The sequence below is a fragment of the Schistocerca nitens genome, chromosome 3 (assembly GCF_023898315.1).
Source record: "Schistocerca nitens isolate TAMUIC-IGC-003100 chromosome 3, iqSchNite1.1, whole genome shotgun sequence".
Classification (NCBI taxonomy): Eukaryota; Metazoa; Arthropoda; class Insecta; order Orthoptera; family Acrididae; genus Schistocerca; species Schistocerca nitens.
Window position 1 is genome coordinate 259972538 of NC_064616.1, and position 72089 is coordinate 260044626.

General features: G+C 42.7%; 1 protein-coding gene across 1 annotated transcript; it reads right to left on the minus strand.

The window, feature by feature from the left end:
* Nucleotides 1–5853: 5853 nt before the first annotated feature.
* LOC126249568 (uncharacterized) lies at nt 5854–41856 on the minus strand. Its single transcript, XM_049951231.1, has 4 exons — nt 41791–41856; nt 28689–28853; nt 16672–16898; nt 5854–6246 (listed from the first exon to the last, which is right to left on the minus strand). Exons 1-4 carry the CDS (start codon nt 41842–41844, stop codon nt 5856–5858), a joined length of 837 nt encoding a protein of 278 aa, XP_049807188.1. The 5' UTR covers nt 41845–41856; the 3' UTR covers nt 5854–5855.
* Between the last annotated feature and the right edge of the window lie 30233 nt (nt 41857–72089).

Consider the following 72089-nt stretch of genomic DNA (forward strand, 5'->3'; position numbering starts at 1 on the left):
ATCAGTCATTTTAATAATCTGTGATGTGATATCACATAAAGATATAGACAAGGAAGTAGCAAAATTTGGAAATTTGGGAACTTACGTGGAGCAACAATTCTAGAAACAAGACACAAAAATTAACATGGATGACATTTTATAAAGAAACAGCCGCCCCCACACTACTCTACGGAAGAAAATCGTGGGTCATTTGCAAACTACCGGAAAATAAGATCCCGGCAGCGGAAATGAGGTTCCTTAGGGCTGTGAAACGCTGTACCAAAGCAGACAGATTAAGAAACAGCGACGTTAGGAATTAACTAAATATATTTAACGTAAGAAACTCAATTGAAGACAACAAAAGGCGGTGAAGTGATCATTTAGACAGTGTAATACTTTACAAAGTCAGATTATCTTAAAAATTCGGAAATTATAATCCAGAATGCCGAAGAAGTCCGATAAGACCAAGGAAGAGATGGGCACCGTTGGAGGCAAGGACGTAATACTTGAAATGTAGAAGACGGACAATTAATAATTATGATAATAATAATAATAATTTATTAACAGTAGAAGATAAAGTTCACACACGTATTTTAAATATTGAAAAAGTCAGGATCTAGATGGTAAATTATGTGAAGACTATGTCGAATAATATGCTAAAATAGCAACCACGTATAACTGAAGTCTAACGTCCAATCTGCAGCGAGGCTTAGAGTGATGAGTTGTAAAAATGAATGAGGTGAGTGTTCACCGTGCTTTCTTTTTTTTTTTTTTCGTTGGAATCCTTCTTGCATTTGCATGAAATTGTTCAGCAAGTGGGCAGAAAATTTAAAGCAGGATGGCCGGACGAGAATTTGAGTTCCGTTACTCCGGGCACAAAGTCTCAACAATTGTCTAATCTGGCTAGCGAAAATTAAACATACTTTGTAAATGACATAGCGATACTGAAATTCAAACTATCTCGTGAAAACATTTTTCTTATATTGAGTCTGAATCTCAATCTTTGTCGTATTTCTTTTTGTTGCACACAGTTTTGCTCATACGAGAGGACCAGTAGGTACAAGTGTGTCACCTTGTAGAAGGAAAATTTGAGTTGGGGCGTATTGAAGAATTCGTTGTAAGATTTACTGCACTCACCTACTTACGAAGTTACTGTTCCTTTCGCAAATAAAACCACAACCAACGATATACAGCGTTATATCCTGCTTTACACCATTAAGAGTGTCATACCACATTTAGGCAGTCTTTACTTATTACATTTGGAATCATACACCAATAGTTAGCGAGGATAAAGAGTATGTTACATTACATAAATAGTTAAATACAATTTGATTTACGTTGAAGGATTTTAGTAGTGCCACAGAAGTTGCGAGCGGTAAGAATGAAAAATGTAATGTTAACTATAGTCACGCTTGAGATAGATATCTCTTTAAGCAGTTAAGCATTTCAATTGCACTTTCACAATACATGCAGGCTCCTTTTTTGTTGCTTTTTATTTGTTTTTAGTAGTAGATTAAGTTTACCCTTGTACGGAACTGTACCGTTTGGATACAGATCACTTTAAAATCTGCCGTTTCACTGTACGTTACGTAAAGGTACAACTGCACAATGCATGTATCGAGAATGTTTTCCAGATTTCCCCAGTCCAGTCTGTTTGAAAGCATGACTCGCGCCAGAGATACAGCTCGTGCAACGAACACCAATGTCGTCACGTGGAGCAACTCTCGTAGAGGACGCAGGTCAGAGCTGTCTCGCTGTGTGCGTACCGTGAAGCAGATTAAAAAGTAATTCGATATTCAATCTTATTTTACTTCGAGACGGTACATTTCCGAACATGAGTTCCTCATCAGAAGTTTATCTACTAAGTCCCCTCCCTCTACGACTCACAGAAGCCTATAACAGGAACTGTGAATTACCTTGTAAATTCAGAAATGAAATTCGTCGCAAATAATCCATCACAATTTGAGAAGAATACTAATGCATATACCTACAACACTAGATGAAACATGACCATTACTCATTATTAAAGTTGTCAGTGGCTCCGAAATGAGTTCATTATGCGTCAACGCAAAATTTTATCACTAACATAAAGTGTTTGACAGGTAGCAAAGCACGTTATAAATCAAACCTGAAATATAATTTCGTAGGATTCGGCGGCTAGGGTTACTTGACATAAAAGTTGTCAGAGAATCGTGCAGCATCATAATGTCAAAAATTCAACTCGGCCATGGTTACAGTGGCCTTCTTCTGGGTCTTCTGATATGCTTTAGTTGTGTGGAGTCGCTTATATTTTGTCAGTGCTGTTCACTATCCGCCCCCGGTAGCTGAGTGGTCAGCGCGACAGAATGTGATTCCTAAGGGCTCAGGTTCGATTCCCGACTGGGTCGGAGATTTTATCGGCTCAGGGACTGGGTGTTGTGTTGTCCTAATCATCATCATTTCATCCCCATCGACGCGCAAGTCACCGAAGTCAGCCGGCACGGTAACTCAGCGTGTTCGGTCAGAGGGTTAGCTGCTCTCTGTAATAAAAAAACTGAGTTAATGGACCAACGACGAACTGAAACGGGTGCCTTGCGACGTCCGCCCCGAGCAGATACAACGAACTAAAACGAACAAAATGATATTACAAAAAAAAGTGAAGTCAAATCGAAAGACTTGCACCCGGGGAATGGCCTACCCGACCGGAGGCTCTAGTCACACGACATTTAGTGCTGTTCATTGAGCATGACGTTTCAGTCGTGGGGGGAAGGAGCGGGAACGTTACTGTAACAGGTTGCAGCGGTGGTGAGAATGGGGAGTTAGCGTTGTATTCGTCCGGGGCAGCACTGCGGGTCTGCTGTGGCGGAACACCGGCAAAACTGCAGCAAGGAAATCAGATTTAACGAAACTCACGCACTGGTTAAGTAGACGGCTTTTCAAAACGCAAGAACAGAGAAGCTATGGAAACAATAAAACACCCTTACAACATGATCAGAGATGATGGATTCAGGCTTGCCGCATCCTGGCTGCCAGCCCTTAGAGTCCAATAGGCCACACCAACAACACGAGACGCGAACGCTACCGGCGAATAATTGCCGCCGCATGGACTGCGTCGAGTAGGAGCAAACCAGGAGCCCACGCCTCATTCGCCGATGAACCCCAGTCATAGCAAACAATGCAAGAAGCAATAGACAAGAGCAGATCCCCACTCATTCCAACGTTGCAACCTATTATAATGTAGTTCCCGCTCCTTTAGCCTCAGGTGGCCAACAATAACAAAAAAAATGTTTCAAATGGCTCCAAGCACTGTGGGACTTAACATCTGAGGTCATCAATTCCCTAGACTTAGACCTACTTAAACCTAACTAACATAAGGACATCACACATTCATGCCCAAGGCAGGATTCGAACCGGCGACCGTAGCAGCAGCGCGGTTCCGGACTGAACCGCCTAAAACCGCTCGGCCACAGCGGCCGGCCCAACAATAACAACGACCTTTTAAAACTGTGACGTACTTCACGCACAGTGAGCAGCAGTGACAAAATACACTCCTGGAAATGGAAAAAAGAACACATTGACACCGGTGTGTCAGACCCACCATACTTGCTCCGGGCACTGCGAGAGGGCTGTACAAGCAATGATCACACGCACGGCACAGTGGACACACCAGGAACCGCGGTGTTGGACGTCGAATGGCGCTAGCTGCGCAGCATTTGTGCACCGCCGCCGCCAGTGTCAGCCAGTTTGCCGTGGCATACGGAGCTCCATCGCAGTCTTTAACACTGGTAGCATGCCGCGACAGCGTGGACGTGAACCGTATGTGCAGTTGACGGACTTTGAGCGAGGGCGTATAGTGGGCATGCGGGAGGCCGGGTGGACGTACCGCCGAATTGCTCAACACGTGGGGCGTGAGGTCTCCACAGTACATCCATGTTGTCGCCAGTGGTCGGTGGGAGGTGCACGTGCCCGTCGACCTGGGACCGGACCGCAGCGACGCACGGATGCACGCTAAGACCGTAGGATCCTACGCAGTGCCGTAGGGGATCGCACCGCCACTTCCCAGCAAATTAGGGACACTGTTGCTCCTGGGGTATCGGCGAGGACCATTCGCAACCGTCTCCATGAAGCTGGGCTACGGTCCCGCACACCGTTAGGCCGTCTTCCGCTCACGCCCCAACATCGTGCAGCCCGCCTCCAGTGGTGTCGCGACAGGCGTGAATGGAGGGACGAATGGAGACGTGTCGTCTTCAGCGATGAGAGTCGCTTCTGCCTTGGTGCCAATGATGGTCGTATGCGTGTTTGGCGCCGTGCAGGTGAGCGCCACAATCAGGACTGCATACGACCGAGGCACACAGGGCCAACACCCGGCATCATGGTGTGGGGAGCGATCTCCTACACTGGCCGTACACCACTGGTGATCGTCGAGGGGACACTGAATAGTGCACGGTACATCCAAACCGTCATCGAACCCATCGTTCTACCATTCCTAGACCGGCAAGGGAACTTGCTGTTCCAACAGGACAATGCACGTCCGCATGTATCCCGTGCCACCCAACGTGCTCTAGAAGGTGTAAGTCAACTACCCTGGCCAGCAAGATCTCCGGATCTGTCCCCCATTGAGCATGTTTGGGACTGGATGAAGCGTCGTCTCACGCGGTCTGCACGTCCAGCACGAACGCTGGTCCAACTGAGGCGCCTGGTGGAAATGGCATGGCAAGCCGTTCCACAGGACTACATCCAGCATCTCTACGATCGTCTCCATGGGAGAATAGCAGCCTGCATTGCTGCGAAAGGTGGATATACACTGTACTAGTGCCGACATTGTGCATGCTCTGTTGTCTGTGTCTATGTGCCTGTGGTTCTGTCAGTGTGATCATGTGATGTATCTGACCCCGGGAATGTGTCAATAAAGTTTCCCCTTCCTGGGACAATGAATTCACGGTGTTCTTATTTCAATTTCCAGGAGTGTATAAGCGACTCCGCACAGCTGAAGTACATCAGTAGACCCAGAGGAAGGTCACTGTAACAGTGTCCGGAACGTTGGTTTCTCCAATATAGTTTTTTACGCTACGACGCGGTACGATACTCAGGAAACTTCCACGCCAACAAAGATACAATAATTTCTTCTGAACAACTTTCATTTCACAGACGAATTTTTATTTAAAATTGGTAGCCTGATACAAAAACTAGTTTTAAGTATAGCTGCAGAAATAGGACTGAAAAATAATACGTTTATTCGCATTAAAAGTAATCACGCATACATATACTGTAACCCGACTCATCCCACATCATTTCGATAAAAAGTCGTTCGAACTGTCTATGGAGCATGAAACTAACTATACAGCGTTTTCGCCACTTCGTTTGCGAACTAGAAAACGGAGCTTCCTCTAAAAGCGCGGCTGACAAGGAAAATCAAAAATGGTTCAAATTGCTCTGAGCACTATGGGACTTAACATCTGAGGTCATCAGTCCCCTAGAACTTAGAACTATTTAAACCTAAGGACATCACACACATCCATGCCCGAGGCAGGATTCGAACCTGCGACCGTAGCGGGCGCGCGGTTCCAGACTGAAGTGCCTAGAACTGCTCGGCCACACCGGCCGGCTAAGGAAAACCTTAATAATTAAAAATGTAATGTGCTTTAGCTCACAAATTACGTACTACAGTAGATCATGAAAGACCAGTATATTTTTGTTATGACAAAAAAAAAAACGTAATGGTTTATCTCCGTTGTGACATTCAAGTACTGCCATTACATGAAGTATCCTCACGAAAATGTCCTCCCATTCATTTTTTGTCTGGCGCTAACTCATATACTCAACTACTCCCTGCCTCTCTACTTCTCTTCGACTTTTCCTTCTCTCTCCCTCTCTCGCGCCCAAGAATAGTCGATTCCCTACAGCTCGTCCTTGACGCGCGGCACGCCGGTGCACTGGCTGTTATTGTCCCACAAGGCCTCGGTCGCGTTTGAGTACGAGTCCAAGGTGTACGCGAAGCAGCGACTCATGCGCTGCACCAGCATGGTGTAGTTGGCGCCGGCGAAGGTGACGAGGTGCGTGGCGAAGATGCCCAGCTCCTTCTCTCGTTCGTCCAGCGACTTTTCCGCCTCCCTGCGGGCCACGCACTCCACCATCGCCGCCACGTCCTCCTCGGGCAGATCGCACGACTCCACGTCCGGGATGCACTCCTCCAGTATCTGCGCCGTCTGCTCGATGCGCTCCATGCTGCCCGAGATCAGCTGCTCCTCCAGTCGCCTCGCCGATTCCATCACCTCCACCGTGAAGTTCCTGCAACATTATTATTTTTTTTACTACTCATTATTATTATTACCTGCTCGTATTGCGTAACACGCACCGTGCTAACTTGCGAAACAGGAAGTAGGAATGGGAAAAATGGGAAAAACCGACGAAATAAATCTCGGGTGAACAGCCTAGTATGAGTGTGCATAGGACACAATATTTCGGCAATCGACCACGTTGCCATCATCAGGTGCGCTGATGTACTGACCGGTGCTGGGCCGGCGCCATGTATACAGGGTGTTACAAAAAGGTACGGCCAAACTTTCAGGAAACATTCCTCATACACAAATAAGGAAAAGATGTTATGTGGACATGTGTCCGGAAACGCTTAATTTCCATGTTAGAGCTCATTTTAGTTTCGTCAGTATGTACTGTACTTCCTCGATTCACCGCCAGTTGGCCCAAATGAATGAAGGTAATGTTGACTTCGGTGCATTTGTATCGAGACAGATTTCCAGAACGAAGGTGTCCCGACAGGAAGACGTTCGAAGCAATTGATCGGCGTCTTAGGGAGCACGGAACATTCCAGCCTATGACTCGCGACTGGGGAAGACCTAGAACGACGAGGACACCTGCAGTGGACGATGCAATTCTTCGTGCTGTTGACGATAACCCTAATGTCAGCGTCAGAGAAGTTGCTGCTGTACAAGGTAACGTTGACCACGTCACTACGGGAGAACCAGTTGTTTCCGTACCATGTACAGCGTGTGCAGGCACTATCAGTAGCTGATTGGTCTCCACGGGTACTCTTCTGCGAATGGTTCATCCAACAATGTGTCAATCCTCATTTCAGTGCAAATGTTCTATTTACGGAGGAGGCTTCATTCCAATGTGATCAAATTGTAAATTTTCACAATCAACATGTGTGGGCTGATGAGAATCCGCACACAATTGTGCAATGACGTCATCAACACAGATTTTCTGTGAACGTTTGGGCAGGCATTGTTGGTGATGTCTTGATTGGGCCCCATGTTCTTCCACCTACGCTCAATGGAGCACGTTATCATGATTTCATACGGGATACTCTACCTGTGCTGCTAGAACATGTGCCTTTACAAGTACGACACAACATGTGGTTCATGCACGATGGAGCTCCTGCACATTTCAGTCGAAGTGTTCGTACGCTTCTCAACATCAGATTCGGTGACCGATGTATTGGTAGAGGCGGACCAATTCCATGGCCTCCACGGTCTCCTGACCTCAGCCCTCTTGACTTTCATTTATGGGGGCATTTGAAAGCTCTTGTCTACGCAACCCCGGTACCAAATGTAGATACTCTTCGTGCTCTTATTGGGGACGGCTGTGATACAATACGCCATTCTCCAGGGCTGCATCAGCGCATCAGGGATTCCATGCGACGGAGGGTGGATACATGTATCTTCGCGAACTGAGGACATTTTGAACATTTCCTGTAACAAAGTGTTTGAAGTCACGCTGGTACGTTCTGTTGCTGTGTGTTTCCATTCCATGTGATTTGAAGAGAAGTAATAAAATGAGCTCTAACATGGAAATTAAGCGTTTCCGGACACATATCCACATAACATATTTTCTTTCTTTGTGTGCGAGGAATGTTTCCTGAAAGTATGGCCGTACCTTTTTGTAACACCTTGTATAAAGGAAGATCCCCCTCCCGCTCCTACCTCAGGCGCTTCCTATGAGTCGGTGCGGTCCGCGCCCCGCGCACGTTCCTGGTACAGCGTCCGTTCTCCCGCCGTCTGGGCGCTGCGTCCTAGGTCTTCTCGTTCAGGAGAGTCTGTCCTATATATACATGGCGCCGGCCTACCGCCGGTCAGTACATCAGCGCACCTGATGATGGCAAAGTCGTCGATTGCGAAATATTGTGTCCTAGGCACACTCATACCAGGCTGTTCACCCGAGATTTATTTCGTCATAAAATACGCCCGGAGAAATTGAAGAATCACATGGGAAAAACTGATACGGGTAGTCCTGAATAACCAGTATGTTTCGGTATTTGTTTGGCCTCAGCTATATCAGTTGCTTTTTTTTTTACTAACAAGCGAGTAAAAAAAAACGAAATATCAATTACCCGTAGCAGCAGTGCTAAAATGTTTCGTTTTCAAACACACGTTTTAAAAAAAGACTAATTTTTATTCGCAAATTATGCATTGGTTTGGAATATTGCGTTGTTATAGAAAATATGAAAAGTAATCAGTGCTATTTCAATACTAATGCCAACTGAAACGAGCAACAAACACTTGGCATAAGAATTGGTACAGTACTGCTGACATATGATGTCCCTGTTGCCGTTTGTCGTGGCTTAAGGTACGCGTTTATGTGCAGTGTGTAAGACTATACGGCAGTTTCCCTCTGACGTCGCCGGACGATTCGTTTAATTGCAGAATGGTACCAATCATAGTCTGCAAATATTTTTACAGAGTTACGTACAATGTTTCACTTGTTTTAAAAGATTAAATATTGAGGGTTGAATAACACTTAAGCGGTTTTTTGTTCTACTGATTTTTATTTGTATGAACTAGTTTTCGGCTTATTAGGCCATCTTCAGATAACTACTGGCTATTGTTTAGAAGGAGCTTGTGTTCTTACGAACCAAACCTACTGGACTAAGATACAACGCACTTACATACGATCTTTAATTGTGGTATTGTCTTTGGAATTTCCAAACGGATCTTTTCACTTTTTGTTCTGTAAAACTGGTCTGTAACATAAAAAATCACATTTTATGGTTTGTCAGTACCATGTATGACAACAATTAAAATTATTTAGAATACACATTATTACAAATTTACAATCGCCCAAAACAAAACAATTATTACGAGAGCAGATACAAGTAGTACCTTGGTCCTCATGGACAAAAGTAAATATGTTGAAAAAGTGAAACAACTCCTCACACCTAATACCTACAGTGTCCTTAACAAAGACTCCACATAACCTTTAATGAAGAAATTAAAAACTTAACCAAGTCCTGCAAAAGTGCAACTGTTCACAACAAATACCAAAAAAATTGTAAATTTGTAATAATGAGTATTCTAAATAATTCTAATTGTTGTCATACATGGTACTGACAAACCATAAAATGTGATGTTTTATGTTAAAGAACAGTTTTACAGAACAAAAAGTCAAAAGACCCGTTTGACAATTCCAAATACAAAACCACAACTAAAGATCGTATGTAAGTGCGAGGTATCTTAGTCCAGAATGTTTGGTTCGTAAGAACACAAGTTCCTTGTAAATAATAGCCAGTAGTTATCTGAAGATGACCTAATAAGCCGAAAACTAGTTCATACAAATAAAAATCAGTAGAACAAAAAACCGCCTAAGTGTTATTCAACCCTCAACATGGAATTGTTCTGTCAAGAATAGACGGGAGAATCCATAAATGAGATTAAAAGATCAAAGTTTGTCTACCATTTCTACGGAGGCAGGAGGCAGGAACTTACTGTAACAACAACAATAAATTAAAAACTTAATAACAGTTCATTCACAGTTTACGATAAAAATAGAAAGTAACTGATCTGCTGTCTGTGTCTGCATAACATGCGTTTATCTGCTTGTAGCCCCTGAAAACGGCGAAGTTAACACGAAAAATAGAGTTCCGCAACCTCACTTTCCACCCTTCTGCATGACTATTCACAATATCCAAATGGTGATATGAACCCCGATTACAACATGATTTTTGAGCAGACTTTCAAAAAATTGGAATCAATAGGAGAACACTGGTGATTGTTTGCAGTATTCAACTACTTATCACTTGGCGAGAAAAGCAGCGAACGGTGGACGGATTAAGATTTCTTTTATTTGCCTATTTAATTTCATACTTTATTCTATTTATCTTGGAACTGAGAGAGTCAAAGTATTTCACACCTGGCTCGATTTCTACGTTTATTACAGGAAATAATAGGAATAAAAAACCAAAACTCGGTTATTTGAGAAGCCGGTTATTTTGAGCGGTTTTAATAACCGGAAAGTGGTTGTTTCAGCAATAGCCGCCATCCCTAGTGCTACGACTAGCCTGAGCGCTGTTTCCCACGTTCATATAGGCAAATGCTTGGATGGCCCCCACCTTCCGCCTCATAAAATTCGATACACAAATATTTAAAATACGAGTACCACCAGACAGAATAAAGTTTACATAATTAACAGACCGATAACTCATCCGAATTTCTCTCCTTAGTTAACTGAAGCTTGCCGTAACTCGAAGGGCATTCGGTCAGCAAAGTTAAATAAAAATACATTTATCAAAGCTTGAGTACAATGGAGCCTGTACTGGACGGGGTAAATGCTCATGGAAAGAAGACTACTTCCAATGATTATGCCTTTCACTACATATGAAGTGGTGCTGACAGTGAACTTTACTGTTCACCACAGTTTATTCGTGGACAATATAGCTAAGACACAATTCAAATTTCAATATTATTGCAGCCACAACAGAATTGTGAAATAAAACAGTCTCAGCTGCGTTTTAATATAGATACCGGTATCCTAAATTATTGTAGCGTATTTTTCGATCTATGGAAGACTACTTACAATTATTCTGTATTTTACTACTCACGAAATGGTGCTATAACAGTGAACTTCAGTTTACTCTGCGTCACAGTTTATTTGTGACAACAAATATAAAACAAAACTCAAATTTCAGTATTATTTGCAGCTGAAATAACATAGTGAAATAAAAGTACTCCAGCTATTTCTTAATTTAGATATCGATAACCTAAATTACTGTAGCGTATTTTTCGATTTACAGCTCTGCTTTATAGCTTGTCTTTTCTGGCTTTGACTATTGTGTGGTTTTGAGTAGATATTTATCACTCTCCCAGATTTTTTCCCCTAAATGCAACAGTTAAAAATGACAGACAAAAATACACGGATATGGAGTATTTCATTGTTTCCAAAATGTAAATTCAAAAATTTTGTATAAAGTTTGGCTGTTTCATAAAAACTAAAATTGATTATTAATTTATCTCTATGTCAAATCATTGTATTCATGTGGGTGAGTGATGAAGTTGAATATTAGTCATATAAAACTAAACACGACATTCTTAATCAGAGAGCGAGGTGTCGCAGTGATTATAGCACACTGGACTCGCATTCGGGAGGACGATGGTTCAAACCCGCGTCTAGCCATTCTGATTTCGGTTTCCCGTGATTTCCCTAATTCGCTTCACGCAAATTCCGGGATGGTTCCTGTGAAAGGGCACGGCCGATTTCCTTCCCCATCCTTCCTTAATCCGATGAACCCAATGACCTCACTGTTTGGTCCATTCCTCAAGTCAAACAATCAACCAACCATTAATAACCGAAACGATATGTAACTCTGAATGTGGGCAAAACATGCCTATTTTGTGACAGTAAGCAAGGTGAAAGAACAAGTCAAATAAAATGTAATAAGATGTAGTATGAAAAACTTTTTTATGAACTAACAAGACTAATTGTAATCAGTTTTATAAAAATGATAGCTTATCGTCTGACCGTTGGGAAAACAAAAATGTGTCAGTGGCAGAAGTCACGGAGTGTGTGAGTGGGAGGCAGCTGCATCATTTACTTATTAGAAAAGTGGTATGGGAAACTTGTTATTTGACTTCGATTTTTGACATTAACTATACGTGTCTTGCTCCAGACAGACATAAAACAAAAAAACATTAAGCAGTTAGTGTTGAGTTACTTGAAGTTAGTGCACCGAAAATGAGTGTTAATTTATAATTACAAAACGTTACTATTGTTGCTTTAACAGTTCCTATTCATTTTCTAGCGTGTGGTGTTAAAACATGGGTTTTGCGCCATTCTATTCACACACAAAATAATTGTTACGAAGCTATTATTTTTGCACATATTTTGGTGGAGTACAAATGCTAAAACAGCTCACTGCAATGCCAAATACCGAAAGTATTTGCAGCAGCCTGTCGGGCTGTCTCCATCAGCTCCACCTTCAAGTTCATGTATTATTATTATTATTATTATATTACTACTACGTACAAGGTCTCTCGAAATTGATGCAAATGTCATATGTTTATCGTCTGGGAAAAACGCACTAATAAAATACACAATATGGCAACATTGTAGGAAATTAGAGTGGTTTATGCTTATCTCACATCTCGTGAAGGCTATGCGTGGCTCCAAGGGTGACCATATTATAGTTTGTAGGGTGGGGGTAGGGGTGGTTTCTTGGCTCTTCAGTGTATCTGTCGCTCTTTATTCATGGCACAAAAAGATATGACACAATTAAAATCTCAGTATTGTTGCAACCACAACAGCATAGTTCTCTACAATGCCAAACACTGAATGTAAATGCATTAATTTACAATCTACATTCAAAATGCTTTCGGTAGGCGAATATACATGCTTCTGGAAGGTGAATCATGTGACTAAGGCGCCGTCCTATGTGTCCGATGACCGTCATGGCTGTTGTAAACTACAAAATTTCAGTGTCTGTAGGTTACTGCCACAACTTTACAAGCGTTGAATGTTAACATAGACATCATATGTTACAAGATGAAGTAAACGGTACTACTGATAGTTTTTTTTAGTGTTATTTGCCTTCTTCGTCCTGCAGTTTTGTCAGAACGCGTACTTTAAATTAGGTACATGACAATAAGCAAAAGATTAATGCCGCAAGCCTGAAAATGTTCTGACTTTGAGTCGACAAGATGTCCAATGAACACGTGTCATAGGCAGAGCTTATAATCGAGGTGGACGCAGAATCAAAGAGGATCTGGATATTTTCCTAATGAATGTTCATCCGTTTGGTTAGTGAGTGACTTCTAAAAGCATCAGTAGTGGTTGGTGGCAGACCTCGAATGATAATCCATCGACTGTGCAGGTCAGAGACGCAGTAATATCTGGTGTTCCGCGAAGAAGACTTACACATTCCTGACGATATGTGAACGGACTTTGTCTAAAATACGGCTTGTTGCCTAAAGGAGTGCATCAGTTCTTAGCATTTGTTCAAACTGATTTCAGTACTAAGGGGTAGGTTTTCACGGTCGGCGTCTTCATTAGTATAACTTCCGGGCTGAGAGGCCGTCGTCGATTTGGAAAACTTCTTCTTCCTAACGTTTCGTTGCCAACTGTGGGCAACATCTTCCGTGGTGAGTCAACGACTGCCTGTCAGGCCGTGGAGGCCCCGTTTTTATAGAGCGCATAGCGGACACCACCATACGTCACGTGGGGCCGACTGTAATCTCTAACTAATGTCATTATTCTCGATTGAAGGTAATGGATTCTCACATCGTTGATGCATTGATGCAAAGTCGACGCCCATATCTTATCGAACTTTAAGCCCTCTGTTGCTAAAGAGCTCCGAATTGTGTCCTGTAAAATAGCGGTGTGTAAAGTAACTATGTCGTGCTGTAATCGAGTGTCGAATTCGAAAAGTTCGTGCACATATGGAGTACCTTCTCCTTCAGCATGACAATGCTAGACTACGCACGAGCGCTGCGACATCTGCAACAATCCGATGCCTTGGCTCATCCGATTGTCATCTGTTTCCAGAACTTAAACCAGGCCTTCCAGGACTTCACTTCGATAGTGATGAAGCGGTGCACGCAGAGATGGGGCTGTGGCTCCGTCAACGAAGTCAAACAGTCTACAGACAGTATTAACAAACTGGTTTCTCGTCGGGAGCAATTTGTTCGTCGTCAGGCTGACTATGTTGAGAAAGAAATATGTAGACACGATGAATAAAGATGTATAACGACTGTTTTATTTAAAAAGCCCTAAGAGTTTTTACATAAGAAATTATGAGGCGTTAGTTTTCAGCACGCCCTCGTAAACCTGCGTGACTCTGTGATCAAAGAGGCAGAGGAAATAAAACTGTGGACAATTTTGTCTAACACTACAGCGGCTTCCACTCAAGTACCACTTGCGATACTGTGTATCGCAACTTTGATAAGAATACCCCCACCTAAGATGATGTTACATGGCAGCCGAAAGTATCGACTTGCACCACCAGGACACAACGTCCAGTTCCCCAGTTATTATACCCCACCTCCCTCACTTCAGAAGGCAGGCGATTCGTTCCAACTGATGGAAGGAGGGGCGTGGACCAAAGTCTACAACTGATTATTTTTCATAGGAACGTCACACATCGATTGTAGATGATGGGTAGAAACAACGTTATAAACTTCCTTCAACACTACACTGTTGTTAGGCTGGCAACATGAAAAGCTTTTGCCATGATTTTAATCTCACCTTCAACGATCTGGTCTTACTCCATGATATGATGTTACTACCTTCTGATCAATACGGGGCATTTCAAAAAATAAATATTTCTATAGACTGTGTGATATAACATACACTCCTGGAAATTGAAATAAGAACACCGTGAATTCATTGTCCCAGGAAGGGGAAACTTTATTGACACATTCCTGGGGTCAGATACATCACATGATCACACTGACAGAACCACAGGCACATAGACACAGACAACAGAGCATGCACAATGTCGGCACTAGTACAGTGTATATCCACCTTTCGCAGCAATGCAGGCTGCTATTCTCCCATGGAGACGATCGTAGAGATGCTGGATGTAGTCCTGTGGAACGGCTTGCCATGCCATTTCCACCTGGCGCCTCAGTTGGATCAGCGTTCGTGCTGGACGTGCAGACCGCGTGAGACGACGCTTCATCCAGTCCCAAACATGCTCAATGGGGGACAGATCCGGAGATCTTGCTGGCCAGGGTAGTTGACTTACACCTTCTAGAGCACGTTGGGTGGCACGGGATACATGCGGACGTGCATTGTCCTGTTGGAACAGCAAGTTACCTTGCCGGTCTAGGAATGGTAGAACGATGGGTTCGATGACGGTTTGGATGTACCGTGCACTATTCAGTGTCCCCTCGACGATCACCAGTGGTGTACGGCCAGTGTAGGAGATCGCTCCCCACACCATGATGCCGGGTGTTGGCCCTGTGTGCCTCGGTCGTATGCAGTCCTGATTGTGGCGCTCACCTGCACGGCGCCAAACACGCATACGACCATCATTGGCACCAAGGCAGAAGCGACTCTCATCGCTGAAGACGACACGTCTCCATTCGTCCCTCCATTTGTGGTGTCACCGCCAGACACCACACTTGCTAGGTGTTAGCTTAAATCGGCCGCGGTCCATTAGTACATGTCGGACCCGCGTGTCGCCACTGTCAGGATCGCAGACCGAGCGCCACCACAAGGCAGGTCTCGAGAGACGTACTAGCACTCGCCCCAGTTGTACGACGACGTTGTTAGCGACTACACTGATGTAGCCTTTCTCTCATTTGCCGAGAGACAGTTAGAATAGCCTTCAGCTAAGTTAATGGCTACGACCTAGCAAGGCGCCATTTGTACCATTGCATGTATCTCAAGATAGTCTCACTTGTATCATCAAGAATGCTGTATACCAAAGGACGATATAAAAGTTAAGTGTTCTAGTAGCTACGTTCTTTTCTTTATCACATTCATTACGAATCCTGTTCCAGACTTCGCGCCAGTCGGCGTGTGTGTACGTGTGCCCTTTCGGCTACCCGTCTCTGTGGACTGGCTGCCTTGTCAGTCCACTACACCATTCACGCCTGTCGCGACACCACTGGAGGCGGGCTGCACGATGTTGGGGCGTGAGCGGAAGACGGCCTAACGGTGTGCGGGACCGTAGCCCAGATTCATGGAGACGGTTGCGAATGGTCCTCGCCGATACCCCAGGAGCAACAGTGTCCCTAATTTGCTGGGAAGTGGCGGTGCGGTCCCCTACGGCACTGCGTAGGATCCTACGGTCTTGGCGTCCATCCGTGCGTCGCTGCGGTCCGGTCCCAGGTCGACGGGCACGTGCACCTTCCGCCGACCACTGGCGACAACATCGATGTACTGTGGAGACCTCACGCCCCACGTGTTGAGCAATTCGGCGGTACGTCCACCCGGCCTCCCGCATGCCCACTATACGCCCTCGCTCAAAGTCCGTCAACTGCACATACGGTTCACGTCCACGCTGTCGCGGCATGCTACCAGTGTTAAAGACTGCGATGGAGCTCCGTATGCCACGGCAAACTGGCTGACACTGACGGCGGCGGTGCACAAATTCTGCGCAGCTAGCGCCATTCGACGGCCAACACCGCGGTTCCTGGTGTGTCCGCTGTGCCGTGCGTGTGATCATTGCTTGTACAGCCCTCTCGCAGTGTCCGGAGCAAGTATGGTGGGTCTGACACACCGGTGTCAATGTGTTCTTTTTTCCATTTCCAGGAGTGTATTTCTAAACCTGTCTACCGTTACCTGACACATTTTACATGAAAATAACCATCACCATCTTGCTTTCGTATAAGTCACCACTACCACCACCACCAACACCACCACCACCGTCACCTTTAATACTGCTGCTACAACCCGTACCATAACTTCCACCACCGCCACCACCTGGGATTTAATTGTGAAAGATATCGCTTTTGTAGGACAGTATTTTGCGTGGCGGCCTACCTGAAGCAGGTGAGCACTCGCTCCGCCAGCACGTCATAGGTGCCGGCAGGGAATTCGAGCACTTCTCGGCAGGCGCTGGCGACAGCAAGAGCTATAGTGTCGCCCTTGGTGTCCAGCACTCGCCTCGCCGCCTCCTGCATCTCCGTCGCGTTCTGCCGCAGCCGGCACACCTGCGGGTACAGCTCCACCATGCGCTTCCACATCTCCTTGTTCGTCATCGCCGCTTGCTGCAACACACACGTCCGTACCGAGGCGCAGCAGATCAGTTACAGGGGTCTCTTAAATGTCCCTACGTTGTTCCCGATATGGGAGAAACAGAGATAATACATCAGAAAATGTTCGCGTATAGTGGTTGCACGAAATAATACGAACACCCTCCTCATCAGCGCATATACAACATAAAAAAGATGAGAAAGTTCACACAGGAACAGCAGCCATAAACATTTAATTATCAAGTATACTCCATTCAAAATTTGCAGACCACCTTAAACAGCATTAACACAGGACAAGCACAATAGAACCGGATATCAGTAGCATGAAAATCAGTAAAACCAGTAATCTCCTTATTTTTCAAGAAAATTACCACATTCACAAAACAATAACACACAATTAACGATTACGTACCGACCACATGAACGTTGGAAGCCAGACACTGAATATGATCACTTCCATTTACGCATTGTAAGCAGCGCATGGTAGGAAAGTTGTCTGGAGGTATGATTGTCACACACTGAAGCGCCAAAGAAACTGGTCTAGGCATGCGTATTCAAATACGGATATATGTTAACAGGCAGAATATGACGCTGCAGTCGGCAGCGCCCATGTAAGACGAAAAGTGTCTCGCGCAGTTGTTAGATCGGTTACTGCTGCTACAGTGGCAGGCTATCAAGATTTAAGTGAGTTCGAACGTGGTGTTATGGTCGACGCACGATCGATGGGACACAGTATCTCAGAGGTAGCGATGAAGTGGGGATTTTCCCGTACGATCATTTCACGACTATACCGTTAATATCAGGAATCCGGTAAAACATCTCCGACATCGCTGCGGCCGGAGAAAGATGCTGCAAGAACGGGACCAGCGATGATTCAAGAGAATCGTTCAACGTGACGGAAGAGCAACCCTTCAGCAAACTGCTGCAGATTTTAATGCTGGGCCAACAACAAGTGTCAGTGTGCGAACCATTCAACGAAACATCATCGAAATGGTATTTCGGAGCCGAAGACCCACTCGTGTACCCTTGATGATTTCACGACACAAAGCTTTACGCCTCGCCTGGGCCCATCAACACCGGCATTGGACTGTTGATGACAGGAAACATATTGCCTGGTCGGACGAGTCTCGTTTCAAATTATATCGAGCGGATGAACGTTTACGGGTGTGGAGACAACCTCATGAATCCGTGGACCCTGTATGTCAGCAGGGGATTGTTCAAGCTGGTGAAGGCTCTATGATGGTGTGGCACGTGTGCAGTTGGAGTGATATGGGACCCCTGGTACGTCTAGATACGACTCTGACTGGCGAATAGTACGTAAGCATCCTGTCTAGTTGTGCATTCCGACGGACTTGGACAATTCCAACAGGACAATGCGACACCCCACACGTCCATAATTGCTACAGAGTGGTTCAGGAACACTCTTACGAGTTTAAACATTTCCGCTGGCCACCAGACTCCACAGATATGAACATTATTGAGCATATCTGGAATGCCTTGCAACGTGCTGTTCAGGAGACATCTACACCCCTCGTACTCTTACGATTCATGGTGTCATTTCACTCCAGCACTACTTCAGGCATTACTTGAGTCCATGACACGTCGTGTTGCAGCACTTCTGCGTGCTCGCAGGGGCCCTACACGATATTACGTTGGTGTACCTGTTTCTTTGGGTCTTCAGTGTATGTCCCGCATTGAACTGCCGTTTGGAGTGACATCTTATGGCGGTGATGAGAAGACATCGTGGTTTCAGTAATGCCTTACTCAGAAGAGTTAGGACACCATGACTGGGCGTCTCTCATACTCCACTGCGCAATGATTGACGACTGGGTAGGTTACTAAATTATACCTTTATCTTTCAAATTAATTACGCAACAAAACATCATTACATCCTCGATCTCTTACATAAAAGGGACTGAAATGTCCGACAGGTGTAGAAAACAAAGTGGAAACAATCTTTCATCCCGTCATCCTGAGTGCTTTTTCGTTGGACTTTGAGAGCTTCAATAACGTGAATGCCCGCAGTGAGTGTTTATCACTGCCTGACAGCTACATGGCATGCTCTGTATAAGTCTACGGAGGTCACTGTGTGGAACACGATCGCATTCTTGAGTGAGAGCCGATGAGAGTTCTTGGAGAGTCTGTGGTGGGACACGACAACTACAAACACGTCTGTCAAGCATGTCCCACAAATGCACGATGGGGCTTAGACCGGGACTCACCGCCCGTTATTCCATTACTTCAATGTCCAGGCTTCGCAAGACATCAGTGCTGACGCCCTCCACGTGATCCCTAGCATTAGAAGGGACTAAGAGCCACCACCGTATGCAGAATCCAGCACATGGTCCAACAGTATCTGTTCGATGTACAGCCTGGCAGTACAGAAACCATGAACGAAGACAAGATCCGTATGACTGTCAACACTAAAGCCTCACCTCACCATTACAGAACCTTAGAAATCTGTCGATTTTCTGAACATATGGAAGGTAGCACTCACCACGGGTCTCCACACACGAATATGGCCATCACCTTGCGTCAGAGAACATCTGGACTCGTCTGTGAGCAAAACGTTTCGCCAGTGACTAAGTTGCTAGTTGAAATGAAAGGCATAACCGATAGCGACCTGCAAGATGTTGTCGTGTCAAGCAGAGTACTTCAGTCTGATCAGATACAGCGGCTCCAGCGGCCCTTCTGAGATCGTCTTGTAGTGCTGTGGCGGCGTCCGTGCGACGCCGCAACGCAGAGATGGCCGGATATCGGTCTTCACTTGGGGTTGTAATGCGTTGGCGACCTTGTTCAAACCGTCTTGTGTACTGACCTGTCTACCTGTAGTGTATCCATAACCTATGGACGACAGATGGAGAGACGTTGGCATCTGCCACAACACGACGGAAAGGCCATCCATTTTTATGAAACAGGCTGCCCTTGCAACATGGATTGCATTAACATGTCGCTTTCCATATGCTTGGTTGAATAGACCGTCCGCAAATAACAACTGCCATCTGTGTACCTTAGTAGAAAGCAGTGGGACACTGATACTCAAAAATGGTTCAAATGGCTCTGAGCACTATCGGACTTAACGTCTGAGGTCATCAGTCCCCTAGCCTTAGAACTACTTAAACCTAACTAACCTAAGGACATCACACACATCCATGCCCGAGGCAGGATTACAACCTGCGACTGTAGCTGTCGCGCGGTTTCAGACTGAAGCGCCTAGAACCGCTCGGCCACTGGATCGGCCCACTGATACTCACTTCCTTCTGTGGGCCCCTGCCACTGTAACGCATAACAGAGCCAATAGATGGCGAATGATTTTAATTGTTGCATAAATTGAAAGCGCAGATCTCAAGCTATGCAATAAGACTTCCGATGCCGCCTGTCTAAAAAAATAAAATAGATAAAACATACCGGAAGTTAATTCACGTGTTCCCCTAATTATTTTGAACAGCGTTCGTTTATAACCAGTATACTTACTGTCTGCAAATCATGTGTGTTGTGTATGTGAGTGAATCAATATGTATTTGAGGCTGGTTGAGGTGGAACAAATAAAAGAAACATTATAAAAAATCACGCATGATAGACATGTTTAGCTAGTGTGACAGCACTCTTCTTGTGAAGGTTATTACGCACTGTGACGCACTGTTGGGACTAATTAACGCAATTCTTTGCCGTGGACTCTTTACGGCAGATTTCTTCACCGTGCTACGCAAAGAATCGGGTTCACCTCTACGTTTGATCCAAGGAAGGCAGGAAGGAGGAAGTTTGCTGCTCTGCTGAAAGAACGTATGTGAACGAAGCAAAGTTTCTGATGTTTTTCAGAAAACGTTGTAATTTGTAGCTCAAAATATAAAACACGACATACTCGTATTTTGGATTCGCATTTTTTTTTCGCGATATAGTTGTTCTCAAACGATCGTAGGGAAACTACTGGTAAAATATCTTTAGTTGTTTCATATTGTAGGTCTCACATCACAGCCTGTTGATGTGGTGGTTATCTGTTCGTTATTGGTCATATTTATTTTGATACTTCAAAGGGGGGTAATTCACTGCCCGTTGTTCAAAGAATTTACAGTGAATTAAAAGGGGTAATTGCAGTTGCCAATCTCAGGAAAACAGAAACTGGCAGTCTGAAATTCTCGTCATATTTCTGAATCTGTATATCTACATCAGGGTAAAACGCAGGGTGAAAAAAAGTGACCCAGCCAGGATTCGTTCCCACAGTCACACGCTCTTCCGCTAGGCCAACATATTAGGTGGTGATTACACCACGCTTCATGTTTTCTCAATACACAGCAACTCTCTCGAATTAGGGTGGCTGTTCATCATCAGGTGGTAATGGCTTCACTTCCATTTAGACAGTTTGTACGAAATATTTATAAATTATATACAAAAGCGTTCCTTATGAATCAGTATATCTGTTAGTCATAACCAGATAAAATCGGTACAGAAGTACCTGTGATTAGCCTGCATGTAAAGACGGAAGCGAGCAAGTGACTTTAGTTTAATATATATATATATATATATATATATATATATATATATATATATATATATATATATATATATATATATATATATATATATATCCTACCTTTCCCTCCGTTTCACCTCTACTTCCTCCCCTCTTTCCTCGATCTCATTACCAACTCGCTCTTCCTTCCCCTACATTCACTACCTTTTCTCATCTTTGCCCTGCCGTCCCTCTCCACTTTCCACCTACACTCATCTAGATCTTTCACTCCCACACTGCTCTGTCATTTCACTTAGATGTTAAATAAAACACATCAACATAATTAAAACGACATAATGCACATATGACAAATCACAGATGAAGAGAACATTTTTAGATAAACTGAAAACCAAAACTAGTGGCCAAGTTGGCAACACTACACAAAAAAAATACACAGATGAGTATGTTTGTCAAGGAGTATGCAAACATACATTACTGATGATACATCGTGTCGTATTTCAGTAAATGTGTAGTGCTGCAGAGAAACGTAGATTATGCATAAAACATCACTGCCAAACGAAGGAATGCATCAAAAATGGACAAGTTAACGACAATTCCTGGTGTAAGCGAAAATCGAACACTAAATAAAGTAAGTAAAAAATTACATCTCAGTATTTTATTTTATTTTAGTAAAGAATTTTTTTAACTCTACAAAGCATGTCAAAATTGTAAATACGATTCGTTACCTCTGACGAAGTCTTATATCAGCAAAACGAAATGCATACGGTGATACAAATAAGCATATTCTAGTAGTTCTACAGACGGATTTTGATATCTTTAATAACTGGAAAGAAACTACGAACACAGTAATTACACACATGTGCATATGGGAACTTGGTCTTTCTCTACATATTCACCCTTCAGTACGACAGATTTTTCCTAACGGTGGAACATTTGACGAAGTCCTCGGTTGAAGAGGTCTGCATTTTCGCTTTTCAGAAGGAGTTCCTCTTCGAAAGCCCCTTCGTTCGCATTCTGGAAATGCCTATTACACAATAGTTTCTTCAGCCGAGGAAAGAGGTAGATGTCCCTGGGTATAATTCCACGAAAATAGGGAGAGTGAGGCAAAATTTGATAGCGAAAAGAAGCGCAGAATAAGTTGAGACGTTGCCGTGAAGCAAAAACAACATTTCGGACTGCCCCTCACCACCCAATACCCCTCCCCCCCCCACCCGCCCCCGCCCCTCCCACCACAAAAAAAACCACACTTAGCATCAACTCAGACGATGACTGATGACTGTTGGATATTCACTTTCTCGGTGGTGTTGAATACACAAGTTTCCACTGATTTCTTGGCGTCTTTGTGTCGTAGTGCGAAGCCCATTACTCGTCCTTGCTGATTACATGGCCATAATATTTCCGCAGTTGCGGCGGTTGTGCAGGTATTTTGAATGACTGTGTGACTGTGAGCAACAGCGGATCATAGTGGTTGGCGTCCTTCGTTATGTTGAAAATTTTGTGCAAGTTGTTGAAAATTTATCCATAACTGATTTCCACTTTTTCTACTGGCGCCTTGATTGTGATGCGTCTGGCTTCGAGCAACAGCACCGCCACACCTATTGCGCTTCCTGGTTCTTCACGCAGAGAGAGAGAGAGAGAGAGAGAGAGAGACAGAGAATTTGGCACTTAAAACCTTTAAACTTCCCTTATACACGGTGAGGAGAATGAAACTGTCGTGGAAAATAGTTCGTGCACCGTAATACAGACGACCCAGCTTATTCATAAACAAAAACCTAATATTTTGTATTTTCTACAGTATTTATTAATGTTTTAACAGGTTTTCTGCTGCCTGTGTTTCTGATATTTTTTAGCGTTCCTTGCAAGGATGCTGCTCCAGCTCCTTGAAATGTGCTAAAAATCTAAGAGTATCTGTCTGGAGCCTAATCAAATGGAACAAACCAATAAAACTAATAGTAGGAAAAGTATGTGTCAGACAGATTCATAATCATTAGCAACTGCAGTTAATCAGCGAAAGAAGTTGCTAAGAAAACACTCGTTCGGCCGATTCTCGGAGACAGTTCATCATTCCGGAACAATTACCAGGTATGATTAACAGAGCGAATAGAAAATATCGGAAGAAGAACGAAGATTTTCGTTTGAGTTTGTTTAGTAGAAGCGAGAAAATAGCACAGTTATTCATCAAGATGCAGTAGCGGACACCTCAGGAGAGGCATCGTGCATCACTGAGAGTTTTAATGTTAAAATTCTGAGACGGGATGTTCTAAGAAGAACCGGGCAACTTTATTTGCTACCACGTAAATTGCCCTTAACGACCATGACAGAGAAATCAGAAATTCCGGCTCATATGATGACTTACCGACAGTCATACCTCCCATATACCATTCGCGAAAGGAAAATTAAAGGAAATAAAAGGTGCCGAAAGTACCCTCGGTCTTACCACGTAAGTTAGCTTGCGAAGCATAAATGTGGAAAGGTAACAATAGCTCACACACGGTTTTGCTATTTAGAGCACAATAAATTGGGAAGGAGTACTGTTTCATTTTTATGGAATTATTATTATTATTGTTATTATTCCTTTGTTGGGGACAAATAAAGACCACGTAAATTCAACTGGCCCTTTTTCCGAGTCTTAACTGCCGCCCAATGCTCCTGAATTCGTTTCCAGTTTTGTTCTTTTCTGTCTTGGGTCCACTCCTTCCCTGTCTTCAGTTTTGGCTTTCTCTGGAGGCCGTTGCAAGTTCGTAGTTTTTCTTTTAGCCGATCACGCTTCTGGATATCTTTAGCAGAAATTTACAGTTCTGGCATTTCTCCTTCGACTTCTGTGAACCATGGACCTTTGATTTTATTATCTTGAAAGAAGGTTAATATTCTTTTGGATATTCTTCCCGGGCTCATTCAAGTCATGTAGACATAAAAGGCATTCACTGTTTTCTGAATCGTGTCACTTACCTTATCCACGTGTTTATATAGTTCGTAGTTCTGACGTTTGCTGTACTCTCTCTTTTCTTTGATGAAAATCCATGATTCTTCTCAAAATCATTCCTTCTTTGGCCTTAAGTTTCTCCATTTCACCTTTCTTGTCCATTGTAAGAGCCTCTGCCAGTGTAATAACACTGTAGTAGTGTCTAATTTTGGCATTTAAGAATATCGATCTCTCATTTTAGTTACTTGGCAGGCCATTTCCATTTTGTGAATGCGCAAAACGAAGGCTTCTTTCTCTAATAGGTGCGGCTCTATCCATTCATCTCGGTATTTAAACTTTTCTGCCTGGTCAATTTTTCCAAGTTGAACCTCCTATTCTCTAGCCGCTGATTTTATGTTACTCATAAAGTGCATGTTGTCAGAGGAGATTATTATTATTATTATTATCACAAGGGACGATGAAAATGTTTCCGTTCGGAAGTCGTAATTCAAATGGCTCTGAGCACTATGGGACTTAACATCTATGGTCATCAGTCCCCTAGAACTTAGAACTACTTAAACCTAACTAACCTAATGACATCACACAACACCCAGTCATCACGAGGCAGAGAAAATCCCTGACCCCGCCGGGAATCGAACCCGGGAACCCGGGCGCGGGAAGCGAGAACGCTACCCCACGACCACGAGCTGCGGACGAAGAATGCCAATCAGGCCAAATCGGCATGAGCAATCAACCCACCGACGCATAAGTTTGAAGTCACCCAGTTGCTAAAACATTGTGTCCTGCTGCGTGAACAAGTCCGTAACTGGCTGTTCCACATCCTCGTCCGGCAGGAATCGACGAACCTTCAGGGCCTTTTTAAGGGACCGAAGGAGCCATTATCGCATGGTGAGAGATCAGGACTGTACGGCGGATGCTCGAGTGTCTCCCACTTGAACTGGCGTAACATCTGCTTTACGACATTTGCGTGCGCTATAATGAAACAGCAGCACCCATTGTCGCAACAGCTTTCGCCACCTGTAACAGTACGCTCAAGGGACGTGTTGCCTTCAGCACTGAAAAGCATCAGATGCCTCAGGCAAACAGCCGTGGATGAGGCTAACTTCCCAGATCGACCAACAACTTGTGTCGAACCGCTACCAGCACCAAACTTGATACACCATTCCATTTCGCGCTTTTTGTGGTATCGCGTATTCATTCCAGCCTACCAGCATATCACGGTTGACAATGGAATTGCAAGTTTCCGTTAAAGCCGATGGCAGTCGTGCGGGATCCGACGTCCCCAATGTAGTACACCCACTGAGCCACGCCTCTAGCGGCTCTTAAACCTCTGTATAGGGAAAGTACGGCAAACTTGCCAGTGGCCGCCATTTTGAGCCCACTGCCCAGCTGGTGACCATGTATCACCAGTGGCGCAGTGGGCCCAAAATGGCGGCCATTGGTAAGTTGGCCGTACTTCAGCGGCAATGGACTAGGGGCGCGCTCTGCTGCCACGATGAAAGATGACCGGCAGCAGCGACTCAGCCCCACCAGCGCTCAGAGCCACTTCACTACGACAGTATAGTCGTACTATAGTGCAGAAGACCTCATTCATGTTGACACCGATAGATGGATTCAGTTTCTTGTTACATCATTTGTACTGCGTCTCATACGCTTGGAGAAACACAAGTTAAATAAATCATCTGTTTGATGTGTTAACGTCTTCGCTAATCATTTCTGCTCCTGTTCAACTTTCCTACGACCACAGTTGCTGCACACTCAGTTGCCCACCTCACCTTACCATTGTGTACAAATTTGTACACAACAGTTATCGACAGACATGCTGCGCAATTTCATTCTTCGATGGATGTGTACCGGTCTTTGTCCTTTGGCAATCAAGAAAAGACGAACAGCACGTTGATCTTGTTTCGACGCATTTGGTAATAACGTCACCACAGTTCACACTTCCGCCGGCCGGAGTGGCCGTGCGGCTCTAGGCGCTACAGTCTGGAGCCGCGTGTCCGCTACGGTCGCAGGTTCGAATCCTGCCTCGGGCATGGATGTGTGTGATGTCCTAAGGGTTAGTTAGGTTTAAGTAGTTCTAAGTTCTAGGGGACTGATGACCACAGCAGTTAAGTTCCATAGTGCTCAGAGCCATTTGAACCATTTTTTGAGTTCACACTTCCGCATTTATCGCATGTACGTTGGAAAGACGCGAATGCCTCACTAGTCCCTGACTATATGTCGATGCTCATAGGCCCGCATCGGAGTCACGCTACGTTGCATATACGCTGCAGCAACGCCCTTAAACGGTAACTTTTCGATTGCTCCATATATTACCGTTACTACTATTCATGTCAAAAGCAATAAGCAACTCTAAAATACCAAATACTTTTAATATTCATGTAAAGTTAATAAACGGCAACTAGATTTCGGCTCAGAAACGAGCTACGTCCATTTCACTGAACTGCACAGAAAGAGTTCTTCCCAGGAGCACCGTACAAGGTACGAGAATGGAAATACATGCTTGTACCAGCCCGTGTTTTACATCATATTTATTCACCTCTGATGCCAGGAAGTAGCATTTCGCATGCAGAATTTAATACACCTTAATAAGCTATGCCTTGATTTGAGCCGCTTATCGTTGAGCTGCGAACCGTGAGATGGGTGTCCTGTAGAGACAGCCTGCTTGGCTCTCTCGTTATAGGCTGCTGCTTCCCTTTCCACTGTTGGTGGCAGGATGTCAAGTAGTAACGTTTCTTAGTTGGGGTTGGATATGGTTCAAATGGTTCTGAGCACTATGGGACTTAACTTCTGAGGTCATCAGTCCCCTAGAACTTAGAATTACTTAAGCTTAACTAACCTAAGGACATCACACACATCCATGCCCGAGGCAGGATTCGAACCTGCGACCTTAGCGGTCGCGCGGTTCCAGACTTTAGCGCCTAGAACCCCTCGGTCACTCCGGCCGGCAGGTTGGATATAGCCAGACGTTTATCAGAGTGCAGATTTAACTGATAATTGGTTTTCACAACTGATAGTTTGGCTCTGCACGTTGTGCTACCATAGACCTTTGACTTCATGTTTTAACAGTTTTTCTAACATGATGCAGCTTGGTCTAGAGTTTACACGACGAAACTGTTACAGAATTATAGCTCCCCATGAGACGCTCAGATTTCTTGTAGCTCGCCTGTAGCCATGGTAAAATCAATTTCTTCGTGGATAATTTCATTCGCGAAACTAAGGGAATTATCACCTTGGAACATACAACCGTCAACTACGAATAATGCCTACGTCACTGAATGAACTTCGTCATCTAAACTGTTTCCTTAATCTCAGCTCTTATCATTCCTGCCCAAGAATTGATGTCCATGCCATTAACCACTCTCCATTGTGCTTCGTTGCTCAATAAGTGTGTAGACTGTATACTTCCCCTGACGAAATGATGTCGGATTTTTATAAGCGTGTTAAATTTTTGTGACTGCGGTCGTCTTATAATAGATAACAATTTCCCTCCAGTCGCCATCATTAAGTTTAGCTTATCTGTGACCATTGTGTACACCAGACGGATTCCATTTAATTCGGTACGCTAGTATAACTCTAGCAAGATTTATCTAGTTGATTTGCGATTGTTTTAGCCAGCCGGCGTGGCCGAGCGGTGCTAGACGCTTCAGTCTGGAACCGCGCGACCACTACGGTCGCAGGTTCGAATCCTGCCCGGGGCATGGATGTGTGTGATGTCCTTAGGTTAGTTAGGTTTAAGTAGTTCTAAGTCTAGGGGACTGATGACCTCAGATGTTAAGTCCCATAGTGCTTAGAACCATTTGAACCATTTGAACTCGAAATATTTACAAATGCTGTACAAAACACAACCTCATTTCTAGCGATAGTAAAATCGGTAGAAGACGGAGGAAACTGCTTTTGGCGGCCTGTAATACGCATTCCTTCGTGCGATTATAAACTCAGTCACTAGACTGAAGTACGGAGCAGAAAACGTCATGTGATACTACGTACTGTCTCCTCTAGGACGGTGCAACACTCTTCCCTTCCCTGTACAATCCATAAAGGATTCACCCCCAGTATCTCCCCATCATGTTTCCAGCACGTTTCGCTACAAAATAATTTCCTTTTTTAAGATCCTGAATCATTCAGACAATTCCCATTAAATTCATGGGAGGTGGCATGGTTAGTTGCCCTGAAGAAGACCGCTGCAACTAAGATCGAGATTTTGACTTTATTGTGTTGCTTTGGTGATTCACGATGACGCCGTCTACCACACACACGGATTTCATAAAAACTGTAAATTATCAGTTGAGCCAAGAAGGTCTGAAAGGTCTCTAAGGGTGTTTCCAGAACTGTAGTCTTCTCACATACTAAATTACAAAGGAAAACAACAGCGTAACTGCTGCAGGCTGCTGCGATGCTGAGTTACCATCTTCGCGTCTCGAGATCGGTTCTCGGCGACGTCCAGCATGTTGTGGCAGGAAGCGTTGACCCGCGTTATCTTTTCTCCGATTAGGCCTTCTACGAAGACTTCCTCGCAGCGCTCCGGCGAACTGCACCCCCTCATGTCACCCAGTGGGTTGCATTCTGGGTTCTGCAACATTGACATGAAGTATCAATATTAATTTAACATCTTTATGCGGACAAAGAAAGGAATGCTGTCAGCCAATATATCTGCAATACACCTGTGATCTGTTCTAAATTTTACAAGGGTAGTGCTAAGAACAAAGTACAGTGACAACAGAAGAAACATCTCCCTTGCTTTTTCCACAGAGCTTCCATGAACACTGATATACGTATAACTACTCTTTGTTTTAGAACACCATACACATACACTGACGGAGATGGAAAATGTTTTACCACGAATCACAAGTTCTATAGGCGAGGCGCGTTCAATAAGTAATGCAGCACTTTTTTTCTGAAAGCAGGTAGGTATTATTCAGGATTCCAATGTATCATGTTGTTCCCCACTCTTTTGGCTAGAAAATCATAATTTCCAACATAATCTCTGTTCACTGTGACGGCCTTATGTACCTTACTGGGAGAACCTACATGCCGGCATGGTACCAATTTAGTGGTCGACGTTGGGGTCAACGTCTTGCTGCATCAGTAACCTCCTCATCATACACGTACTGCTTCCCGCGGACTACATCCTTCATTGGCCCAAATAGATGGAAATCACAAGGTGCGAGATCCGGGCTGTAGGTTGGATGGGGAAGAGCGGTCCAATGAAGTTTTGTGAGCTCCTCTCAGGTACTCAGACTTGTATGAGGCCTTGCGTTGTCATGGGGAAGGGGACATTCATTTGCATTTTTGTAGCGACGAACACGCTGAACACGCTCAATTTTCTAGGTAGGCCAATACACATCAGACTTGATCTTTGCACCGTGACTGAGGACATCAAACAGAATAACCCCTTCAGAGTCCCAGAAGACCGTCGCCGTGACTTTGCTGGCTGAGGGTGCGGCTTCGAACTTTTTCTGCGGAAGAGAACTTGTGTTATGGTACTCCATGGATTGCCGTTTTGTTTACGGTTTCAAGAGATGAACCCATGTTTCATCACCTGTGACGATATTTGACATGAAATTGCCACGATCTGCCTCGTATGGCGCAAGCAATTCAACACAGGTGGTCATTCGTTGCCCTTTATGGTGTTGTATTAGGCGGTGAGGAAACCAGCGGGCACACAGCTTTGAGTATCCCAGCTGGTGGACGAATGTGCCACCACTACCAACAGAGATGTCCAGTTGAGCAGCAAGTTTTATGTTTGTGATCCGTCGATCACCACCAATGAGAGTGTCCGCACGTTCCAACATTGTAGGAATCACCGCTGCGTGCTACCGGCCGGCAGCCGGGATATCGAACGGGTCTGCACGACCTTGTTACGATGACGACAGATGTCTCACCCAACGACTCACAGTGCTTTTGTTGACTTCAAAGTCTCCGTAGACATTCTGTGAGCACCTATGCACATCTGCGATGCTCTGACTGTCCGCTAAAAGAATCTCAACGACAGCTCTCTGCTTGGAACTCATCTCCGTTACGGACGCAATTTTGAAGGCTACGTAGAGGGTCACCACCTATCGGAATTTCATAAAACTGCAGGGGCTAGAGCGGGAATATTCCACGATGTCCAACAGAAAATTCTGCATTTTTTTCAACGGTAATTGGCAGAGAAGAAAATGTTGCGTTACTTATTGAACGCCCCTCGTGCATCAGAATTTCTAGAGATGTTTATAAAATGATGGAACTTTAATTCCATCCGAAACGGATGCTGACATGCGTACTAGATGTGGTTCTCCATGCACGAAAACGCTCTGGTATCCGTTGTGGCCTGGAATTAAACAGCTACCGAATGTCATCTTGAAGAATTTCGCACCATGCCTCAAACACGTGTTGTATCGGTTGATGAAGGTTGCTGACTGGAGACTGGTACGAAAGAATACGTCTTCCCATTGCATCCCAGACATGCTCTATATGGGGACTGGACAGAACAATCAAAGACCTGTACATCCCTAACGGCGTTTGTGGCGTGATCTGCAGTGTGCGATACTGCATTGTCTCGATGAAATAAGACGTTTGGTACCTTGATTATGAAGGGTATTACAATAGGGTTTGCCATTCTGCCGCTTATTCAGCCTCCTTTCAATAACTGCCAAATCAGTCCACTTACTACATTAAATTCTTGGCCACAACACAACTCGAGTAGTTGAAGGTTTATGGGTCTCGAGAAATGCTGATTCTGTGACCTTTCGAAGGTCGTGTACAGACATACTGACGTTGTATCCGACTGGCATTTAAAAAAGCGAGTCTCATCGCTGAACACCATGTAATGTCACTTGGTGTCCTAATTGACTCGAGTTCTGCATCTTGCTGGTATATGGTGTCAGAGGCAAAAGACGCACGACAACTCGAGATAATAACCTGAATTACAATAATCCGTTCCCAAGGGATCGTGGTAACACTTCCTGCAATCTCCGCCCAGATTGCAGCTGTTTTTCTATTGTTCGTCAGAGTCCATCGAAAAATACTACGATCTTCTTATGATGTAGTGTTTCTGGAAGGATCTGTGCCTATTCTTCTTGCTACAATATTGTTCTTGTCACGTCTCGTAATCACCCGTTCTGCAGTCATTGCACTAAACCCTACAGTCTGCACGATCTGTTGGTATGACGCTCTCGTGTCGCTCATGCCAATGATTCTGCTTATTTCTAAGTCCAAAAGCTGGCGATAAGCTGCTCATTCACGGCCTCTCGGCACGTAGTGTTTCGGTCACACCTACGAATTTCCAGTTACATTCTACACATTCAGTTCTCATCATGTAGTCACATCATTTTTCATCTGTGGAACAGATTTTTTTCTATACTGATAATAAGCTCGCATAATGATGAAAATTTACTCAACATATCCCATAGGCATGGGAGCATCAGTTTAGTAGCGTCTGGTCAAACTGCTGATAGTATAGCACTTTCCACTTCATTCAGTGTAGAATTACGATTTCTGCGCCGGAAAAAATTGGAATCTTCGCCTTACATATTGTCGTAGTTTTCACAGCAGTGTTCAGGCTACCACTGAAGACGAGTATCCGTCACTACGCGATTGGAACTCTGGCGATGGGGGCATAGCGCATGCCTTTCTAACGTAATCTCCATGCTGCTCCTGTCGCCGTGTTAAATATTGCATTGACATGAGGACCAACGACAGCAGTCGTGGACGCTTCCACCGAATACCACTACACTCTGTGCATTGGCATGGCCCGACGCTTTACGATGAATGTCGAACAAAAACGTTCTCTTACGTCACAAAACAGTCAATTTGACCCTGGACAGACATGGTAACTTTAGACGCCTTAATGAAGATCTTTTACCCTGTAATGCTGTTGTGGTTCGATTGGCCTTCGGGGTGTATTAATGTTACATATGCGTTCATAATGAGAGAAACTTTATCTTTACCTGCATTTAGCTATTAGTTGTCCCATCGCTTACAACAATAAAAAACGGAAGAATAACATAAGCAAAATTTTTCATAAACATAAATATTTAGACTGTACGTATTTTGATGAATTTCTGGTCTGTTTTCCTACCGAACAAAGATAAAAAGCGCCAGTATAGCTTGGACAAAAGTACACCAATATTAATACACTACCTTCATCGCTATATTTTATTTTTATATTTACGTTCTGTGCGTTTACGAGTTCCAACTCTACTTTCAAAGTCTATATTTATGTTTTTGAGAATTATATATGTAAATCAGTTTGCCATCTACCAACAAATTAATTACACAGTTTTCAGTTTGACGGCAGGAGGGCCTCAGATGACATTTGGTATACAAATAATTAATTTAAGGTGATTGTTTTTCTTCAGTTACGAGTTATTTGTCGTGTTCATTGGTGAAAATCTTATGCAATCGCACTCACACTTGAAATTTGTAATTTTTCGTAACAGATCACATCACTAAAATTCACACTTATAACAGACTATTTACTGTCGTAAGCACTTACTCTCTATATTTCTTAATAGTGTGCAGTAATCTTCTATTTATTATTTAAGTTTAAAGAAACAAATACAGTAAAGCATAACGTAATATAATATTGTATTATACCTCAGAGCTTTGACAGATGGAACTGAAGTGAAGGAAGGGGAAAGAGTGAAGTTTAGGAAGCGGGCTTCTTAATTGTCGTGGAAAGAAGGGTATTCAAATTATCGTTCGAACGTTGCTGGTAGCTACTTTGTGTAAAGGCTGGAATGTAACAAAAACGAGTTACGTACAAATTCCAGGTTTAGTTCTGTAATTTCAGTGATTTCATGTGTGACACCCATGATTTATGTCGCTGTTGGATATCAATATGGTGTTTCTCTCTCTTTCTCTCTCTCTCTCTCTCTCTCTCTCACTCACTCACTCACACACACACACACACACACACACACACACACACACACACACACACACACACACACACACACACACAAAACACACATGCGCATACAGAGTGATAAATCCTGTTGATTCATTTCGATCGGCCAAATGCTGCTTCATAGTCATTTGTTAAGAAAATGTCACCTGAATAAAATCTGTATTAAAGTGTTTGTTTACGATCATTGTATTAAGTTAGAGCTTCAGAGCGCCTAACGAGGTTGAGTGACCAATGTTCCAGACCTTTCAAAGCTGTAAAGCTCTAGGGAGAAGCTGATAGCTAAACTCGAACCTACATCTCCAATTCACAATTTGGTGTACCATGTGTGGCGGAAAGTACACTGTCCAGTATCATCATTTTTCTTCTCTCATACTTCCTTTACACACAAGCGCGAAAAGTAAATCGAGATTTCCCTGAATTTATTGTCACATTCATTATAAAAGATGCATGTGAAATTAACTAATAGGTCACTTAACATGTATGCTTTTGGAATATTTTCCTGTGACGTACAGCGACTTTCTGCTAACTTTTACAATTGTAATTTCTCGAGAATTTCTGTGACATTTTCACCAGGAATAAATACGTCCTTGGTGGTTCACACAACTGTCCTCTAATAATTCTTCATCTCTTACGTCAGCCTCACTTTGCTATGGTCATATTTTTATGAACAGCCAGAGAAAGCTGACAGACGTTGTTCTGCCTGTGTATATTTATTTACCTCTACATATATAAAAAAATTATTGCCTGTATGTTCGCTAGAATCTATAATTCGTTGTAGAAATCCAGTATTTTTATTGGAGTAAATTGATAAAATTTAGTGTAAGGTGAGTGGAGAGAGAGTATTTTTGATTTTCTGATTTTTTTGTATAGGTTTACAGAATTTTTGGTGTTACTACTCATCTTGGTGCTTTTCGAACCACGCACATACATTGTGAGCCGTATGACTCGTTGTATTGTCCTGCTGGTGGATACCATCGTGCCGAGAAAAACAAACTACATGTTGGGGTGGACATGATTCCAGAGGATAGATTGCCGGCCGCAGTGGCCGTGCGGTTCTAGACTCTTCAGTCCGAAACCGCGCGACTGCTACGGTCGCAGGTTCGAATCCTGCCTCGGGCATGGATGTGTGTGATGTCCTTAGGTTAGTTAGGTTTAAGTAGTTCTAAATTCTACGGGACTGATGACCTCAGATGTTAAGTCCCATAGTGCTCAGAGCCATTTGAATCAGAGGATAGATTCATGCTTGCGTCGATCAAATTTGCCTACCAGAATGATATCACCCAGGGTATGCCACTAAAACATTTCCCAGACCATAACGATTCGACGGTTGTTGCAAGGTGTCTGTTTTCAGACGGTTCACGCCGTACGCACCAACGGCCAGCTGTCCGACGCAGCATAAAACTTGATTCGCCTGAAAAGGCCACCTGTCACCCCTCAGTGGACGCCCAGTGGCTGTATCGGCATGCGAATAGCAGCCTTTGTCGGCGATGAACAGCAGTCAGCATGGGTGCATGAACCAGGCGCCTAATATGGAGACCCGTACGGAACAACTTTCGTTGAACGGTTGTTGAAGAGACACTGTTGGTAGTCCCTTGGTTCATCTGGGCGGTCAGTTGCTCAACAGTTTCAGATCTATTCGCTCGAACACATCTCCACAGCTGTCGTTCTCCCCTGTCCTCTATGGCCCGTGGTGCACCACACTTGCCTGACGCCAGTTTTGGATAGCGCCAGTGTGCGATGCACGGAATACTTCAACCACCGCGGCACGCGAACAATTTACAAACTTAATCGTTTCTGAAGTGTTTCCACCCTTGGCCAAAAAGCCAATGATCATGAGCTTTTGCACGTCAGAGAAATCTCTCCGTTCCCTCATTACCACTACGATTGCAATGTTTTTTTCGGCGTCCCCCAAAAACGCTTTATATACCCTCGACTGCTAATGTGCCACCTGCCGTTTGTGAGTGGGTATTGCACGTTGACGACGAACATAGGCGATCGTCGCATTAATGTGACTAGACAATGTATCTATGACCGAATATTAAACTATTTATTACATTTAAATTTGGACTGTGATTCGTTTTGCAGCAGTATGTGCAGCTATAATCTGTACGTGATAACAGTCCTCTCACAGCCGCGCGGGACTAGCCGTGCGGTCTAGGGCGCTGCAGTCATGGACTGTGCGGCTGGTCCCGGCGGAGGTTCGAGTCCTCCCTGGGGCATGGGTGTGTGTGTTTGTAAGGTTAAGTAGTGTGTAAGCTTAGGGACTGATGACCTTAGCAGTTAAGTCCCATAAGATTTCACATACATTTGAACATTTTTGAGTCCTCTCACACTTGCTTATAGTACCTCTGACATTACTTCCGCTTCTAATAGTATTCTCCACTACAAGAAGTAGATGTCTAACCGCATAGAAACCGCCAGTTCAGCTGTGTATTTATTACGGTAAAACGACAACACCTGTTTTCGTGACAACGAATGTTTTTTCGCAAGGATCAAGAAGTACGGCATCAAAATTCTTTTTCTGAATCTAAAACATTTTACATGTAGTGAACACATGATCGATGCTTGTAGAATCTGTGTTGATTCCTACAGAACTGTTGTTCGGTGCCGGCAGCTGTGGCCGAGAGGTTCTAGGCGCTTCAGTCCGGAACCGCGCTGCTGCTACGGTCACAGGCTCGAATCCCGCCTCGGGCATGGATGTGTGTGATGTCCTTAGGTTAGTTAGGTTTATGTAGTTCTAAGTGTAGGGGACTGATGACCTCAGATGTTAAGTCCCATAGTGCTTAGAGCCATTTTTTGTTGTTCGGTCTCCAATGAGCGTAATACACGAGACCATAGCGTGTGCTCCATAACCCTACAATAAATTCACTTCTTGTAGCTTTGCAATTATGTGTATTTGTGCTGTGACCCCTAAGAAACAGGGTTCACATGTACAATTTTTCAGTCTTATATAACTTTCAGTTGCTCCACAGGTATTTGTTTAATGGCTTTTGGATGAGTGATCAGTTCTTCCATTTAATCTGCATAGTTTCTCATAATTATGTGTTATGATAGACAAGTAACTTTTCTGAATCGCGCAGCTTTGTTCGTTTTTCAAATCACTAATTTCAAACTTGTTTCCACATCTTGACCACTTGCGATGAGTATACTTCAGACCATCATCTAATTATTATGTATTATTTTTCCAGCTTTTGATCATTTTCAAACTCATGTGACCACAAGCTTCTGCTAGATAATGTGTTTTTAATTAGTTTGTAGAAAAGAAGAATCTTTCTACCGGGAAACCGCGGCTAACGAAATAACTTGTCGCCTATGATGGTGTCAGAAACTTACGATGCTACAAACGTATCACGGCAACCATAGGAGCAAGAAACTGGAATATCAAACTAAAAGCTCTGCTAAACTGTCCAAGACGAGTTTGGATTGAAAAGATATTCTATAATATGGAAGGAGTTTTTAAGCAGAAGAACATATCCGGCCTTTAGTTTGGAGTCTGTGACACTACAGCTCTCCTGATAGTGATGGCTAATAAAAGGCTCGCTCAGGGGAAGCATGGTTTTAAAGCAGTCTGCCAGTTCTCATCTGAACTTATCCTGGTGTCATTTCAGGCCAAATCCTTGGCATACCCGTGTAAACACTAAGCCGTTATCGTATCACCAGTACCTTCGCTGTCGAACGGGTGTTCAGCAACAACAGAAAAAAGTGGGAGCAACAAAAGCTGTAGTAATGTAATTTAACGTATACTTGACATGCCGTTTTCCGTGTTCCCATACTATACTGTGTACTACTGAGTCATGACTAATGCATGTTGGCCTGTAAAGCTGTGCATATCGGCATTTAGCTGCCACACATAATTTACACTGAAAGCATCGTAGCAACTGCTTCGAATTTCGGACCGCTACTAATTTTAATTCACGTTATCCTGAACGATCTGCAGTATCTTGTGGAGATCGAGGGCTACGACCAATTTCTTCCATGGCTCTTTAAAAATGAGACACAATCCATTGAGTAGATACGCGACTGTCTAAGGCACGAGTAAACCTCCTCACAAACTAAGAGTTACGCGATTTAACATACTTCTGACCATTCCTGCGTTATTTAGTTTAATACGTGCATATCTTTTTAAGTTAAACGTAGCACCTGTCTTTCTTTCAAAGAGGCACAATGTTTTCTCAGCAGTAAAAGTTCTCTGGTATCACAACCGAAAGACGTGGTGAAGTTGTTAAGGCATTGTGACTGTTCAGGACAGTAAGGGTTCAAAACCTCGTCCATCTAGCCAAATTAATGTTTACATTGGTTTTTCTGAACCACTTAGGACAAAATCCGGGAGAGTGCTTCGAAAAAAGAACGACTGATTTCGACACCGTTCTACCTCAATCCGCACTGATGCTCCATCTCTAATAACCTTGTCGTCGACGTAAAGTTAAACACTAATGCGGACTCGTCTTTAATCATTTAGATGACAAATTCGACATTCCCGGATCATTCACATTTCTCCCTCTCTCTCTCCCATTCTCTCTCTCTCTCTCTCTCTCTCTCTCTCACTCACTCACTCCTTCCTTCTCGTCCTTTTTTTACTGCGACCACCTCCACACCACCACACTCATGCACGCGCACATAGAGAGGGAGGGAAAGAGAGATAAACAGTATTAAGGCAAAGTCAAGACTTCGTTGGCTGCGTATCAGACCACTCAATAATTATAGATAAGTGTTTGCTGAAAATGAAGGTAAGAAAGCGTTAGTAGTAACAGAAGAAACAATTGTCGTTTTAAATAACTCAGTTTTACAGTATTTGTACCTACATAAAGCGAAATGCTAAAGATCTCGAGACGATAAGGTATGTAAACTTCCAACGCCTTCTTCTAGTTTCACAGAAACTGTTGATGTTATGAGTACTAACATACTTCACTTTCTACACCTGGTGTAAACAATAAATGATGATTCCACAGAGGTAACAATAAACAATTCTAATGCGTCCACATCTACCAACCATTGCAATTGTAGCAGATGGTCTCAGAAATTGTTCAGTATGTGGTGTGGGGCCACTTTAATGAGGAAGGTCGAACGATGATTAGGATTTAACATGGCGTCAGCCACAACGGATTGGAGTAAGAAAGCTCGAGTAAGAAAGGATACCAGCTGTATTTATTTATTTTCTTTTGACTCGAATGATCCAGAAATTCGCCTTCAACTATTTACGCAAATTACCGAAAACCCAAGACTGGATGAGAAGACGGGGATTTGAACACCATTCCTTTCGAATACGAGTTCAGTGCAGTAACCAGTGCTCCAACATGCTCGACCCAATATTCCATTTTCTGAATCGAAGCACCTGCATTTACAAATAAATCTCGGAGTAGCCTACCTTATCTCTTGTGTGTGAGGACTTTACTATCACTGCTTCCATTCGGCTGAGGCGAGGTGTTACGCAAGTCCGGGGGAGTGCTGATATGGGCAGATAAATTTTTAATTTTTATAATACCGCGAAATAATATACCACGAAATTAAATTTTTACTGAGAAGTTTAGTGCAACCGTGTAAGAAAATTCTATAGTCGGATAAACTAAATATACCCTGAGAAAAGTGCAGTGCGTTTTAGGACTACTAGGAATGCAGTGTGCTTAGTATTTCCTTCGTAAATCTTTTGTGAGCGCAACATAGCACGTGACACAGTTTGCTTTCAGGCTATAACTCCATTTTATATCGGGCGTGCCACGTGTAGGTGGACTGAAAGGTAAGGAATGACGAGGTTCTCCGCAGAAAAGGCGAGGAAAGGAATACATGGAAAACACTGCCACGAGGAAGGAACAGGACTATAGGACACCTTTTAAGACATCAGGGAAAATGTTCCATGGTACTAGAGGGAGCCATAGAGGATAAAAATTCTAGGGAAGGACAAAGATTGGAATACATACAGCAAACAATTGAAGACGTAGGTTGCAAGTGCTACTCTGAGATGAAAATATTGGCACAGGAGACGAAATCATGGCGGGCCGCGCCAGGCCAGTCAGAAGATTGATGACCAACAAATAAAAAATAAATACAAAAACCACGTGTATGATTCATGAAGCGCTTCTCAATGTCTCGAGTCGCCGACTAAAAAATATTATATTTTCAGCTATATGCTTGTTTCTGAGAGCTGATATATAGTTACACATATTGTTACTGCAGTCTCATGTGAAAGCGAAAATAAACAACATCGGCGGTCTTTTATTTAATCGTTTTTTTAATTTCTCAATGGAAAATGGCAGTTCACCATTAACTGTTTAATATTTATGGTTTTTCTCTAATATGTGTGCTTTGATACCACGAAAAATTTAATCAGCATTTTGTGTGTGTGGCTTTTTTTCATGAACAAGCGGGTTTCATGATAGAAACGCACATCGCGCTACTTGACAAAGTGAATTTAACCCTAGTCAGGGTGGCAAGTACGGTCGTAAAAATCGTAGTTACGAGGTAGCAACAGTGTATGTTGTGATTTTCTTTCTGGCAGAGCGCTAGACGTGAAGCAACAACTGAAGGCTGATCCGCAGTTTGGTTCAGTACACTAATCCTTACACCCTCCGCAACATACATTTACTTTACTTTGTGTGTGAACACGTCTTATCTAAACCACTTCCCATTTGAACTCAGATCCTACCTTTTTTCGTAAGAATCTTATCTACTATGCCCCGTTCGCAACTGCTTTGCCGTCTCTAGGTGATTATTTGTTTAATCTGGCATCTTTAAATAAATCTTAGAATTTATTCACCAATTTTGGGGTCTAGTTATGTTGAACGAAAGCTCCTAGATAATATTTCAATGCATCCTTTACAGTATAGCAGAAATTCTGCTAAACAGCACGTTTACGCACGTCGTAAATGGAACATTTATTGTGAGAACTTTGCTTCATCTGTCATTCAGATGTGATTTCTCCGACACTGCTCCTTATGACTAGAATACTGTGAGAAACACGCACTTTCGTGGGTACACCAAGGTGACCCGAAGTGACTGGTTATGGATGTCACGTGATTCTGTGTAGCATTTTCAGTGATTTGTCCGTACTTTGTCGTCAGGGTGCAATACCTATTTTCGTAGATCATGAATATCCCTTAACAAATGCACAGGACAGTGTATTTGTTGTTTTATCTCGCTGCAAGTATATTATTGTTTTTACAAGCTCTGTTAGTTTATTCATCTATAAAATTTAAAGTATTTTGTACACCCTTATTAAATGTAAAATGTTTATTGAAAAAGCAATACAGATACAGAGAAATGGTGTAATCATTGTGCGTTCCTCTACTTAGTCCCTTAGGATCAATAGAAATCAAATAGTTCCTACGACACATACATACAGACGTTACCATTTCATAAAATAAATTATGTAGTATGGCATCGATTGCACTGAAGTAGGAACATGTATGGCGTCTGGGAGGCGAGTTGCATCAGATATTAGAGCCATACATGAAGCACTGGTCTTCTATACCGCAGCCTACCGTAAAAACGCCACTTAAATGTATGGTGGTAAGTATTGGTTGTCTAGTTGCATTAGAATATCAGTGAGCCAGTTTCAGTTTGTGTGCAAAAAACTGGAAAATTATTGATCTAGAATTAACGCAGTTGTAATGACATGAGGTGTTTGAAGAATAATATCGCTTTGGTAACAGTAGCCGGAACAGAAAGAGCTACTAAATGGAGAAACAATTAAGGCCTTGATAATTTTTGCAGATATATTATAGTTTTTTCTTAAACAAAGAGTTATGTAGTTCTAAAGCTTAATATCTTCCTTGAAGAATTTTGTTTTACATACTAGATTACAAACTAAACGTATGATTGAAATTACAACGGAGTAATTCCAATCTTCATAAATTGACAGTATTATTTTGTGTATTGTTTATTCTGGTTAGCAGTCGATATACACTGCAAATACCCATAAAAATACGATTATTATTTGAATAAATAACAAATAATTACTCAACACTATAAAAACATATCAAGCACTACGTTCTCACAATTCAGTTTTTTCGGGTTTTCAATTTCCTCATTTAATGTTAGCTGAACAAGACAGAAATCCTCTTTATTATACCTGATAATTTGTTCAAAATTATTTTTGTTTCACAATCCATACAATTCGTTTCATTCCGATGATTTCTGCGTTTGTACGCTAGTTATCACTCAGCACTTAAATAATTAGAACATCTCTATATCTCTGTGGCGATATCTGTTCTTCTGCCTTTACCAGGGATGGGGGAGGCGTTGACGCTTTTCGACTTGTGTGCAACATTGAACGGCACACAGTGGTTGTCCCCTCCTTTCCAACAAACAATTCCAGTTATCTTTACACTGTGACTTTCACAGTCATTATATTTTTAAAAATTCTTTGACGAAATGTGCACAGTTTGGGATTACACACGTTGGTGTCAAGCACTTCATTACCACCGTGAGATTGTTGTGCACAGATTAGTTGCCTTTTTCCCAAAACGTTTGAATTATATCCATACAAGTCAGTTGTGTTCTTACCGGGAAATATCACAACGCTGTTACGATCGCTAAAATATCGAACAGATGCGGTAAAGGGTTGTTTAGTCAGACCGCGTTTGCAAAGAGTTTTGGATACAACGCGTCGTGGAGCAGTTACCTGTGCTGCGGCGAGTGCGGCGAAAGCAATGAGGGCCGCGAGTGGGCGCTGCATCTTCCAGGGACGGCGTCTCGGCTTCTGAAGCCGCTCATCGCAGCCGGCATCTCGCCCAGTGATAAGATAACGGAGCCTTACACGTGGCGATAGATGCGTGCTGTGCGTCAGTAAGTAAGGAGGACGTGGCGCATCCGCATGCTTGTGACAGTTTCGCAACCTAACACTGATCGGCTTTCGCCCAGTCTCGAGCACATCTGCAGTGTACTGTTCTTCTTGTGCCAACCCAGGCCTTATGGGGTGTACCGGCCTCACCACCTCTTACTCAACTTCCCCACACTCTTTCGTCCCATGGGATTGTATTCCACCGCTTGTCGAGGGATTCTCTGAGGTGACATTCGCAATAGATGCTTTTTCCAAACCTACTTCCCTTCGATTACTTTTCCAGTTAATGGCTGTACCCCCAGGTTTTTCCATAGTTCTGCATTTCTTATTTTGTCCTCTCTTGTGTAGCCTCTCACAGATCTAAGGTACTTCATTTCTACTGTTTTAAATTATCGTAAGTCTTTTGATCTTAATGTACAACTTTCGCTCCATGTAGTACTGTGGGTGCTGCTAAGACTTTATAACATTTCATTTGCGATTCTCTTCTCGTTTTACTATTTAATGTTCTTATCGTGCCACATAGTTAGTTATTTACATTTGGTATTAACACTAAAGGCCGACTAATGATATCAAAAATGGTGTTTGAACGTGATGGCATAATCGATGGTTTCAATTATAGCTACTCAAAATGAGTTTTGATGACTTTACTGTCAATGACCTAGTCTTCGTCGTTTCTCGAAAGCCAGCAGCCTTTATAAGGTGATAATTCGTAACGGAATTTCTGGAATCACTGTGAGTTTCTTTCTTCTCGTAGATGATATGTCATGCGGCAGTGCGATCTACGAAAATTTTTGTAAGTACAGAAGAATGTATGAAACTAAAGTTGTATCAGGTAAGAATAGGAATGATATCAGTATTTGCTAACGCAAACGGTTGTACATAAATTAGTCTTCATATGTCTGAAAAATTCCATTTTATATAGAGTATCGATCGATCCTGCTGTACACGACGATTTATTTCATTGCCAGAAAGGTATCGCTATAACGCCCGTAATCAGCAACCGTATTTACCGAAGACAAACATATTTTAGAAATAATTTCAGATCAGTCTAATACATCGTCATTATCGAAAAACACAAAAGGGAATAATATAGATGTACAAAAATAATTACAAGTTAGTGTCCCTAACTGTCATATCATCATCTCATTCAAACATATGGAACACATTACGTGCCACCTAACAAGCTGATGTAATGGTACTTCAAAATCCCGTTATTAATTTTTACCACACCATCATCGAAGAACTAAACAGCTAAACTTACGTATGAAGAGAGCACAGGCGCATCACATCGTGAAGAACATACACTCCTGGAAATGGAAAAAAGAACACATTGACACCGGTGTGTCAGACCCACCATACTTGCTCCGGACACTGCGAGAGGGCTGTACAAGCAATGATCACACGCACGGCACAGCGGACACACCAGGAACCGCGGTGTTGGCCGTCGAATGGCGCTAGCTGCGCAGCATTTGTGCACCGCCGCCGTCAGTGTCAGCCAGTTTGCCGTGGCATACGGAGCTCCATCGCAGTCTTTAACACTGGTAGCATGCCGCGACAGCGTGGACGTGACCCGTATGTGCAGTTGACGGACTTTGAGCGAGGGCGTATAGTGGGCATGCGGGAGGCCGGGTGGACGTACCGCCGAATTGCTCAACACGTGGGGCGTGAGGTCTCCACAGTACATCGATGTTGTCGCCAGTGGTCGGCGGAAGGTGCACGTGCCCGTCGACCTGGGACCGGACCGCAGCGACGCACGGATGCACGCCAAGACCGTAGGATCCTACGCAGTGCCGTAGGGGACCGCACCGCCACTTCCCAGCAAATTAGGGACACTGTTGCTCCTGGGGTATCGGTGAGGACCATTCGCAACCGTCTCCATGAAGCTGGGCTACGGTCCCGCACACCGTTAGGCCGTCTTCCGCTCACGCCCCAACATCATGCAGCCCGCCTCCAGTGGTGTCGCGACAGGCGTGAATGGAGGGACGAATGGAGACGTGTCGTCTTCAGCGATGAGAGTCGCTTCTGCCTTGGTGCCAATGATGGTCGTATGCGTGTTTGGCGCCGTGCAGGTGAGCGCCACAATCAGGACTGCATACGACCGAGGCACACAGGGCCAACACCCGGCATCATGGTGTGGGGAGCGATCTCCTACACTGGCCGTACACCACTGGTGATCGTCGAGGGGACACTGAATAGTGCACGGTACTTCCAAACCGTCATCGAACCCATCGTTCTACCATTCCTAGACCGGCAAGGGAACTTGCTGTTCCAACAGGACAATGCACGTCCGCATGTATCCCGTGCCACCCAACGTGCTCTAGAAGGTGTAAGTCAACTACCCTGGCCAGCAAGATCTCCGGATCTGTCCCCCATTGAGCATGTTTGGGACTGGATGAAGCGTCGTCTCACGCGGTCTGCACGTCCAGCACGAACGCTGGTCCAACTGAGGCGCCAGATGGAAATGGCATGGCAAGCCGTTCCACAGGACTACATCCAGCATCTCTACGATCGTCTCCATGGGAGAATAGCAGCCTGCATTGCTGCGAAAGGTGGATATACACTGTACTAGTGCCGACATTGTGCATGCTCTGTTGCCTGTGTCTATGTGCCTGTGGTTCTGTCAGTGTGATCATGTGATGTATCTGACCCCAGGAATGTGTCAATAAAGTTTCCCCTTCCTGGGACAATGAATTCACGGTGTTCTTATTTCAATTTCCAGGAGTGTATATGTAGGTGTGATGCATTATGGAAGCTAAAGTAAGAAAACTTAACTTACGTGTGATTATATCTGCACTCTGCTTGCCTCTATAATGAGGATCACTGATTACGAGCGATAGTCCGATAATCGTGCTACAGTCAAATAAATTATTGTTGTATGCAGCAGCACTGGTCGCTTCTTTACCGAGAGTAACATTTTTCATACTCCTTGTTACATTTCCCACTTTCTGAACAGAGGGAGTACGGAGAATAACGGCACGAAACTCTGACTAGATTCTCAAAACAAACACATTTAGACCACTTGCGTTTCTATAAGCTGATAGACCGCTGCGAAAGCAATGTCGTTGACGAGTCAGTTGGCCAGTTCAGATTCCCTGTATCGCGCAATTACATGTAGCAACAGATGAGTATCGATGGAATCATATAAGAAAAATTAGTCAAGGTCTCTATGTGCTTCACATAGCAATTTTTATCTTAATTGTTCTGTCTTTTTCGTCATTCTGTATCCAAGGACATTTAGCTTTCATAAGAGACTTTATCTTTAATTGATACGCGTCGACTGATAGGCACTCCATTCACAGACTGCAGATTCGCGAAAGATTTAATGAGCTTCTATATACTTCTAGGACACAAGATACTTTATGAATGTCTATGGATCAAAACTGTTTGTGTAATAAACATGTTTTTGTCAGCACCTCTTGATGGTGAACCACGACATTTTTCAAATCTCTAGGATCTTTAGAATTATTTTATATCGTGTGGTTCGAGATGTCGTGGCTTTCATGAAAATAGAGAGCGGTCCTGACGGACTGGGTATTCATTTGATCACGGAAGTCTAACAACGTTCGCCGGCAAACACAATTATTAAATCCCTAAAACTCTAGTCACTGGTTGACGTCTAAAGGAACAGCCTACATACAGTTCGACGAAAATATAGACATCACCTATGTGTTCAGAAGTACATATATTTATTTATTTGTTTATTGCTGCACTTGATTCTAGAACTCGTCGGCTTATTTACCTAATATGTACTAAGGATAATGGAAATTGAAACAACCAGATACAATAGCCCGAATGGCTCCAAACTTGAGGGATGTGTAGAAGAGTGAATGAGAAACAAGTGATTAAGCTTGCAAAGAGAAGGCGTTCGCGTAGCGGCAGCGACCTCTCTTCTCTGACCGGAAAGGTTAATGTAAGCTATTTTCAGTCAGTGAAGAGCTGTCATAATTAGAGGCAACATGAATGGGAAGGCCAAAATTTCTCGTAAATGCTACAACACCGGTGTGTGTAAAGAACCAGTAGAATGAAGTGTGCCTTGTATGGCGACTGGTGTATACTGAATTATTCCACGTGACCACCACTTTGCTAATCGACCCTGGACCACTACAACATGTGTCTGCACTGAAGGTCCGAAATGGTCATGTAGGTCGGCTTATTTATCCGTAAGGCATACACGCTTGAGTCTGCGATGGGTACGTAAATGACGTCACTGACGTGCTGAATGATAACGTGTAGTTATTTCAAACGAGCCTAGATTGAATCTGTACTATCGTGATAGCGTCGTTTGTTTTAGAAGCTACAATGATGAACGCATCCAGGTAGTATGCGTTGTTAAACGGCATAGCGCACTGGAGGTAAATGCAGATGGTGAGGGCCACCATCGTACAGGAAACAGGATCTGATCAGAGGTCTCTGATTCGGAGAGAAGTGGAAGATTAAACAAGAGGTCCCGTCAATTTTTTGACGGCCTAGACCGTGGATTCCTCGACCTGGTCTACATGGTACCCTGCACAGATCAGACGTTTACTATTCACTCAGCTAAAAGAGCACGTGTGAAATACATACAGGTCATTTTTCTTATGGTTCGCAAAGCTCAGAAATCCCGAGACAAAAATCGGCATCTCATAGACTAACATCTCATTATAACCGGTCAGATAACAAGCATGAGGAATGAAGATACTTGTATTCTGTTGCTAAATGCTGGCGTCTTCCCGGTGTATCACTAGGAACTGAGCGTTGAATGTAATTCGCTGCTAGCAGTAGTGAAATTTTCAGAATCAAATAGAACATATGTGAGAAAGATAGGTTAGGCTCCTTAAGTAGTGGGGGTGCTTGAGGCAATAAGATGGACCATCAGATCTAGCCAGTTCGAAAACACATACCACTATCAACTATTATGGACAAGAGTAATCAGCGGCAGAGACTTAGCCCGTTTATTTCCTAGTCATACCGCATCAGTAAAGGAAACAAAAGAAAAATTCGGAGTAGGTATTAAAATCCATGAAGAAGAAATAAAAACTTTGAGGTTCGCCGATGACATTGTAATTCTGACAGAGACAGCAAAGGACTTACTTGGAAGAGTAGTTGAACGGAATGGACAGTGTCTTGAAAGGAAGATATAAGATGAACATCAAAAAAAGCAAAACGAGGATAATGGAATGTAGTCAAATTAAATCGGGTGATGCTGAGGGGATTAGATTAGGAAATGAGACACTTAAAGTAGTAAAGGAGTTTTGCTATTTAGGGATTAAAATAATTGATGATGGTCGAAGTGGAGAGGATATAAAATGTAGACTGGCAATGGCAAGGAAATCGTTTCTGTAGAAGAGAAATTTGTTAACATCGAGTATAGATTTAAGTGTCAGGAACTCGTTTCTGAAAGTATTTGTATGGAGTTTAGCTATGTATGGAAGTGAAACATGGACGATAAATAGTTTGGACAAGAAGAGAATAGAAGCTTACGAAATGTGGTGCTACAGAAGAATGCTGAAGATTAGATGGGTAGATCACATAACTAATGAGAAGGTATTGAATAGAATTGGGGAGAAGAGGAGTTTGTGGCACAACTTGACGAGAAGAAGGGACCAGTTGGTAGGACATGTTCTGAGGCATCAGGGGATCACAAATTTAGCACTGGAGGGCAGCGTGGAGGGTAAAAATCGTAGAGGGAGACCAAGAGATGAATACACTAAGCAGATTCAGAAGGATGTAGGTTGCAGTAAGTACTGAGAGATGAAGAAGCTTGCACAGGATAGAGTAGCATGGAGAGCTGCATCAAACCGGTCTCAGGACTGAAGACCACAATAACAACAACAACAACAACCGTATCAGTAGGGGATGACTTTGGTTTCTTGAAGGAATTTATTTTCCCGCGTTAGCTGTTCTTTTGTTATGAAATAATCACTTCACTTCATTACGTAGCATTCCATTTGATTTCCAGACGCTGACAACGCCATGTGTGTTTTCACTTTAATAGTTACATTCACGTATTTTGATGTGTTGTATGCTGGTTCAATGACAAACCCGCATAAGGGTAGCACTTTTTCCATTTTAAGTGTGCAACTCAAGGTTTTATATGGAAGAGGCCATACCTATGCAGTTTGATAAAATTTAAATTCAAACCACCTCTCCTACTGACATTAGGAAAATAATAAATTCACTCAAAAGCAAAATCTCGTACGCAGCGGATGGCATTTTCAACAGAGCACTAAAAACTTGTTTCCAACAGATAGCAGGGTTCTCAGCCACATATATACAGGGTGTTTCAAAAATGACCGGTATATTTGAAACGGCAATAAAAACTAAACGAGCAGCGATAGAAATACACAGTTTGTTGCAATATGCTTGGGACAACAGTACATTTTCAGGCAGACAAACTTTCGAAATTACAGTAGTTACAATTTTCAACAACAGATGGCGCTGCGGTCTGGGAAACTCTATAGTACGATATTTTCCACATATCCACCATGCGTAGCAATAATATGGCGTAGTCTCTGAATGAAATTACTCAGCTCGCCCTATTTGTCCAAGAAATTCACAGTGCCGTAGACACTGGCGAGCAGATTGATGCCGTATTCCTGGACTTCAGGAAGGCATTTGATACGGTTCCGCACTTACGTTTAGTGAAAAAAATACGAGCTTACGGAATATCAGACCAGGTTTGTGATTGGATTCAGGATTTCCTAGAAGAAAGAACACAACATGTCATTCTTAACGGTTCAAAATCTGCAGATGTAGAGGTAATTTCGGGAGTACCGCAAGGAAGCGTGATAGGACCTTTATTGTTTACAATATACATAAATGACTTAGTTGACAACATCGGTAGCTCCGTAAGGCTATTTGCAGATGACACGGTTGTCTAAAAGAAAGTAGCAACATCAGAAGACTCGTACGTACTCCAGGAAGACCTGCAGAGGATTAATGAATGGTGCGACAGCTGGCAGCTTTCCCTAAACGTAGATAAATGTAATATAATGCGCATACATAGGGGCAGTAATCCATTCCAGTACGATTATGCCATAGGTGGTAAATCATTGGAAGCGGTAACGACCGTAAAATACTTAGGAGTTACTATCCGGAGCGATCTGAAGTGGAATGATCACATAAAACAAATAGTGGGAAAAGCAGGCGCCAGGTTGAGATTCATAGGAAGAATTCTAAGAAAATGTGACTCATCGACGAAAGAAGTAGCTTACAAAACGCTTGTTCGTCCGATTCTTGAGTATTGCTCATCAGTATGGGACCCTTACCAGGTTGGATTAATAGAAGAGATAGACATGATCCAGCGAAAAGCAGCGCGATTCGTCATGGGGACATTTAGTCAGCGCGAGAGCGTTACGGAGATGCTGAACAAGCTCCAGTGGCGGACGCTTCAAGAAAGGCGTTACGCAATACGGAGAGGTTTATTATCGAAATTACGAGAGAGCACATTCCGGGAAGAGATGGGCAACATATTACTACCGCCCACATATATCTCGCGTAATGATCACAACGAAAAGATCCGAGAAATTAGAGCAAATACGGAGACTTACAAGCAGTCGTTCTTCCCACGCACAATTCGTGAATGGAACAGGGAAGGGGGATCAGATAGTGGTACAATAAGTACCCTCCGCCACAGACCGTAAGGTGGCTCGCGGAGTATAGATGTAGATGTAGATGTAGATGAAACCTTTGACAACGTGTCTGGCGGAATGGCTTCACATGCAGATGAGATGTACTGCTTCAGCTGTTCAATTGTTTCTGGATTCTGGCGGTACACCTTGTCTTTAAAGTGTCCCCACAGAAAGAAGTCACAGGGGTTGCCGGCCGCGGTGGTCTAGCGGCTCTGGCGCTGCAGTCCGGAACCGCGGGACTGATACGGTCGCAGGTTCGAATCCTGCCTCGGGCATGGATGTGTGTGATGTCCTTAGGTTAGTTAGGTTTAAGTAGTTCTAAGTTCTAGGGGACTTATGACCTAAGATGTTGAGTCCCATAGTGCTCAGAGCCATTTGAACCATTTCACAGGGGTTCATGTCTGGCGAATAGGGAGGCCAATCCACGCCGCCTCCTGTATGTTTTCGGATAGCCCAAAGCAATCACACGATCATCGAAATATTCATTCAGGAAATTAAAGACGTCGGCCGTGCGATGTGGCCGGGCACCATCTTGCATAAACCACGAGGTGTTCGCAGTGTCGTCTAAGGCAGTTTGTACCGCCACAAATTCACGAAGAATGTCCAGATAGCGTGATGCAGTAATCGTTTCGGATCTGAAAAATGGGCCAATGATTCCTTTGGAAGACATGGCGGCCCAGACCAGTACTTTTTGAGGATGCAGGGACGATGGGACTGCAACATGGGGCTTTTCGGTTCCCCATATGCGCCAGTTCTGTTTATTGACGAAGCCGTCCAGATAAAAATAAGCTTCGTCAGTAAACCAAATGCTGCCCACATGCATATCGCCGTCATCAATCCTGTGCACTATATCGTTAGCGAATGTCTCTCGTGCAGCAATGGTAGCGGCGCTGAGGGGTTGCCGCGTTTGAATTTTGTATGGATAGAGGTGTAAACTCTGGCGCATGAGACGATACGTGGACGTTGGCGTCATTTGGACCGCAGCTGCAACACGGCGAACGGAAACCCGAGGCCGCTGTTGGATCACCTGCTGCACTAGCTGCGCGTTGCCCTCTGTGGTTGCCGTACGCGGTCGCCCTACCTTTCCAGCACGTTCATCCGTCACGTTCCCAGTCCGTTGAAATTTTTCAAACAGATCCTTTATTGTATCGCTTTTCGGTCCTTTGGTTACATTAAACCTCCGTTGAAAACTTCGTCTTGTTGCAACAACACTGTGTTCTAGGCGGTGGAATTCCAACACCAGAAAAATCCTCTGTTCTAAGGAATAAACCATGTTGTCTACAGCACACTTGCACGTTGTGAACAGCACACGCTTACAGCAGAAAGACGACGTACAGAATGGCGCACCCACAGACTGCGTTGTCTTCTATATCTTTCACATCACTTGCAGCGCCATCTGTTGTTGAAAATTGTAACTACTGTAATTTCGAAAGTTTGTCCGCCTGAAAATGTACTGTTGTCCCAAGCATATTGCAACGAACGCTGTATTTCTATCGCTGCTCGTTTAGTTTTTATTGCCGTTTCAAATATACCGGTCATTTTTGAAACACCCTGTAGTAGCTCATTGAAACAGGGGGATAGGTCTGATGCTAACAACTACCCCCCAGCCTCACTTCCGACAGCTTTAGCCTAAATTCTTGAAAAATAACGTATTCAAGAGTAGCTTCACATATTTGTAAAAGTGAAGTACTAACAAAATGTCAGTTTTCTTTTCAGAATGGCTTTTCAACAGAAAATGCTACATTTGCATCCACTTACCAAATATTAAATGCTCTGAATAACCGAACATCAGCCACTGGTATTTTCTGTGATATATCAAAGGCTTTTAGCCGGCCGCTGTCACCGAGCGGTTCTAGGCGCTTCAGCCCGGAACCGCGCTGCTGCTACGGTCGCAGTTTCGAATCCTTCCTCGGACGTGGATGTGTGTGATGTCCTTAGGTTAGTTAGGTTTAAGTAGTTCTAAATCTAGGGGACTGATGACCTCAGATGTTAAGTCCCATAGTGCTTAGAGCCATTTGAACCATTTTTTATCAAAGGCTTTTGATTGTGTGACTCATGAAATTCTTCTAGATAAGCTTAAAAATTGTGGTATGAGTGGAACAGTGCACAAATGGTTTACTTTATATTTAACTGGAAGAATGCAGAACGTCGAAATTGACAGGACAAATAGTCGGCAAAAATCAGTAGAGTCCTCTAACGGCAAAGGTGTCAAGAATGGTGTCCCACAGGGTTCAGTCTAGTGTCCATTATTGTTCTTAATATAATATTAATGACTTACCCCTCTATATTCATGAAGATGGAAAGCAAGTTCTTTTTGTTGATGATACAAGTATAGTGATCACACCCAGCAAACAAGAATTAGCTGAGAAATTGTAAATAATGTCTTTCACAAAATTATTAAGTGGTTCTCTGCAAATGGACTCTCACTAAATTTTGAGAAAACAGTAAATGCCATAACACCATTGATAAATATAGACTTTGAACAGAAGTCTGTTGCTAAGGCAGAATATTCAAAATTTCTGGCTGTGTGCATTGATGAGAAATTGAATTGGAAGAAACATGTTGATAACCTGCTGAGAAGTTTGAGTATGGCTACTTATGCTATCGTGGTTATTGAAAATTTTAGTGATAAACGTATCAGTAAATTAGCCAACTACGACTGTTTTTATTCATTGCTTTCATTTGGAATCGTATTTTGAGGTAATTCATGATTAAGAGAAAAATTATTCATTGCACAAAATCGTGTAATCAGAAGAACAGCTAGAGCCCGCCCAGGATCACCCTTCAGACATTTGTTTAAAGAACTAGAAATATTCACAGTACCTTCACAGTACATATATTCACTTATGAAATTTGTTACTAATAACCCATCCTAATTCAAAAATAATGGGAAATTGCATAGTTACAATATTAGAAGGGAGGCTGAGCTTCACTATTCTGGGTTAAAACTGACTTTGGCACTAAAATGGGGGACTTATACTGCCACCAAAGTCTTTGCTCATTTACGAACTAGCATTAAAAGTCTGACAGACAGTCAACTAGCATTTAAAGACAAATTATAAGAATTTCTGAATGACAACTCCTTCTACTCAGTAGATGAATTTTTAGATATGAAGTATTAATTGTGAAAAAAAGGTCATGTATGGAATCGTTATGTTAAACTGACATGTTCCACGTCATTACGAAATGTCGTATTCATGGAACAAATATGAATGTAATATAATGTAATGTAATTCTAATGCTTGAAGTTTAGTACTGTTATATCGGCAAACACAACTAGTATAACTGTTATGGAAATCTGTGAATCAGTTATATATTTGGCCTCCAATTAGATATTTTTACGATTTTTGCCGATTTTAATAATTTAATAAACCTGACATGCATTTCGCAGCTCTATTACTAGTCATTGCATGCGAATGACGTGCTTTTTCTAAATGCAAGCGTTTTTCTATGCTGGTGTGTAATTCAGCAAGCTCATATTATGTTTTCAAATTAATCAAGAAAACAGTGCTATAGTGAACCTTCCATTAACATTTTTTTAGTGGTGAATGCTCCTGCAGACGACTATTAAAGCTGGTTTGTGCTAAAAGACTACTTGAAAATTTCAATCTGAGCAAATGATATTCATACAGCCTAACTGAGAACATATGCAGTTCACACATAACCCTTAACTGGAGCAGTCCAACTCGAGAGGACCCGTTACTTTGATTATAAAACATAGATTCCTTACCATAACCAGTAGCGCCAATATTTCTGATACTGACAATACGTCAAGTCAATGTATTGACAACATTATTGAATGTGTGAGAATCCCATTATAGGAAAATAAACTCTGTGGAAGACGCGGAAAGCTGTTGGCGACTTTCTTATGTCACCAGCTTTGCCGTCCCTCAGATGACACAAAAAGCCCTGTCCTTTGCTTTAAATATAAGTGAGCAACCACATGTGTCCTTTTCCGATCCCACAGAGAGGAAGTCCCTGATATTTCCTATATTTCTGGGACGTAGGTTACCTGCTTAAAGCCGCCTACGGAGGCAATTAGCATCGCAACATTACAGACTAAATTGTACGTAATGGGGCATTTCACCAGGTTAATGGCCTCCCTCTCTCCCCTGCCAGTGATTCTAGATTAGAGGAAAACCTGCTTCTTTTCTCCGGGCGGCAAGTTGTTTTTTTGCGCGCGAGACGGCGGGAATGAATGGGTGCGGGTAGCGGCAGCGGTGGCGTTAGTATTTCATTAGCGATACCTGGCCGCGCCGGCGCCTACCTGCGCCCATTCAGCCGGTCTGGTCCCTCTGTCGCCAGCCGCAGCTTGGCCGCGCGCCTCTGTTTACTTCTCACCGGCCAAACAACTCGCAGCCGACCAAAAGGACGGTCGTCTTATGCCAAGACACCGGATGTATCTAGGTATTCACCAGAAATTACATCCCATGTTTGTTCGTACTTCAGTCTCAAGTAGTGGAGTTTGTTACGAGAATCATACACCAGCCTGTGATTTTATCCTGTACGTAAAATCCTAAGCCATATCGCATCCGGCAAGAACAGTGACACAATTCAAAAATGCATTGCTTGAGAAAAATAGACTTAAATAATTCCATAAAACTTATACTGAAGAAGTTTACCTCTCACCGGCCAAACAACTCGCAGGCGTCGTAAAGGACGGGCGTCTTAGGCCAGAAATTACATTCCCTGTTTTCTCATAGCTCAGTCTCAAGTGTATTACGAGAATGATACACCAGCCTTTGATTTTATAAGAACTTTCAGCATTGCAGCGCGTCAAAATCGTACTTATCGAAATAATTATGAAAAATCCGCCTCAATTGCACAAACTACCTGGTATTTACCTAGGTTTCAGCGTGGGTAACAACGCCTTCTTCAGAACAAATTTTTGTTCTGAAGACATCCTTTAATTAACAAACAAATCCTTTAATTAACAACAAATATATAATTATTTCTTTGATTTTATCCTGTACGGAAAATCCTAAGCCATATCGAATCCGACAAGAACAATGACACAAGTCAAAAATGCATTGATTGAAAAAAATAGACTTAAATAATTCCATAAAACTTATACTGAAGTATTATAAGCGTCCTTAAAATTTCAAGTAACCAATTATGTCAGTAAACTTCATTATAATCTATACAAGAGTAATATGGACATGTGGCTCTATTCTCGCCGAATGTGATGTGTCTTCTCGACTTCCTATATTTTTGTTTTGTTTTGGTTATGACCTCACATCCCATACTTTTGCCAGTTTTCCTATATACGACATTCGAACCTCCACCAGGCAAAATTAGTTCTTGAGGTAAAATAAAAAATGGAAAACAAGTTGAAATTGTTGTATAAGAAAAATACAAAATGCAAAGGCGTAATTTATGGAAATTAATACAGTTTAATAAGAAACACCAATCAGATACAGTTTTACGAACACAGTTTACAAAAATACAGACTCATAAATGGGCCTATATAACGTAGGAATACTTTCTGCCCAGAAAAGGGATCCGATATGAACTTTCTTTAGAGCGGAAATTTCTATTTGTTTTCTTGCGCGCTGCAAAGCAAGAAATTTCGTAATATTTACAACAGCTTTAGTCGTCAAAACAGTGTCTCTTCCTTCGGACATCCATGCACGTCTGAAAGACAATGTGATGTAAGATACAGACGCTATATAAACACAGACATTGCAATAATCAATTATATTAATAACTGTATTCAATCATCTTGATGTTGAAGCTCTTCTGTCTGTGTTTGCTTTAACAATAACATATGTTTTTGAGTGGGGTCCGCCTTTAGCAAAACACAATTTTGTTTTTTGTCTCAGACATGTTTCACTGCAGTTGCAGCATCATCAGTGGTTTTTTCTTTATTATTAGGACTGTTAAACATAAGGAATGTTCTTTACTGTTTAAATACAGACAAATATTAGTTTGTAAATCGTAATTACCTGGTATACGAGAAGTTTCACAACTCAGAGTGTGCCGCTCTTCTTGAATGACCCATGCACGCCTGCCAATAGCAGCGCTGAAGTGACACTGTTTTTGCCGTGGCGAATGATGAAGTAGCCTATAACAAAACTGACAACTGCCCTGAAGTGCACAGATTGCGATAAAGAGAAATGACGTTTTTCCTGGACGTGGCACACTCCACACTTATTTTTCACTGACGAATACAAAAAATACCCGTTTTTTGAGTTGAGTCAAAAATTCTCGTTTTTTGAATTGTGTCGCTTTTCTTGTGGGAAACACGTAGATCAATTCAAGCATACATACTTCCTCATATTCATTCATCTTTATTATTGATTAATGACAGGTGGAAGATAAGTTATTGTGAAACACCCTGTAAATTGATTCACCTGTTTCTTTTTGTAACTTTGCGAAAGGAACTAACTTCATTCTCATATTCCCTTTTTTTTTTTTTTTTTTTTTTTTTTTTTTTTTTTTTTTTTTTTGTAGGGCACCACGACACTAAGAAACAGACTATCAGTGGTACGTCTTACAAACCCGCTGCCCATGTTTGAAAATAAACTGACTGTTCGTAATAGGTAATTACAATAAATAATAAAATAATTCAAGTAGTTCCTCAAATTAGGGTCTGCTACCTGTTGCACAATAACGTATCAGCTCATAATCTTCCCAGAAAGTTTGTAGTAAGAACCATACGAGTGACAAACAGTCCCAGGTGTTACAAAGAATTACATAAACAGAGATTCTCCGGGTATTGGTGTCAAAGAGACTACTTTGTCAGCCGGCCGCTGTGGTTGAGCGGTTCTAGGGGCTTCAGTCCGGAACCGCGCTGCTGCTACGGTCACAGGTTCGAATCCTGCCTCGGGCATGGATGTATGTGATGTCCTTAGGTTAGTTAGGTTTAAGTAGTTCTAAGTATAGGGGACTGATGACCTCAGATGTTAAGTCCCTTACTGCTTGGAGCCATTTGATCTTTTTGACTACTGTGTCGTGGAGGAAGAAGAGTTGTATTATATGATACATGTATGGAAGCACAGAAAAACAGATACTGTTTCAGCAAGACTTGTAAGATGTGGCCTGTCAGCTATACACAAAACCAATGACGTAACTCACTATAAGCATGTGTTTGTGTGTGTGTGTGTGTGTGTGTGTGTGTGTGTGAGTGAGTGAGTGAGTGAGTGAGAGAGAGAGAGAGAGAGAGAGAGATGGGCAGATAGAGTAAATTATTATGGTTTTCCTCCCCTGTAAATTTCAATCACTTGTCAACAACTGTTGCGATAACAATACTTCTTGGTAGGGACAGAAACAGCTCTTGGAACTGGACCTAAAACTCTGGAAATGTCAGTTCATGTTCAGAAAAGAACTCTGAAAAGTGCATTACCGATATGGGACTCTGTGCTGTTATTCAGAGTCGGAATTCGAAATCAACCCACATATGTACAAATATACAGAAATAAAACCCCTGTGAGGCCAGGTCATTAATAGTATTCTGTTATGAAAAAAGCTGATGATATTATATACCTCAGTGGGGAATGGGCCGACTCAGTTTCGAAAACCGGAACCGCCATGAAATCTTCTTTGATGGAAAAACTATAACAGAGTTCTGTTAATCTCGTGAGAGAAATTGTGGAGCTACTTAAAGAAGGTGTAGTGACTCCGGTAAAGCAAACACGGTGTTAACAACCGGTAAATGTATTGGCTGAATACAAGACTGTCCACTATCGCCGTCCAGTGATGCATGATCTTGGTACTGCCGGCTGGTAGACCGTATCTTAAACGAGCTGAACCCCTGACCGCCTTTACTTTCAACCCATGCCATTAATAAATAGTCCTTTCTTTTTGGTTTGCTGTAATGTAGAAAACATTGTCTTTTCCTGTTTTGGTCCTGATGAATAATAGACCTGAGATGGCAAAAATGACCAAGATTGACTTCCTTCTCCGCTGCACTTTGCTGAACATCTGTACATTCTATTATGTGAACCAAAGACAATATGCTTTTGATAGAGGCAAGCCTCTTTGTAACAATTTGCTATGTGTAGTATCAACCTATGTACCATGTCAATTCTACACCCCAGCACTCAGTCTGAAAAATGAGTACAACAGAAGATTTCATACATTAGTCTCAGCTGCGATGTTTTCTTGTAGACAACTTCAGTCAAGTACTCTGCATCTGGTCAGCAGACTGACCTCGTATTCGGAAGAAGCAGTGTTTAAATTCCCATTTGGTGACAAAATTCTGGTCTCTTGTGGTTTCCCTGAATCACTTCATCCGTACATCGAGGCTTTTCCTTTGTAAAGAACAGTGCCGATTCCTTCTTCATTCATGTCCAATATTAGCATCTTCTCCGTCTGTAATGACCGTTCAACAAATCCATACATTTCTATCTGCGAAATGAGTAGTAAAGCACGATCCACCACTTAAAAAAATACTATTCACGTATTTCAGCTTTGTCACAACATTTGCCAGATTAAGATACCTCAGAGTGACGCAGCATGTACTGTGACTCATTACCCCCAAAAACATTTTTTCGCCGCAGCACAGAACAATGACGGCGTTATTTTGCATCACTCTAAGTGCGATCCTTCTGATATCTGTTACTGAGGTCTGGAAAGTTATCAATGACATCTGTCGACACGTTCGTACAGTACTTTTTGAAATTAGATAAATCACTGACATTCCGTGTCTTAAGCTTCTCCGTTGACTCACGCTGACAGAAAAGGTGTCCATGATGTTGCTGCATTGTGTTTGTACTTCTAAGCTTTTGACACATTACCTGACATCACACAAAAAGGCATCCAATTAGGAGACGTTTGGCACCATGACATTTACGTATAAGTGACAGTGGTCTCATTTCTAAAGAGTCACGATAATCAGAACTATAGAGAAATTGAAATGTTCCGGGAGAAGCGAATTTCAAATTCCCCTTCGGGGAAACTGATTTACATCTTCCCCAGATTTCCTAAATCGCTTGAGGCGTTTGCCGGGAAGGTTTGTGAATCAAACCCCAAGTCGACTGGCAGTCCTGTCTTTGTCCAACTCGAGCTAGTACTCCTTCACTAATGACCGCCTATTCGACGAGACTCCTCTTTCGTCTACAGAAGTCGACTCAAACTATCTTTTTTATTTCCACTCATGTATAGAAGGAATTACAGTAGCGTCAGTTTTAAGGTTTAATTGAAGACTACAGATTACAGAACTTAGTACTATTGGGTCCTTCTTTGAACTTCACTAATGGTATGGAAAACTTCTTTCAATGTCATGAACAGTTTTTCCTATCAGTACTTTAGCATTTTTTCTATCAAAAGAAACTTTCGTTTCTCTGAAGTAGAAACAGTATAACAGAATGTAGAAAATTCTAATTAGATCTGTTTTTCTATAGATATAACTTTCATCTTTCAATGAGTGGCGTGCCAACGTGAGTTCAGTTGTGGATAACACAGGTCGCGGCTTCGACTGATAAGTACATTATTGAAGAACTGTACTTTTTTATGATGGATGTTGCTTACAGAATATTATGTCACTTGTATTAGAATGCTGCTCGAATATATGGGACCCCTATCAGGTTTATTAGCAAGATGCATTGCAGATATACAGACAAGCCAATGCGAATACATGGATTTACAACAATCACAAAAATTCTATGCATCTGGTAGACCTATGGGGCGAGAATCTTACTGAGTCTTGCAAACATACTGGAAAATTTTATGAACCAATTCAACGAGGAATCTAGATGCATCACACAGCCCCCTGCACCCTGCTCCTCTAAGATCGCGCATATGCCGCCATTTCTCCATGGTTTCAATCAAGATTAGAATAGGTATAAACAACAAAATAATTATTGACGTGTTTACAATACATTTCAATAGTTGATTACCATCTCACACCCACCACACACACCAACGGAAACAGGAACTTTCACTTAATTGGTTTTCAGTCATAAACTCTCAGTCCTTTGTGTTCACTTTTGAAAAGGACTGGACTTGACGAAATAATAATAACAAGTAGAGACAATAGATATTGTAAATTACAAACTGTAGCAACAGAACTGCTGTACAAACCAAGGCAGATAATTCCATACACATGTAACAGAGGATTCAGAGTGGGTATCTACAGTACTTATCAAATGTTTAGATGTATGTGAAATCTTATAGGACTTAACTGCTAAGGTCCTCAGTCCGGTACCAGCCGCAGTACTTATCGCGCGAAACTGCCTTCGTATTACAAGGTCCTCGTCAGATAGTAACTGACTATGCTTTTGGTGACTAACTTCCACTTAAATGAAAAATGACCATTTCCATGACTATGGGTCCAACGCAACGAGCATTTTACGGTAACTAATGAATCTATCGTTAGTCGTACAGAAATTAAAATAAATATCTGGCTATATATATGTCTAAATAGACAAAATGAAAAAGACAAGATGTTTCCTCTTTCCTCAAGGAGATGACTTCGAAGAGTTATAGAGGGGTAGGCTATCATCTATCAGCAAATACATATACTCTCATTTGTATACTGGTAGATTTTATGTAGCCTATGTTCTACATTAAGCTGTCTTATTGAGCCAAAGATTATACTAGGATTAATGGCGATTAAAATACGTTGGCCTCGTTTACGTTTCACAACTTAATCTAACCCATCAAATCTCTTCCCTCAAATTGAAACTGTATACAACTAATGATAACACAAAGTACACCTTTGCGTGCTCCATGGCATAATGTGTCACAAATTTTCCCAGTAAACTTGGCGCTTACCGAAAATTCTGGGGTCAGACGGCATCATTGCCGCACAAAGGAGGGAGCTAGCCATATGTCGGCGACACAAGCTGCTGGATGCCGGCGCTACACGTAATAAGCACCTCGAGGACAGCCGTATGGAAAGCCGGAACCATTCAGTTTCGTGAGCAGCTGAAGGACGAAACCGCAAAACAATTTCCGAAGTAAACGGCGACCGAGGACAGGAAATGACGGCCCGCGAAGCTGCGGATATCATTTCGGTCTGATGAGAAACTGACGACTGCAGGCTGCGGCCGGCGCGCCGTCGCCCCGCCAACCTTTCATTCACAAAAGTCGGCACCCAGAGGCGAATCCGCGGCCTGCAGTTTCCTCGACCCGAATTCGGTTTTAAAGAACGGTTCCGGAAGGCGCTGTGGAGGGGTTAATAGCGGGAGTGTTAAGATAATGCTCCGTTTAGAGGGGCGTGTTCCCCCTAATGGACAGCGGGAGCGCCGACCTGCATATATCACGGACGCCCACTTTGTTTACCACCCCGTCTTCGCCACCTAGTTCCGCTGCCCAGGACCCCAGGGCTCGACCTCCGCTTCTGATTTATCCTCTTTTACATTCAGCCTTATTATTCATGGGAATAGCGAAAGAATGGAAGAACTCAATGGAGCATGCACGAGATGAAGGTTGAAAAATGAATCCTGGTAAGACCATATACAATCGCTGACTGAAATGCACTTTTATGGCCTACATTTAAATCTGTTTTCCAAATATGCACGGTGTATCATATTTAATAGTGTAAACTGACACGGGTGAAAGGATACGCTGATATAAGCAGGAACGTTCCAGTAAGCATGGATCTGCAAACGAGACGTTTCAGAGATAGTGGACAACGTGTGATTCAAAAACCGCCACTGATTTCGTTATGAAATGAAAAGTGGAAATGTCAAACGTTCTAAGTGCCAAATCTCACATGTGTCAGAAAAACCAAGAAACACTGTAGCTATTTTCGTACGTAACTTATTTGCATACTTAAAAAAAAAAACAGACAAGTGCGAGCAAGACTTCCGCCCTGAGGATTCCGTACAAACATAATTATAAACGTACATAGTTCATTTACATGTTTTGATGAGTGATTATGTGAATAATAAAATAAGTGGCATAAATTTCCGCATCTTGTGGTTGCACTAACTTAGAAGCTTAAATATATTTGCACCGCCAAGTGACTGTAGATCTTGGTATTTGACTTAAATTTTGATTTGATACCTCTACCCGTTCCTGGGAATAAGGATTCTTAACAGACGATCAGACAGACAGACGGGGAAAAATGGCGAAAAAGTTATGTGATATAATTACAAATCAACAATTTTCCGTTTCTTTTTCTTTTCTCCTAACCACACATCCGCATTTATCTCTCAAAAGGCTCTTTTGCGGGTCCATGTTTACTGGAAGCTTTTTTGTTTCTACAGGGTAGTCAGAAACAGTCTGAAAAGCTTGAAGGATGTTGCAGGACAGGTTGTGCTAAGATATAATTACTAAGGCAAAAATTCGATATATTCGCCGTTTCCGAGTTCATTAGCATTGAAGTTAGCCAATCAGGCCGGTGCGTGCGCAGATTCAAGCGGTCCGCCATATGCAATTTGTGTCAATTTTCGTTCTCCATAAACTTCATAATACGTGAGCATAAAACATTTTCTATAATTCTAAAGGGTGGGCAGAAGTAGCCGAAACAGCTCGAAGGGTGTTGCAGGGGATGTTGCGGTGAGAAGTGTGTATGGGTGTATGTATGTATTGAACTGGGAACCTAGAAACGACGGAGAGGCTTCGTCTCCGGTGTAGTCCTCAGTGGTACACAACCCCACAACAGGCTACAGCAGTCCAATCACCCCACCGCTGCCCCACACTAAACCCAGGGGTATTGTGCGATTCGGCCCCTACTGGACACCCCCGCGAACGTCTCTTTCCAGACGAGTGTAACCCCAATGTTTGCGTGGTAGAGTAATTATGGTTTCGCGTACGTGGAGACAGTGTTTGCGCAACAATCGCCCACATAGCGTAACTGAGGCGGAATAAGGGGAACCAGCCCGCATTTACCGAGGCAGATGGAAAACCGCCTTAAAAACCACCCACAGACTGGCCGGCACACCGGACCTCGATCCTAATCCACCGGGCGGATTCGTGCCTGGGACCGGCAAGCCTTCACGCCCGGAATACAGTGCGTTAGACCGCACCACTAACCGGGCGGGCTAACTGTCATAGTACCTGCAGTGGATCCTGATGCAGTTTGGAATTCCTGTGTGATAGTCTGGATAGATGTCTGCCTATTACACATTACGACCATCTTCAACTGTCGGCGCCGGCCGTAGTGGCCGAGCAGTTCTAGACGCTTCAGTCTGGAACCGCGCGACCCCTACGGTCGCAGGTTCGAATTCTGCTTCGGGCATGGATGTGTGTGATGTCCTTAAGTTAGTTAGGTTTAAGTAGTTCTAAGTTCTAGAGGACTGATGACCTCAGATGTTAAGTCCCATAGGGCTCAGAGCCATTTGAACCATTTTTCAACTGTCGGCAGTCTCTTTCAGCCAACAGACGAGGTCGATTGTACGCTTTTGTACTGTACGTGTCCCTTCAAGTTTCCACTTCACTATCGCATCGGAAACAGTGGAACAAGGGATGTTCAGGAGTGTGGAAATCTTGCGTACAGACGTATGACACAAGTGACACCCAATTATCTGACTACATTAGAAGTCCGTGAGTTCCGCGGATAGCCCCATTCTGCTCTCTCACGATGTCTAATGACCACTGAGGTCGCTGATATGGAGTACCTGGCAGTAGGTGGCAGGAAAATGCACCTAATGTTCAAATGGCTCTGAGCACTATGGGACTTAACATCTGAGGTCATTAGTCCCCTAGAACTTAGAACTAGTTTAACCTAACTAACCTAAGGACATCACACACATCCATGCCCGAGGCAGGATTCGAACCTGCGACCGTAGCAGTCGCGCGGTTCCGGACTGCGCGCCTAGAACCGCGAGACCACCGCGGCCGGCTGCACCTAATGTGAAAAACGTATGTTTTTGGCCGTGTCCCGATACTTTTGATCACACAGTGTAGGTGCATCTCATAACACAGTGACACTGTCGCTTATGACAGAAAAGTATAGGAACATCTTCAACGAAAATAATTTATTTTATCAAGTGGTAACGGTTTCTATTACCTGATATAGGATATTCTGTGTGGATATCCTGTCTTCAGTCACAACACTTTGTAGGTACGTGCTCTGTGGAACGTACAAATATAAGGATCATATCATCTGGGCCACAAAAGCACCACTTTTAGTTTCAAAAGGCGCCGTGAATACTATGAACTTCATCAGCATTATTTCTAACGGTTGCATCCTTTCGTTGCTGGTATGTCAAGCTGAGTTTGACCCTTTTCAGTGATATACAGCAATTGTCACACAAAACAACAATCGTACTACAGTAATTTGAGAAGAATTATGTTGGATTCCAGTTCATATGCTGACCACCAGATTCACTTAATATCTGATGTGAGATGTCATTATCAGCATCTTAAAGCCCAGGAACAACTACTGCTAAATTTACTAGAACTGTGCAAATAGATAGTTGACGTCTAGCACTATCTTAATACTGACCTTGTGCCATGAATTTTAAGAAAATTCGTGAAGATAAGAACTGTAGCTTTACCATGTAATAAAGTTGGCCAAACAAGCTATTAAACGGAGGGTCTCTACTACAGTATTGGAAGAACGTTCTAACAGTTAATTTTCTTTTTTAAAAAAAATAAAACGATAATATACACGTATTAGGATTACTTATAGAGAATTTACCAACTCTTTAAGCTGGAAACCAGTTAACGAGAATGTTGAACATACTGTTACAATAGCAGCGTTGCACAGAAACACGTCATACATAGCACCAGCTCCACAATCCGATTTCGTCATGTGCACATGTCAGACAACTGTGAGCTTATCGCAAGACGTTTTGTGTGAATGGCTATAATGAATCGTGGTTCTGGTTTCGTTCTGGTTCTGGTTTCGTAAACTGTAATCTCTGTTTTGGTTCATCGCAGTTGAGTAATGTGTCCAAGTATCGAGCTAATATTTCACAGTTTTTCTTCTGATTTGTCTGCAGTGTTCCATCTTGTCTTTTGAAGTATAAGCTTAGAAGTTGATATCCTGTCCTATTTTCTCGGAATATGCTGTACAAATTCCGTGTGTTGTTTCTGGTGAAATCCTCTTCTATCTCCTTCATCCTGCTGTTTTCGTAACCTCTTTTTTCTCTGCGGATTATTTTTGAAGTGTTTTTTCTGTATCCTATTGAATTCTTCCCATTTTTCTTGTCTTATATGGACGTTAAATTTTTTCCAGGATTGTATTCTGTCTTCTATAAATCTGTCTTAGGTCATGTTCCACCATCGATGTTTCCTTTTTCTCGGTGGTTGCCCCAGTTTTATCAGTTCTCTCATTTCTTTCTGACAGTTCTGTCCAGTTGTTGCTGTTGATTTTCGTAATTTCTTCTATTATTTCTTTCTCGTTTGGTTGCAGGTACTCTGGATCTGTTCTGAAAGGTCTGTTGGTTCTCTTGATTTGTCTGTATAAATTTTGTTTTGATTTGGAGAAGGTGATGATCAGACTCAAAAACTCATTTCCTAGTTCTAACGTTCTTCATTTCTCTAGCGTTTTTCGTGGATATTGCTACGTGGTCTATCTGAAATTCTCCTAGAGCATTGTTGGGGGATTTCCAAGTTACTACTTTCCTGTGTGGTTTCTGAAATTGCGTTGACATGATTTTCAGCTCAAAATTCCTGCAGAAATTTATCTAGTTCTATCCATTTTTGTTTGTTCTCTTGTGGGCTGTGTGTTTTCCCGTCATGTCACGGAATTTTCTTTCCTTTCCTAACTGGGTATTGAAATCCCCTAGTAACAATTTTATGTGATTCTTGGGGATTTTGCTGGTAGTTTGTTCCAGATATCCCCAGAATTCCTCTATCATCTGTGGGTTCTTCTTGTTATAATTATTTGTGGGGGCATGTGCACTAATTAGTGTATAGGCTTTGTTTCCAGATCGCATCGTGAGTGTTGAAATTTTTTCTAATTTTAAGGTGAAATCTATTACAGAGTCCAGTATCGATTAATGTGCTACAAATCCTGTTCCGAAGAGTTTGCAATTACTTCCTGGAATTGTTATGGCTGGTTTACCCTTATATATTCTGTAATTTTCCGAATCAAAGTGATTCTCATTGGCGAACCGTGTTTCCTGTATTGCCATAATTTTGATGTTAAATTTATCCATGGTGTTTGTTAATTGTTTCAGTAGTGTGTTTGTGTTGAGTATTCCCATGTAGAATATTCTCTTTGTTTTGAGGGTTTTTGAGAGGCTCCGATCATTCTCTTCATGACATGCCTGATCCCCTGGAATCCGATGATCGTATCAATTACGCAGTCTTACTGACTGGAGCCCAGGGTAGTGGATTCTTTCCCATTGTTCTGTCATGATTATTGGTCTCTGTTGAGGTATTGGTGGTGAACTCACGAAGAATCTCACATAATTTAGACTGGAGCTTTAAGTTCCAGAAGATTCAATCACAGCAGAGGTCACAGAGACAACAGACGCTGACCAGAGTACCGGTGTCTATCACACAGACGTGTCTGGATTTTGGGGCTTCACCTGTAACCCTAGGCAGGGGCACTCACAGGGTGCTGCCATCCAGAGCCAGATGGACCCAGGTTTTTTTTACGAGTTGTTACTCCTCCCCCTCCTCCTTCCTCATCACTTGCGGAATGAGTTCCCGGGCTTGCGAACGACAGTGGCAGAGTTGATACACCTTGTATATACTCATAATTTGAAATTTATTATTTTTCTGCGGTTACTGTCACTACCGTATTGTTGTAAGAACCAGAACTTCGATACTTCGCTGAGTGTAATTTTGCTCTCTCATCTGTTTCCATTCACAGACGCCCATCCTTCCCAACTATCTCAACCGTGATGATAATCTACTGCTATTCTTTAATACATCTGGTTCCGAACCGATGCCAGTTAACAGCTCCAATTCACCGTGCAAAAACATGTCTTTTATATCAGTGGTATACTTCGCACGACAACGTAAGCCAAGCGTCAGTTTCAACTCGAAATACTTTTCCTTAGACGGTTTCTTAATTTAAACGAGTCACGTCATTTCTCACAAATTAGTAAATAACAATATCGCACTTTGATAAAATTCTTTACTTATGACAGCTAATTGGCACTGAAAATTTAACCAGTCGTGAAGGGTTATGAGGAGCCTGTTTCACCTATTTCATTATTTAATGACTGAGTGACTGATTTCAACATGGTCGTACTTCTCTAGAAAGTAATCCCAGTGAAGAGCCCCTGAGAATATCGAGAGAGTGCGCAGTGTGCCATACGAGGAGCGGCGATGAAAACTGTATGAAATAGTTTACCGTCAGCAGACAAATTACGGTACCTTTCTCATGACTGATTAACTCTGAGAAAGCTCTGTGCAATTGTACAATTCTGACTAGAGCCAAACGTGAAAACGAATTTCTCAGCAACGTGTATCGTCCCCTTAGAAAAATTATGAATGACTGTGCTAGTAAACTTCTACGTTATTTGATTTTCAAACAGCTGAGAAAAACTGAACGTACACAGACAGTTCTCTCTTTACTTATTCTGATCATCACTAAACTGATACACAATATTTTTAGCGCAACGCAATCTGACTTTCAATAATCCCTACAAAAGAATGGCCCTGACTACCAACAACCTATACCTTTCATTAATCACTTACCTCACAAAAATCTTGGTTACTCGAACTACTGCAATACAGCGAGCGCCAATACTGCCAGCTAAATAAAATATTCTAACTACTGAAGGCACTAACTACTGATAGGCATAGTTAGCAAATGAAAGATTTTGGTAGAGAACAAACAATGTATTTACCTTAATAGCGTTCAAAAGTCAACATATATATATATATATATATATATATATATATATATATATATATATATATATATATATATATCAATTCATGATATCCTTCTTTACAAATTTCCTTTTTCTGGCGGGCACACGTCCAGATCGTCCGCTTATAGTAACCTCTCAAAACTCTGGCATCTCTCTCTCCACATCCACCACTGTTGGCGGCTCACCTCCAATTGTGAGTCAAACCATCTACAGACTGCACACAGCCCAGTCAGCGATTTTCATACAGAGCACTACGTCGTGTTAAAAACGTAAAAACCTAAACAGCTTACTTATAAACGTTTAGACTGACTTAAAAACAATAGTTGCTGTAGGTGATATGTGGGTCTATAATTTAATTGCAGAACGATACGGCAATCAAAATGGTGAGTGGGAGCCTGTGGTACTGCATTAGAAGTGTAGAAGACGATTACGTCAATCGAAAGTACTAAGACCAATAACTTTATTCAATGTAAAAGGAGTTATTCTCATCGATTACATTTTGAAGGCTAGAATAATAACTGATAAGTACTGTGCAAGTCGTTTGGACCAGCTTGATGAAAAAACATGCGAGAAGAGGCCTGCATTAAGAAAACAATAAAATCATCTTATGTGAAGAAAATGCACTCGCCCGTGAAAGCTGAAAATGGGAAATCTGAGGAATCTGCAAGACGAATTATTACCACATTCATCCTAATCACCAAATCTGGCTTACTCCGATTTGTTTTAGCATATTATGGATTTAAAAACAATTGCGTTTCGAAAATGCTTTGTTTTGAGAGGTTATAGTAGCCACAAATAGCTACCTCGTAGACCTCCCAAAATCGTATTATCTACTAGATGGAGGAAGCAACGTCAGATCAAATGCATTGACCTAAACGGGGATTTTTCAGGAAAAATAAGTGTACTCTCTACATTAAAAAAACACAGCCTTCTACTGCCAGTTCGCTAACTTTTCGTTTTTTTCTTGACCACTTTTATTCCAGGATGCCACACATTTCTCTGTACTCAGTATGTTCCATACCAAATTAGCCACATGGTCGGGTTCAGCATTACCCTTCTACTGGGTGTTAAGAAACTCCCGTTACAAACTTCTAGGAGCTATAGAGGTGAGTGAGTAGATAATATTTTGAATATGAACCCATGTCCGGAACTTACCATTCCCGTGCTACAGCCATCTGAAAACATGTTGGTAACATGACCACTTTTACAAGTAACTGATAAGGCGTGGCCCAGTACATCACCTGTTTTACAGTTCCACTCACTAATAACCAAAGAAATTGCTCGTGTGCTCGTTGACGCGCTCTCTTCAACGTGGTCCAGTACAGCCTCTTCCACTTCAGGTGTGGAACGTCTTCTTGGATCACCACAGTCACGCCCGCTGACACCGGAAGTACCCTTTCTCGAAGTCGTTGCGTAATTGTGGCGAAAATGATATGCAATGCAGTCGGACTGTTTGGGAGCCTCGAACCATGCAGGGAGGTAGGATACATATCAAATGACATCAGCCGATCTGTCGTAACCACCCCCACCATGACTACCCATTGCATACCTACCTACCAAACATTTTTTCAAACGGCTGTAAACAGAAACGGTACATTTCAGGACATCCATTCCTGTTCAAAATATCATGTACTCACTCCTCTCTACAAGTTCTAGAAGCTTATAACGGGAATTTTTGAACACCCTGTATATCTAGTTTATGCGATAATGGATCAAATGTCTTGTAATTTCAATAGTTCACTGATAGTTTCTTCATATGTGTTGTAATTGAGATACATCTCTCCCAACAAAAAAAGAAAAAAATCTCGTGATCACCTGAGCAAGAGTCGTCATAGCAGATTGCTTAAGAGACTATATTACAGGAGCTAGTAGTAGGTTATCAGTACTGGTACAAGCTCAGATAATGATATTATCTCAGGGCTACTTCTGGTGTCAGGTTACACGATTGTGTCAGTTATATTCAATTTTACACAACCCTTCCTCTTCCTTAGGGAACTGATCTCCCCTCCCTGCTGGACCATCGGGAAGACAGGACTAACAGGAATCGAGTTCTCCCCTCCACTCCTTCTTATTATATTATGAATCCAGATGCTTGAGCCCTTCTCATTCGACGTCTGATCCTCATAACGAAAGGATGAAGTGCCAGCAGGGATCATCCAGCGCCCCAGGTATAAGAAAAACAAAACCCTTAGATTTGAAGGTAACTGTCTATTAATAATGTAATTATTGATATTGTTATTAAGAAATACGTTTCACTATAAGAAGCTTTCGCAGTGTGATGCTACAGAAGAATGTTGAAGATTAGATGGGTTGATCACGTAACTAATGAGGAAGTACTTAATAGAACTGGAGAGATCAGAAATCCGTGGCACGACTTGACCAAAAGAAGTGATCGGTTGACAGGACACATTCTGAGATATCAAGGGATGACCAACTTAGTATTCGAGGGAAGTGTGTGGGACTGAAGGCCACAACGACAACATTCGATTATACTTATCGTTTTCTCCGGCAGTGCAGTTCTCCTCTGATCCCGTAGTAGTAGAGCTGCTGGACAACGACGCTCACATACTATCATCCGTACTGCTCCAGCAAAAGACCATAGATGGTCTTTCTGATTTATTCGAACAAATGTCATTGAACTATACTACACTACCGCAGAAAATGCCACTGTAGGAACTACCACAGCTTACAGAGCCCTTGGAAAATCCTTCAAGGGTACTACTGTTCGCCACGCTTATAGTGTGACTGTGAATGGATCTAAATGTGTAAACATGGGCCTGTCACGAGACTGTGACTTTGATATGGTGACTGAACTTGAAAACTCACATTGTGTCGATGCCTAAGTTCAATGTATAGGTGCTATTAGGAAGGTGTGTGCAGTATGATGGGATATATAAAGAATAAGATGATGATCGAATACGATCCATCCCATACTCCTATAGACATTCAAATGTTTAGACATTAAAGTCTCCACAGTTGATATGTATGCCAAAGTACAGGGTGATTCAAAAAGAATACCACAACTTTAAAAATGTGTATTTAATGAAAGAAACATAATATAACCTTCTGTTATACATAATTACAAAGAGTATTTAAAAAGGTTTTTTTTTTCACTCAAAAACAAGTTCAGAGATGTTCAATATGGCCCCCTCCAGACACTCGAGCAATATCAACCCGATACTCCAACTCGTTCCACACTCTCTGTAGCATATCAGGCGTAACAGTTTGGATAGCTGCTGTTATTTCTCGTTTCAAATCATCAATGGTGGCTGGGAGAGGTGGCCGAAACACCATATCCTTAACATACCCCCATAAGAAAAAATCGCAGGGGGTAAGTTCAGGGCTTCTTGGAGGCCAGTGATGAAGTGCTCTGTCACGGGCTGCCTGGCGGCCGATCCATCGCCTCGGGTAGTTGACGTTCAGGTAGTTACGGACAGATAAGTGCCAATGTGGTGGCGCTCCATCCTGCTGAAATATGAATTGTTGTGCTTCTCGTTCGAGCTGAGGGAACAGCCAATTCTCTAACATCTCCAGATACTGTAGTCCAGTTACAGTAGCAACTTCGAAGAAAAAGGGACCAAAAACTTTATTGGCTGAAATGGCACAGAAAAAGTTCACCTTAGGCGAGTCACGTTCATACTGAGTTGTTTCCCGCGGATTCTCAGTGCCCCATATACAGACATTGTGACGGTTGACTTTCCCGTTAGTGTGGAAAGTTGCTTCATCACTAAACACAATCTTTGAAACGAAAGATTCATCTGTTTCCATTTGAGCAAGGATAAAATCACAGAAATCGATTCTTTTAATCTTATCAGCTGCAGACAGTGCTTGAACCAATTTCAGACGATAAGGTTTCATAACTAACCTTTTTCGTAGGACTCTCCATACAGTTGACTGTGGAATTTTCAGCTCTCTGCTAGCTCTGCGAGTCGATTTTCCTGGGCTGCGAACAAATGCTTGCTGGATGCGTGCTAGATTTTCATCACTCGTTCTCGGCCGTCCAGAACTTTTCCCTTTGCACAAACACCCATTCTCTGTAAACTGTTTATACCAACGTTTAATACACCACCTATCAGGAGGTTTAACACCATACTTCGTCCGAAATGCACGCTGAACAACTGTCGTCGATTCACTTCTGCCGTACTCAATAACACAAAAAGCTTTCTGTTGAGCGGTCGCCATCTTAGCATCAACTGACGCTGACGCCTAGTCAACAGCGCCTCAAGCGAACAAATGTACAACTAAATGAAACTTTATAGCTCCCTTAATTCGCCGACAGATAGTGCTTAGCTCTGCCTTTTGTCGTTGCAGAGTTTTAAAATCCTAAAGTTGTGGTATTCTTTTTGAATCACCCTGTAGTACTAGAATTAACTTCATGGAGCATGAACATGTACTTAAAACGCACAAGTGTTGTGAATTTAGATAATATGTATTGTGCATTTTCAACTGCCACAGACAGAACTTGCCGCTGGAGCCCATACGTAAGAGGGGGTGTTACGAGTTTATTGACTGTGTGAGCAAAGTTCTATAACTATAAAATCAATCCAATGCGATATACTTAAGTTCCTGTTATTTCACACACCCGTGTGCTATTCAACTACCTATAAAGAAAATAGAATGTTACCGAGAGTCAGTGCTCACACAGCCGCTCCAGGCGCTGTCACTCTCGATGCCACCACCGTTACGCCTGCCGCCGCCACCACTACCATCGATGCTGAATCCAATCTTATAGAGCGCATGTGGATGCTTGTGCCACATGAGCATGTGTCGAGAGAGAGATGCTGGCTAGCAGCTTACTGGAGGGCCTGATAAGCAGCCATCACCCAGAGAGTGCAGAGATCTATAATAGGCAGATGTA

Bases quoted from the DNA above. Each gene is read 5' to 3' on its own strand.
- LOC126249568 (XM_049951231.1), bottom strand. From the start codon at position 41,844: ATGCAGCGCCCACTCGCGGCCCTCATTGCTTTCGCCGCACTCGCCGCA. The intron at 16,899-28,688 runs GTAACTCAGCAT...TGTGTGTTGCAG, and splicing joins GATCTCGAGACGCGAAGATG to CAAGCGGCGATGACGAACAA. The intron at 6,247-16,671 runs GTAGGCCGCCAC...ATAATGTTGCAG, and splicing joins CGAGTGCTCACCTGCTTCAG to GAACTTCACGGTGGAGGTGA.